The sequence below is a fragment of the Lytechinus pictus genome, chromosome 6 (genome assembly GCF_037042905.1).
Source record: "Lytechinus pictus isolate F3 Inbred chromosome 6, Lp3.0, whole genome shotgun sequence".
Taxonomy (NCBI): domain Eukaryota; kingdom Metazoa; phylum Echinodermata; class Echinoidea; order Temnopleuroida; family Toxopneustidae; genus Lytechinus; species Lytechinus pictus.
Window position 1 is genome coordinate 27,051,949 of NC_087250.1, and position 59,247 is coordinate 27,111,195.

General features: G+C 35.2%; 2 protein-coding genes across 2 annotated transcripts; both read left to right on the forward strand.

The window, feature by feature from the left end:
* Positions 1-18,630: 18,630 nt before the first annotated feature.
* LOC135154449 (uncharacterized) lies at positions 18,631-26,989 on the forward strand. The gene is made up of 2 exons (XM_064100592.1): positions 18,631-18,780; positions 23,918-26,989. The coding sequence occupies exon 2, from the start codon at positions 23,948-23,950 to the stop codon at positions 25,607-25,609; it is 1,662 nt and encodes a 553-aa protein (XP_063956662.1). The 5' UTR covers positions 18,631-18,780; positions 23,918-23,947; the 3' UTR covers positions 25,610-26,989.
* Positions 26,990-34,381: 7,392 nt separating this feature from the next.
* On the forward strand, positions 34,382-49,252 carry LOC135154450 (uncharacterized). Its single transcript, XM_064100594.1, has 2 exons — positions 34,382-34,491; positions 44,479-49,252. The coding sequence occupies exon 2, from the start codon at positions 44,509-44,511 to the stop codon at positions 46,168-46,170; it is 1,662 nt and encodes a 553-aa protein (XP_063956664.1). The 5' UTR covers positions 34,382-34,491; positions 44,479-44,508; the 3' UTR covers positions 46,171-49,252.
* The last annotated feature ends 9,995 nt before the right edge of the window (positions 49,253-59,247 follow it).

A 59,247-nucleotide genomic window follows, 5' to 3' on the forward strand; every position in this document is an offset into this window, starting at 1 on the left:
ATCAAATGTCCAAGATTTAGTGTCGATCTTTGTATGTTGGTAATTCTCTTATATTATTGATGCAAAGCCCAGTGTACTGAACCTTGGTGTTCAATTTAATTCTGAAATGTCATTGGCTTCCCATGTGAATTTGACATGTAGAAATGTGTATTTTCAAATTCATAATATTAATAGTATTAGAAAATCCATGTCCACAAATGTAACTTAATCTGTTTTACATTCATACATTATTTATGGTTTAGATTATGGCAATGCGCTGCTGTTCAATGCTAACAACGATCAGTTCCGCAAGCTTCAAAGAGTGCAAAATGCCGCTGCCCGATTTCTTAGTAAAACTTCTGAAAGAACTTCACTGGTTGCCTGTGGTGGAGAGAATGAAATTCAAGATTTTGTTGCTTACATGGGAAGATTGTTAATGGTTGTACTCCTCATTATCTTAACGATCTTATCTAGGAATATGTACCCTCTAGAAATCTAATATCTTCAGGAACCGGGTTGTTGACAACTCGTAGAATCAAATGCTCATTTGGTGAAAAAGCTTTTGCTCATTGTGCTCCAACTTTGTGGAATGCACTCTCATCAACAATATGCGATGCCAAATCTATAGAGTCATTCAAAGCCAACCTTAAAAAACATAGATCTATTCTCATCATATTTCAAATAACACCCCCTTCTGTTTAATAATTCCCTCTTCGCCTCTGAATAGGAAACTAGATAGAAGGCGCACTCTAAATGCTATTAAAATAAAAATGTTCAGCTTGCGATTTGCGCTCTTATAGAATGTGTAAATAGATAGCTATCGTCTTAAGGATTACAAAACTTAATTTCAAAATGTTTAGTCTGAAAATTAAAATTTCAAGCTTATGCTTCGCGCTTGTATTAATATTGTTTGATTAAATACATATCATGTTTATGTTTACAAAAGTGCTTTATTGCTCACATTGATTGGTACATGTATGATATGTATTCTTCTCATGTGTTACATGGAAACCTTCATTAACAGGTAGCTTTTCAGATCAATATAGTAACATTTTCAACTCCCGCTCGCAATTTCCTCTACATGTAAATGTAAAATAAATGTAGAATGGCGAGGCTATAACAATAATGTAAACTATATCTTCCTATATTCTGTCGATTGATTTTCTAAAATAAATGTAAATAACTTGTTCTGTGTAAACAAAAATTCGATAATGAGCCGCTAGTATACAATGGAAAATGTACAATCCTAGATTCCAGTATTCACAGCATTTTCTTGGTAATATTTTCTTAGATTTTTGTTTAAAGAGTCAAACTGGCTTATGGACATTTTACGTATAAGGTGTTTATTTGGCAGAAAAGGATATCAGTTTATCTGGATCAATCAATATATCATATTAAACAGCCCCAAAACATAAACCAGCATAAAAGAAAACAAATTCAACGAAAGTTATAATCAGCATGCAAACTGCGATGGATGGAGGCTAAGGAAAAAGTGCTAAATTTACTGGCCCGTATTTTGATAGCAGGTTTAACTTATACTCAGGTTTAAAGTTGTGGTTTAAGTATGGAAAGCCAAAGGTATCAAATATTTTATTAAGTTGTATGTTTCTTATGTTTACTGTGCTCTTTCCTGATTTATTGATGGTGAAGACAATCATCTATGTATACTTTCTAGACAATTATGAATAATTTGAGAGCCAAATTAGCTGAAGTATGATATCTCTACTGTTAGTGATTTTGTAACAATTGGCTTTTCATACTTAAGCCACAACTTTAAACCTGCTATCGGAATACGGGCCACTGAGTGTTGTGATTCGTTGGATTGCTGTAAAGGGATGCCAAGAAAATAGAAACTTTTCTTTTTAAAACAAAACTAACACCATCTTGCTAAGGACTTCTCTTTTCTACTATTCTGCAATTCGACAAATTCATATCAACGAACAATATTATCTTACTTTAAAAAAATTCATTTACCCACAAACTTCCAACAGGTTCTTACTTGTTTTGATTGTCTAATTTATCGTGGTAAACATTTAAGTTTATGTTATAAATGTTACGAGACCCCCCCCCCCTCGTTTGTAACAATATCTCCTCTTATAAAGATACTGAGAAAGTTATTCCAAAGAAAAATAAAGTAAAATGGCAAATCACAAATAAATTGTTTACTTCCAAAGCATGAATTTATCTACTGTAGCTTTGTGTTCATTATAATTATTTTATTTTCTTCTTTTATTGAAGCAGCTTTGCTGTAAGTTCTTTTAACTTTCGGTTTATGTTGTAGTTGTGTGTTTATGTCATATTTCCTGTAAGATTTTTTTTTTAATTATGTTTTTATTGTTTTCATCAATAATCAATTACAGAAAATCACAATATTTACATAATTAGACATGATCGTAAACAAACAAACAAAAATAAAACAACAACATTGATAAAGAAAAAAGAAAAAAAGTGACAAGTAACATAATCCAGAACAAACTAAAACAATTAGAGTTATACATATACGTACAACCATTATATCAGGTAATGAGCCGTGGCAAAATATTAACCTGTACTTGCGGGGTATAAAAAAAAAGGCAACGTGTTTTACAAGTGAACTTCTTCAAAGCTCAAATCTCCATTTTTTTTAATGTAAAGCAAGCTTGTTTCTTTTTTTGGCCATATAGTATTCAGTTTCCCTTTGAGATTTGATAAAATTCTTAAAGAATTCAACATTTGGAGTATCACCTCTAAATTTACAAATATATATGTAATATTTCACAATCAATAAAATGTAAGTTACAAACTTATCAGTTATTATACCAAACAGTTTTTCAAAATTCGTAAGATTAATAACATTGCCTTTACGTTCTAACGAATTTGTAACATATTTCCAAAGTGGAGTCACTTTTTCACATTCGCAAAATAAGTGTACAATCGTTTCTTCTTCTTTTTCACAAAATACACAGTTGGGAGATTCCTTTCTATTGATTTTGAATAAAAAATCATTCAATGCTATACTTTTATGAAATATTTTAAAATAAAAAGAGCGCAATCTAGTGTCAATAGTACAAGTGAAATTGACATTATGAACCTTCTCCCAAATGGTTTCTTCAGGAACAGTAATTTGCCTTTTCCAATAATCATACCTCTTCTCAGGGATCTGAGGTACATTCATTATCTTATAAGCATACTTCGGTACTTTTTTAATAGCAAGTAACGAGGAAACTAGGGAATCATGAAGGTTTACACTATATAAAAAAGGAACGTCTAACCAGTCCTCTGGAATGTGTTTGATCAAAAAATTATATTTTCTTCGATCTGATCTCGGAATGTCAAAGTCTAAAATCAATTCTTCAAACAATTTATGGTTTGGTAAGGGTGGGTTCAATATATCTGAAATGCTTGAGATGTTCTTGTTATCCCATGATTCATAATAAAAATACCTTTTGGATTTAGAGCGAATGAGTCTATTAAACCACAAAATCTGACAAGTACCAATTTCAGAGAATTTAGCGTGATATGATTCTAGAGTAGCATATTCACTATAGACATACCAAGTTCGCAATGAATCGGCTATTTGAGAGTTTTCCAGAGATTTTAAAATTGATTCTGGGGCAAATGCTTTCCATAAAATTTTGTTATCCTTATGAAATTTTTCCAAAGCCAGCACTTCAATGGACTTCCATGCTGAAACATATTTATCATTAAGTAAAAGTTTCACCCAAGACATTTTCTGAGCAAAAGAAAAAAACCCAAGGATCAATCATTTTTAGGCCACATTGAATATAATCACTATACATATATTTTCTTTTGACTCTATCTTTTCCACCATTCCAAATAAACTTGAAAAAAAGACTATTTAATTCATTAAAATATTTTTGGGGTGTTTTTATACTTAACACAGAGAACAGATACATTAGTTGAAGCAAGACTAAAGACTTGATCACACAAATTTTACCAATAAGAGATAGATTTCTCATCCGCCAACAATTTATGGTCTGTGTCATTTGCTTAAGTTTTTCTTTATAATTAAGATCAAATATCAAACTCAAATCCAATGAAAAATTTATCCCTAAAGACTGAAATGTAGAGTTTCTCCAAGTAATTCCTTGATTACTCATGTGGAAGTCTTGGCACCCTTTCTTTGACCCAATCCAAATTGCTTCAGTCTTAGATAAATTCAACTTGCATCCAGAATATTTCCAAAATTGGTACAAAACATCAAACAATGAATCAAATGACTTTCTGGACCCATCTATAAAACAAACAGAATCATCTGCAAACAAAGAAATTTTAACTTCATGATCTTGTATCTTCATCCCATTCAAATTATCGTTTTGTCTTATTGATAATGCCAAAATCTCCATGACAAACAAAAATAAATATGGAGAAATAGGGCTGCCTTGAAAAATACCTCGTTGCATAGAAATGCGATTAGTCAAAAAGCCATTATTTAGTACATAAGAAGTACGTTCCTTATAAAGAGTCTTTATCCAATATAAGAAGTTGTCCCCAAAGTTGAACTGTTTTAAAGTCTGAAAAAGGAAATTATGATTTACACTGTCAAAAGCCTTTTCAATATCAAGTAATAGTATAGCTCCTGGTATATTATTTGCTTCAGTGTACTCTATGATATCAAATATTAAACGTACATTATGAATATGTTTCTACCTCTTAAAAAAGCAAATTGATCAGTATGAATAAGACAATTAATAAAGCGTTTAATACGTTCTGCCAGACATTTTGCCAATATTTTATAATCAACCGTCAGAAGCGTAATAGGCCGGTAGTTTTTAATCAAAAGGTCATCCCTGTTTTTTTTCGGAAGGAGGGTTATAATACCATTTCTTTGTGATAATGACATCATCCCACTTCGTAGAGAAAAATTAAAAGAATCTAATAACATATCACATATATCCGGCCAAAACACTATGTAAAATTCAATAGGAAGACCATCAAAGCCAGGGGCTTTGTTGGTTTTTATAGATTTAATGACATCAACTATCTCTTGTTTTGAAAGTGTTTTTTCTAATAATTCTTTTTCACTATCTGTTAATTTAGGAATATTTATCTTATTAAATAGATCTTGGAAATTATCATCTGAGCTATTCTGATGTTGGGAATTACTATACAAGTTTTCATAAAAGTCATGAATTTCTTTTAATATCTTATCTGGGTCAGAAGACAACTTTCCCTCTCCATCCTTGATTGTACTGATATTTTCTTTTTCTGCCAAGATCTATTTTCTAAATTACAAAAATATTTTTAATTCTTTTCTCCTTCTTCTTACCATCTGACCCTGGATCTGATTATCAAACCTTTTGTCTCGAAATCATATAATTTATTCAATTTATCTTCCAGATCAGCTATATTTGCTAAAAGTCTATTATTCTTGGAGACATTTTCACTTAGTTGAGACTTCATTATCTCAATTTCTTTATTGAGATGATCCTTTTCTTTTTTCCTTTTTTTCTTTTTCCTGGCAAAGTATTCCATACTGCAACCAGTAATTACACATTTAAGGGCATCCCACTGAGTGTTTGGATTACATTCAGGATCCTTATGTATTTTTTTAAATTCAGAGATCTTCTCCTTAATTAAATTTATATATTCTGCATCATGATGTAAATAATAACAATTAAGCTTCCAATATCCTTTACCTCTTTTGGGACTATTATCGTTGAAATGTATAGATACTATGGAATGGTCAGATTGGATTCCCGGGGATATTTTCGACTTAACGCAGTTACCTATAAAATCACTAGAAACCAAAATGTAATCCAATCTGGAGAGAACTTGGGGTGACTTTTGATGTCGTGTATATTGTCGCTGTGTTGGGTGAAAATGTCTCCAAACATCAATTAAGTTGTATTCTTCCATGAGATCTGAAATCATATTGCTAGCCCTAACATTAGAGTGATGGTGTCTTGTACCCTGGTAATCTATATCACTAAGGGTGGCATTGAAGTCTCCGCCCAAGATTAAGGAAGAACTTTCAAACTTGTCCATTTCTGCAAATGTCTCTAGAAAAAAATTAGGGTCATCGTTGTTGGGAGCATAAATGTTAACAATAGTCAAATGTATGTCATTCAAAAAACAATTCAGAATTAAAAATCTACCTTGAGGGTCATATAAGGATGACTTCATTCTCACTGAGATAGAATTTCGTATTAGTATTGCAACACCCCGACTATTGGAAGAGAAGTTAGTAAGTTAGTTCATGTAAGATGTTTAGAAAAAAAATGCAAGCCACTGAGGCTGGATTTGACATGTTTAATTTATTTTTTTATTTTTACAATATTGTTTGCTATATGAACTTTAACAGGTTGAGAATAGTTGTTTTACAGTTAAAACAAGTTTTTAAAGTCTTGAATATCAGAGCTTGATATTTAAAATAAATCTAATATGCAATATAGGCACATTGTGGTCTAGTGGTTCTGACTCTAGGGGTCGAACCCTAGCCACGGCGTGTTTTTCTTCAACAAGAAATTTATCCAGAACTGCACTCGACCCAAGTGAGGTAAATTGGTAACCGGCAGGATTGATTCGTTAAATGCACTGAGCGCTGAAAAGAACCTCGAGCTAAAGCTGGGGTAACAATGCACCTCAAAATAGATTGTTTCTAGATAGATGGTGCTATATAATTAAATGTCTATCTTATTTTTATTATTATCATAATTATTAATTTTATTATTATCAGTATTGTTGCTAGTTTAAACATTATTGTTCAATAAATTGAACATGAATGTTTAAACTGTACTGTAAAGAAAAATAGTAAGTAGCGTTGTATAAGAACTAAACAGCGCTTTATTATGGTTATAAAATGTTTTCCTTGAATAAGAAATATTAATTAGATGTGGAATATTAATTATGATTTGATTTCGAACCAGAGTTACATATAATTATAAATCAAACAGAAATGATTACCGAAAGGGTTCATGATGCACGGTTTATACGCAAATAAATATCCTTAAAAAATATAGAAGTAAGGAGAGGAGTTGGAGGGAAAAGTTCCATCCCTAAGTTTTCTCAAATTTTGACATGCAAGAATGCTTAACTATATGTTTTGTGCGTTAAACAAAAACATCGGATTATTATTAGCGACACTTTGTAAATTATTTTCTTTAGGATTATTTGATAAATTTATTAGGAATTCAACCCGAATGAAAAATAAAATATTAACACAATTCGCCTGCATATTATGTTAATAATATTCAACTGCTTGTCAAACAACACTGTTCTATTACGTTAATAATATTATACTGCGTGTCAACAGAGACAGTACTATTAATATGTCGATAATAATGTACCGGCATCCACTGGAACGGTAACAACACAAAAACGAAACAATAATAAAAGAGGAAAAATTCGATTTGGTGGGTGTTTTATAGAGCTGTTCGTAAAGCCCCTTTCACAATTGACGTACGACCTGTTTACGACCGCCTGCAACAGTTTTTTCTTGTTGTGGCACGATCGATCTCTTGGTGTCTTGCGAGCACTAGCAGTGGTTGTAGACGAACGCACGAATTTGAGGTGGTCGGAGGTGGTCGTGACTGGTCGCATCTGAATCTGAACATGTTCAAAATCCAAACGCGATCAAATACGATTGATTTACTCGCATCAGGTCGTACCATCGGTCGGGCGATCATCGTGTGAGTGTTGTTCAACGTTGTACGACTTGGTGCGAGAGGTGACACAACTACGTATAGTCGCATTTAGTCGACTGGAGGTCGTACAACACTTGCACATGCGCTAGATACCTACAGAGACCAGTCTTGCGACTGGTTGCGATAATATAAGACTGTTGCAAGACCGATCGAAATTACGGCTTACAACATTCCTTTCACAATTGACATCCGACCAGTTTACGACCGCCTGCAACAGTTTTTTTCTGCTGTTGCACGATCGATCTCTTGGTGACTTGCGAGCACTCGCAGTCGCTGTAGACGGTCGCACGAACTCGAGGTGGTCGTGACTGGTCACATCTGAACTTTGAACATGTTCAAAATCCGAACGCGATCAAATACGACCGATTCACTCGCATCAGCTCACGAGTATCCGGGGTCGTACCATCGGTCGGGCGATCATCGTGGGAGTGTTGTTCAACGTTGCACGACTTGGTGCGAGAGGTGGCACAACTAAGTAGTCGCATTTACTCGACTGGAGGTCGTACAACACTTGCACATGTGCTAGCGACCTACATGTACAGAGACCTGTCTTGCGACTGGGTGCGATAATATGATGTGCCATAAGACTGTTGCAAGACCGATCGCAACGGCTTACAACATTGCACTACCGTTGTGTGCGACCGTTCCCCTCGCAATCCCTCGGGCAACACTCGCATGTGATCGCACGAGCACAATAGGATCATAAGCGACTTACTCGTGCAACGGGTTTTACTGGTTGTTTTTGTTGTACGACAGCTGTTGCAACTGTGAAAGCCTCTGTGCGATATTATGAGATGACTGGCGATTGATGCCTGTTGCAGCCTGTCGCAAGACCAAAAGGTCGCAAGTGGTCGTACGTCAATTGTGAAAGGGGCTTAAGGTACAAATGACTTTGCGCAAGACTGGTAAATGTTCTCAGGTGATGAAGTCAGCTACATAGGCATCCGTTAACCAAAGAAAGGTTCACCAGTCTGTGTAAAGGCATTCGTCATAACTCACGAAGAGCTTTATGAAACACACAACAGATAGATTTTTACATTGACTAATAACAAAACATGCCCAAACCTTTGACTTCCATTATTAAAAGCAACTCTATTTAAAGTTATGTACGTTTACATGTACGGTTTGAAGGTATGACGAAATGATTATTTACGCGAAAAGAAGGATATAATATTTTAACATCCGTTAATGAGAGCCGCTATAGAAAATTTTATCACGGCAATTATAGACGATTGTCGAAATAAATAATTGACACTGATTATGCACTTTGAGCACTCCACAAAGTGTATTTGGTGTTTTTTTTTACATTAATTTTATTAATATTATCATCATATATTTATGTATATGATATACGTTGAGAAAATATTAATTTTTCAAATGTTTCTTGATTGTATGATTAACGTAAAATAGAGCAGAGAGGTATTATTGATAATTTTCAAGCAAACCATTATTCTTGTATTGGTGTTATTAAAGAGATTTGAATTTTTCGCTTGCATTGTCGTAGTAATCATTTTGGAAGAAAAGGCACTTCATATTAAACAGCATTTGTATAGAAAGTGATAGGAATATAGGATTCTTGACCAAACTTGTAAAGTGTTTTAGTTACTTAAGAAAACTTTTTTTTTATTTGACAGTTTTTATTTATATTTCTTGTGTACTGTAAAAGGCAACTATAAAAAAAAAATCTAGCCGCTATGTTCTATTAGGAATCGAATCTTTGACACAATAAACACCATCATGGAGCGACTAATAAAGATTTCAACAATTTTATACTCATTACTAGGAATCAAGAACCATTACTGCACATACATTTGAAAGCGTACAGGAATTTTCTACAGCCTCTGATTTTTAGTCAGGTTCCCAATGTTTGTTACACACTCTAGTGCAGGGTTGCTCTAGTGTACCCTATAACATGTAGAATAAATACTTGATTTGATCTTAGAATGCTATGTTTAAGAACATATTTCTGATATAACCATTGGCCATATCTTATTTATTGTAAAAGTGTAACAAATAAATTCCGATTCAATTCAATACAACCTGTAGTATTTCTTCCGTTTCAGTTATTACTACACCAACCATTACTGTATGTCCTTACTATACTGTAAGCCACATTAAACTTGTAGTTGTATAAAATTGGATCGTAATGATATCTAACATTGGGTATTTTATTTGATTTGTGCACTGACCCAGGATGTGGAAAATCCCCAATATGTTTTAAACCACATTGCACGTCTACTCAGTTGCACACTTAACTCGCCTTCATTCACACAGTGTGCAGAGATTGTTTATAGCTGAAAGAGTATACTTGAACTTATCGGTGAGCATTTAGCTTTGGTAATATATTGTTTGTGAAATTAGTAAAGGACATGACTGATAACTTACATTAAATACAGTTGATCGACTTTACTATAACTTGGCTATGTTTTGGACATGACTGTGCTTAAAAACAAATGTCATACCAAGTCTTTCTGATAAAATCCCTCGTAATGACGTCATCCCTACAACACATGTAGCTCGTCTAATTTCTTATTAGCACTGACAAGGACAAAGGTTGCAAAAAAGCAAAGATCCCATGCTTGGGGGATCCTTTTTTTTTACTGATAATGAATGAAATCTCATATCACACTGTACTTTTTTTCCTTAACCCCGGGAAATTGGTGGGGCTAAGGGGGGGGGGGGGGGTCTTAGCCCCACCAATTTCCCGGAGTTAAGCTTAGCCCGCTTCGTTTTCACACTACGTTTTAGCAAAGTTGGCTGGCACGGTAAATAATACGGTACTATCTGGCCCTGCCAAAATATCAGGGTTAGCCGGTGCTAATTGCGATGCTAAGAGATGCAGTGTGAAACGAAAGTGGGCTAAGGAGGAAAAGTGGGGCTAAGCATTAACCAATCACAAAAGTCGAAATTGCACGTTAATCGCGTTCTGTATGATAAAATCATCAATATTAATGAGCTGTGTGATAGTTCGGGGTGATAACCCCGGCTAAGCAAATAGCATGGGGTTAAGAAAGACAGTGTGAATAAAAAAAAAATATTATGGGGTTAAGGATAGTACGGGGATAAAGGAAAGGGTTACACTTCCGAATTCCGAAGGTTCGTAATTCCGAAACACGTAAATTGCCTATACAGTTGTACCTCGATGTTCGTTAATCCGAAAACGTTAAAGGGTTCGTTAATCCGAACATTTGTGGCATTATTCCGAAGGTTCGTTATTCCGACGGTTCGATAATCCGAAAACGAAATAAGGTTCAATGTTCCGAAGGTTCGTTAATCCGATAACGAAACAAGGTTCGTTGTTCCGAAGGTGCGTTAATCCGAAAACGAAATAAGGTTCGTTGTTCCGAAGCTTCGTTAGTCCGACAACGAAATAAGGTTCGTTAACCATTTCATTTTCGGACTAACGAACCTTCGGAATTACGAACCTCATTTCGTTTTCGGATTAACGAACCTTCGGAATTACGAACCTCACTTCGTTTTCGGACTAACGAACCTACGGAATGACGAACCTCATTTCGTTTTCGGACTAACGAACCGTCGGAATTACGAACCTTCGGAAATACGTACCTTTGGAATAACGAACCTTCGAAATATCCGAACCTTCGGAATAACGAAGCTTCGGAATTACGAATGTATGCGAAAGGAAAGTATGGGGTTAAAGAAAATGCAGTGTGAAAAACACAATAGAAGGGTAGCAGTGTTTTTGTTCTCATAAATCAAAATAATCTAATCATTGTAAAGTGAAATATATCACAAGGCATGTCATTTATTGGAATTCATAGCAAATTGAAGAAAATATGAATTTGAACTCCGTAGATTGATCTAGTTTTGTGAAAATTAAGTAAAAGAAAACATAGCTAGGAGACTTGCCAGGAAAGATTAAGTTTAGGAGATAGAAAAATGGGGATAAAAGAGAGAGAGAATAAAGAGGAGGGAGATAGCAAGCAAGATTAGAAAGAAGCAGAAAGAGAGAGAGTGTGTGTGCAGAGGGGGGGGGGGGTAGATACACTGTAAAAAATGAAGTTCTAACTTAACACTTACAGTGCTTGTATAGTGACTGCACTAAGAGTGCTGAATTTCTAGTTAAACTTTAAGCTAGAAAATTAGCACTCGTAGTGCAGTCACTCTACAAGCACTGTAAGTGCTAAATTAGCACTTCACTTTTTATAGTGTACAGTGCGTCCCCCAAAAAACTATACACTTTTGAAATGGCTGCCAAAAAAAAAATGTAGCACTTTGGGGGAAAAGACTTACATATATGGAAAGCCAATAAAGTCAACTTTCAAATGACACCAAAAAGTTGGAAAACTATTCATACTTGAGCGAGCACTGTCCACTAAAACAAAGGGTATGAAAATTAGGGTGGGCCGGAATTAGCCTTCCAATTTCTTTCAGGATTTTTTGTTTGGTACTTGCAAAGTTGAGGGTTATTTGGTGAATTAAAGATCAGTTGTGATCAGTTTGTTGTTTGTGAAAATTAATGTGTTATTAAATTGAAATTTAATACATGAGTGATCATGATTTGCACATTTTAGTGCAGCATTGTGTCTTTATCATGTGGATCTCAACAATGTGTTCATGAGAGTCAGGAGAAGAGGGGGGGGGGGGAGGGGTGTATATGACTTAGGTAGGTGAAGTACGTTGATGGGATAAAGGTCAACAGAACATTTAGCAGCCACTCCCTCCATCTTTACCCCCTCCCCCTCTTCTCTCCTCCTGAGAGACTAAGCTTGGCTAGGCTGTGTAGGAATTAGCCTTACCAGTTTTTTTTTGAGAGGTTAGTCCTTTGGAACTTACAAAGCTAAGGGTGTTATGCTATTTATGAGTGAAATAAGTAAATGGTTTCTTAGGCAAATTTCATGGGTTACTAAATTTCAGTATAATGCATGAGTGAACAGGAATTGTAATATTAGTGTAGCATATTCATCTTGTGGATCTCAGAAGTGTGTTCGTAAGAGTCAGAGTAATGTGATGGTACATGTTACAAGCAAGAGGGCGAGATATTCTAAGACTTGGTTAAAAATGCATTCCTCTTCTTTTTGTCCTTTTACAAATTAAAAGTCATAACCCTCCCCTCTCCACCTCCATTTCCCAGCCCCCCCCCCTCACTCTCTGTCTCACTTCATGGATTGTAGCCTATTCAAAACTTAGCTGCCAAGTAACCGGTCGCTGATGGTCAGTTTTTTTTTATTGAATGATTACCAAGAAATTTAATGATTATGATGATTAATGAAGTAATTTATTGAAAAAAAAACCGAATGTTTGATGCATCACTTTGCACATTAAATGAGTTTATTAACTGATAAATTGTTCATTAAATGATTGATAGGAAAAAGTTGATGCCCCAATTCAGAATTAATCATTAAATCAACATTCTGCTATGGACTTCACGCGTTCATGACTATAGCCATCAGTCTCTCAACAGGAGGGGAGGGCGGGAAAAGGGAAGGGGGGGGGGGGGCTTAATGTTCTGTTGACCCTTATTCCATCAACCTTTTTCTCCCACATGATAAAGTTGAAATGCTGCCCCAAAAGTGTAATATATGTTCACTCATGCATTAAAGTTCAGTTTAATAATACCAAAAAAAAATTGCTTAAGCAACCAAAACTGGTCACGGTTGATCATAAATTTATCACAACGCCCTTAACTTTGCAAGTTCGAAAGGATTTGCCTCTCAAAAACTGGCATAAATTGGAAGGCTAATTCCAGCCCACCCTAATTTTCATACCCTTTGTTTCAGTGGGCAGTGCTCGCTCAAGCATGAATAGTTTTCCAACTTTTTGGTGTCATTTGAAAGTTGACTTCATTGGCTTTCTATATATGTAAAAATTTTCCCCCAAAGTGCTACATTTTTTATTTGGCAGCCATTTCAAAAGTGTATAGTTTTTTTGGGACGCACTGTAGATCTCAACGCCCCTACGCTTTGTGCATAACCAGGGAATGCCAGCACGATTACAAGCTCGTTGGACGGCATGAAATTATGTAATTTCTCTACAAAGGTCAATATTGGGGAAACCCCTTTATTAATATGCTTATCCATTCTACATTAAAAGATGGCGCTCTTCCAAACCTTGATTGAACTTTCATTAAATCACTTGATGAAGATGTGGTTCCGGACATTAAATCATTTGAAATCAGAAACAATGGGAAGTATACATTGCCTTCATTTAATAACTTCAATAAGCTAAATACAGACTCCCTTTAAACAAAACACTAGAATCACATTATATTCGGATTCAAGATTAGTATGATATTGAAATTGAGCATCCTTGCATAGAACAAACATGAATTCGGATGATTTTTTTTTTCAAAAAAAGACATATCTGCCATATACATGCTACTAACTATCACGTGCATAATGTGTCAAAACATTGTAAAAGAAGATCAAATGAAATATTTCCAAAAATAATTTCGTCTATCACTATTTTTCAATCGATCATGGCGATTGTGTCCCTGTGTAAAGCACTTCATTTCCATTATATCATTATGGAAATTGAAAAGATGGACATCATTTCTACTCTGCACTTTGAATGATGAAAGTACTCTAGTTAGCTATATACTTTTTTCATATTTCTATATAAGCAGTATTTACCCTGTATCAATCGTAGATGGTTGTTATATGTTTTTTAAAATGCGGTATATAAGTCTTGCAATGATGTGAAACCTCTTTGTAGAAAGTTTAATGCGGTATATATATTGATCGCCTGATTTGCTAGGATACCATGTATTGCTTTAGATAATCATTGATGTATGATTACTTAACAGCTCTAATGTACATTATGTTACATCTTTAATGTACATTATATTACATCTTCAATGTACATTAGGTTACATCTTTAATGTACATTATGTTACATCTTTAGTGTACATCAATTTACATTTTTAATGTACATTAATTTACATATTTAATGCACATTATGTTACATCTTTAATGTACATTATATTACATCTTTAATGTACATTATGTTACATCTTTAATGTACATTATGTTACGTCTTTAATGTACATTATGTTACATATTTAATGTACATCAATTTACATATTTAATGTACATTATGTTACATCTTTAATGTACATTATGTCACATCTTTAATGTACATTATGTTACATCTTTAATGTACATTATGTTACATATTTAATGTACATTACGTTACATTTTATGTACACAAATTTACATATTTAATGTACATTATGTTACATATTTAATGTACATCAATTTACATATTTAATGTACATTATGTTACATCTTTAATGTACATTATGTTACATCTTTATGTACATAAATTTACATATTTAATATACATTATGTTACATCTTTAATGTACATAAAGTTACATTTTTAAAGTACATTAGTTCACATATTTAATGTGCATCAATTTGCATGTTTAATGTACATCAATTTAAAGAATTAATGTACATTATTTACATCTTTAATGTACATTAATTTACATCTTTAATGTAAATCAATTAACATATTCGTGTGGAGGAGCCGTGGTGTAGTGGTTCTGACTCTCGCCTTGTAAACAGAGGGTCGTGTGTTCGAATCCCACCGCGGTCTAGCGTCCTTTGGCAAGGCGTTAATCCACACTTTGCCACTCTCGACCAAGGTGCTTAATGGGTACCCGGTAGGATGTGAAAGTCATTGTAGCTTGTCCAGTACTGTGTGCGCCTCACAGGCGACTGACTGGAATACTCCCAGGGAGTGGAGGATGTGTACACATTGTGGGAATGACTGATTGAATCCGACGACCGGGGTAATAATATATATGTGAAGCGCTTGGACACGTCGTTCCGATGGATTAAGCGCTTTATAAAAGCGGTTATTATTATTGTTATTATTATTATTATTATTATTATTATTAGTAGTAGTAGTAGTAGTATTATTATATTCAATGTATATCAATATACACTTTTAATGCACATCAGTTAAGATATTTAATGCATATCAATTTACATCTTTAATGTGCATCAATTTACATTTTTAATTTACATCAAATTACATCTTTAATGTACATCAATTTACATATTGGATGAACATTATTTTACATCTTTAATGTACATCATTTCAAACTAGATTGCCTACTTTATTCATTTCACCATCTCCTTTTATTTTCCATTAGTCATCACTAAACACCCCCAAACTAAAGTGTTTTAACCTAAATACTTCAATTTACGAGTCAATAATGAACGTCGTTCCATTGACCTTCCAAAATATGTATGTACTGGGTGAGTGTTTCTTTTCCGTCTATCTCAAGACATTCATATAATTTATCCGAACCATTTTCATTCATCTTTACTGCACAATGATAGTAAACGAACTTTATGTAAAGATCTCCAAACTCTGTCTTCTTTTTGTTGGATTAATCTGAGTAATATTTTTCTCTTTAAGGCATCCAAACTTGTCTTTAACCCCCCCCCCTTTACTCATCAATGCAAAGCAAGAACAGTCACTAACGTTCATTATAATTACCCTATTAGTAAAAGTTGTTGTTTGAGCTTCTCTTTTAAAGTACATTATCTTTCCCTTTCATTTATCACACTTTTAAGTACATTTTCTATTTCATCAGAGTTTTCTTTTTCCTATATAGATTACCTAATATTAAAAGTTTACCCGTTCTTTACTCCTTAATGTTTTATAATCTTATGCCTCTTAATTCTCGTTTAACTACTTTAATTTCTTTAGTTGTTTCAGTTGTCTTTTTGTTATTTCACTGATTTAGTTCAATATAAATACAACAAGTTCTTCTCTTTAATGTCAGCTACTAATGGTCTGAAAAATAAAGGTCTAAAATTTGAACCTCACGAATCATGATAATGTTTTGATAAATCTATAAAGAATTCACCCCTGTTGAATACAAAAATGCCATAATTCGCGTGTTATATTGAAAATATGTCATTGCGTGTCAACCCACACTGTTCTATTATGTTGATAATATGTCATTGCGTGTCAACACAGACTGTCCTATTATGTTGATAATATTTCATTGCGTGTCGACCCAAGGCTGTTCTATTATGTTGATGATAATGTACCGGCACCCACTGGAACTGTAACTAACAAGGGAAAATAAAAATAATAAAAAAGGGACAAACTTGGTATGGCAGTTTTTTCATAAAGTTGTTCCGAAGTTACGAATGGCTTTTCTCAAGACTAGAATATGTTCACAGTTGTTAAAGTCAGCTCCAAGTCATAGGGATCCGTTAACCAAATAAATGTTCACCAGTCTGTGTAAAGTTATTCGTCATAACTCACGAACAGCTTTATGATACACACAATATATATATTTTCACATTCACATTGACTGATAACAAAAGATTACCAAAACCTTTGACTTCCATTTCTGAAAGCAGCAGCTTGGTTTATAGTTCGTGTATGTACTGTTTGAAGGTATGACGGAATGATTGTTAGCATGAAAAGAGAAGATAACATTCTAACCTCCGTGGATGAGACCCGCTATAGAAAATTGAGTATCTGAATATAAAAACGGTCAAGTCCAATTGAGTTAGATATGGGAAATTGTTCCTTATACAATGACTCATCTTGTGTATAAATGATAAATCTGAAATCATCTCTGAAAAGGGGAGAAAGCTGGTTTGAATGTAATAAAAGCCAATGTCTAGGACTTAATTGTCCCTCTATTTTCTATTTCAACGGAGTTTTATTTACCCTTGATTACCTACTATTAAACTTTTACACGTTTTTTAACAAGTATATTGTTATCAGCTTCTTCATTGTTTTGTCATCTTATGCCTCTTTATTCTTGTTTAACTACTTGTAATTTATTTAGTTATTTCAGTTGTTTTTCGTTATTTCACTGATTTAGTTCAATATAAATGCAACATGTTTTTCTTTTTAATGTCAGCTACTGATGGTCTGAAATATAAAGGTCGAAAATTTGAACCTCACGAATCATGATAATGTTTCGATAAATCAATAAAGAATTCACCCCTGTTGAATAGAAAAAAATGCCATAATTCCCCTGTTATATTGAAAATATGTCATTGCGTGTCAACCCACACTGTTCTATTATGTTGATAATATTTAATTGCGTGTCAACAAAGACTGTTCTATTATGTTGATAATAATGTACCGGCACCCACTGGAACGGTAACTAATGAGAAAATAATAGTAAATAGGACAAACTTGAATTGGCAGTTTTTTCATAAAGTTAAAGTTACGAATGGCTTTATTCAAGACTGGTACATGTTCTAATCTGATAAAGTCAGCAGCATAGGGATCCGTTAACCAAATAAAGGTTCACCAGTCTGTGTAAAGTCATTCGTCATAACTCACAAACAGCTTTATGAAACACCAAACATATAGATTTTCACATTGACTGATAACAAAAGATCACTGCCAGGAAAGAAATTCAATGCAATTCTAATGTTTCAGTTGAGTTCAAACATGTGTTTAAAATATTTACTTGGTCCAGGTTATGGTAGGCCTGTAGACAATTGTATATGTACATATGTTTTGAATGTTTCAAAAGCAAGCGTTGGAAACGTTTGATACCCCCCCCCCCCGGTTAGAGTAAAAGTGTACCAGGTTTATGTCATATTTTGTAAAGGTGTTAACATATTTCTTATTAGGTGAAGCATTTTCATACAGGTATCATAAATAGCAAAAAGTGCTCTAGCAATGATGAATGTAGGTGTAGAGATGCCCATGAAGTTTTTTGTTATTAAGAATGTGTCGCTTTATGCATTCATCTGTTATTGAAATTCTTTGAATTACTTTATATAATTTTTACAGTTAGTCCTAGTAACGGTAGGGTATATTATGAGGTTAGTTTTAGTAATTCAGGGAGAACCACCTAAGCTAGAATAAACCACATATGTTCGTATAGGCAGTCTAAGTTAGAACTGAGGGACTACGTCGGTGACGAGATAACGACCCCAGCTGCCGCCGGTTCTCCACCGACATGATTGGTCAAAATTCATGTCTTCATTGGGGGCTCGATCTCGTCCACTAATTCGTTGAAGCCACATCTCTCTGATCTGGGGGTTACTCATCAAGGGGCAACACAGTCTGCGGAGGCCGAGGCCGAGTGGAAGAGACATCGCTAGCTGCGGAGGCCAGGAACTGGACCGACCACCAGGGCCGAGTGGGGCATGTCAGGCCAGATGAGATGATGGGGGCTAGTGTCAACGATTACCGTTAAGTTGTATTTTGTTATATCTATATATATTTTCATGTACAATTATTGTAAACCCAATCAAAAGGAAACCACAGAATGACAAAAGAGATTTGATTAAATCTTTTTTAATAGCTGTATTCATCAGTTTTACGTATTCTTTATTTGGTGTCAAGCAGCAGTAAGTAAATACTTTAAAAAAGTCACTTCCCACGTGACAATCACCAAACCTTTGACCTCCATTATTGAAAGCAGTTTGGTTCATAGTTCGTGTATGTACTGTTTGAAGGTATGACAGAATGATTGTTAGCATGAAAAGTGGAGATAATATTCTAACATCCATGGATGAGACCTGCTATAGAAAATTGAATATCTGAATACAAAAACGTCCAATAGAGTTAGATATGGGAAATTGTTCCTTATACAATGACTCATCTTGTGTAAAAATGATGAATCTGAAATCATCTCAGAAATGCCTTAAATTAAAGGGTGGGAAGCTGGTTTGATTGTAATAAAAGCCAATGTCTGGGACTTGGGCTTTTCTTATAAAAAAGGGTTTTTCTTACATTTATATCCAAGCGCCCTCTCTCATTACATCAATACTGTACATGCACTAACTGCATTATAAGTTGTTTTTGGTTTGACAGAGATGTTGTGCAATCGTTGTGACCAGAGGCGTCGATCATGGGGGGGGGGGGGGGGCAGGGGGGGCAACCGCCCCACCAATGAAAATATTGGGGGGGGGGGCAAACATATCGTTTTGCCCCCCCAATAATTCCGCATGTGCAAAAAATAAAATAAGATTGTAATGTAACACATAAATCAGCAAGCGAGATTGAGATACACAACTCGTTCTTCATCTAAAATCGTGCTCAAAATGTCCGGTTTTCAGATTAGAATATTAAAAATTTTCAGCTCGCGCTTTGCGCTCGCATCATTTCTGTAGCAAAAACCCATACTTTTCATGATTGAATAGGTGAATAGAATGTCCCGTTTTCAGTTCTATACCTCAAAAGAACTCCCACTTCGATTTGCAATAACCTTTTGTTGGATATATTTCTTGTTCTTTATTAAAAACGTCAATTAAACTTTTTTTTTTAAGATCAAAATATCAAAATTTTCAGCTCGCGCTTCGCGCTCTCATCTATTATTTTTTTATTTTTTTTTAAATTTAATTTGTTGGTGAGATGTGTGTGTGTGTGTGTGTGTATATGTGTGTGTATATATATATATATATATATAAATATATATATATATATATATATATATATATATATATATATAGAAATTTTCCTCACCTCTGGTCTACCAATGGTTTCGCGCCTCGATCACGGGCGGCTCATCAGGACACTGAAGCTAGTTGGATTTGGTGGGGGCCCTCGGTTGGGGCAATGGATGCATTTCACGGTCCGGCGGTTCTTTGTTCCTTCTTTTGTGATTTAATATATATATATAATCTATATATATATACATATAGGCGTATGTGTGTGTGTGTGTGTGTGTGTGTTTGAGTCTGTTTGTTTTGTGTGATCGAGCGCCTTTTGAAAGTTGATTCACGATTTTGCCCCCCCAATCTGAAAAATGGATCGACGCCCCTGGTTGTGACGGATTAAAAGTATTCATCTGAACCTTAAACCTTTTTTCAATGTTATATTATTTTTATTTTCCCCTTCTTTTGGACATGATGAGATTGATGTTTTCAATATTGATCAGATGTAAAGTGGAATCTTGATGTGTTTTGGACCAGGTGGGTGTGTATCAAAGCTATTCGTAAGATTAGAGCGACTTTAAGAACGACTAGTGATCCTTTCTTTTGGTAAATGGTATACACCATTGGCGATGGTTTAGCGCGTAAGAAAGGTTCACCAGTCGTTCTCAAAGTCGCTCTTGACTTACGAACAGCTTTATGAAACGCCCCCCCCCACTGGAATAAAATGTTTAAAAAGTAATGAGTGGAAGATCACTTGCAAATGTCCGTGCTTCTGTGTGTGTGTGTCAGAGGGTGTGTGAGGGGTGTATGGTTGGGTGTGAGTAAAAAAAATAGCTCCTCAAAAATAACAAAAATAATAATTCCTATGCTAATGTGCGTGTGAGGAAGTGGGGCATGCAAGGACAGATTAAATATTGATATTTGGACCCTGGACCCTATAGTAAGGTCCATGCTAAAACACTCTGTAGATTACGATCTTTGATATCAGTATTAATAGTATATAACTATTATTGTTAAAGTCATGGTCAGTTATTAAATGTACAACATTATTATTATTCTTATTATAGTTATGGTGATTTAGATTTTTCGTTATTATAATCAAAATTATTATCATAAATGGTGACAATTATGATAATAATAATAAAGTAGGTGGCCGTAATAGTACTATTATTATGGTAATATTCACCATCAACGTTATCTAACATACACAATAATAAAACATTTAAGTTTTATGCAGAAAAGTCTATAGAAAGTTCAAATAAAAAAAAATGAAAATGCCTTTAAAATTCAAGGCTCAACATCCTCAAAGCCAAGGCTTTACAGTCCAAGGCCTAGGCTTCGAAAAAGTTGGCCTTAAGGCGCTTAAAGACCAAGGTCGAGCATCAAGGCACTACAACACTAGTTCTTGATTACACAATTTTTTTTCTTAACTTTCCAGATTTTAGGTCAGGATATCAATTTTCAGCTTGCGTTTTGTGCTCGCTTCAATAATGTTAAGATGTCCGTTTACACATCCAAGTTTAAAAGTCGGAAATTAAAAAAAATCACAGCTCTCTCTCTCTCTTGTATCAGAAGTTTAGTAAGAAATTTATTTTGTTCACAGTTAGAAAAAAAGGGCTAAAAATGTCAAGGTTAAAACTCGGAAAATAAAAATTTTCAGCTCGCGCTTTGCGCTCCCATATTTTGTGTAGTAAGATACCTATCCTCTTAAGGATAGCAAAAAGTTAATTTCTTATTGTTTAGTCGGAAAATTTCAAGCTCATGCTTCGCGCTAGCATTAATATTGTTTGATGAAATACATATCATGTTTATGTTTGCAAAATTACTTGTTGCTCACATTGATTGGTAGGATATGTATTCTTCTCATGTGTTACATGGAAACCTTCATTAACAGGTAGCTTTTCAGATCGATATAGTAACATTTTCAACTCCCGCTCGCAATTTCCTCTACATTAGCCACTGCAAAACTGTTATTATTAGCTCCCTTTTTAGATTAGTGTATTGAAATTTTGGCTCGCGCTTCGCGCTCCCATTAATTATTTAGTTACATACGCATATTGTTCATGAAAAAAAAAAACTGCTCAGAATATCAAAGTTTATATCACTATACATGAAATATAAAAAAAATAGCTCGCGGTTTGTGCTCGCGTTATTTCTTAATGCCTTATCCTACTATCTTGTGTGGACGCACAAACCTGAGATGTAGTTAAAACTTCGGTCTTTTGAGAGGAATACCCCTAAAAATTAGCTCATGGCGGCCAATCGGAAAAAAATAATAATTTGTTTCTGCCGATCATTATTATTGTAAGATATGTGTTCTTTTCCCCGGATAACAAAAAAAGTATTAAGCTCTTGCTTTAGCTTTAGATTCCCATCATCCATTAGTGAGATAAGTATATCCTCACAACAATTTTCATGCCTCTTAAAAAGTGTTCAAAGGTTTCCAATTCTGGTCACTATAATAAGATTTTCACCTTGGGCTTTGGACTCGCATCAATCATAAAATTAAGATACACAAATTGTTCTTTATTCTAAAAACGTGCTTAAACTGTCCAATTTTCAGATGGGAATATGAAAATATCCCAGCTCGCACCCCAAGTTTGTATGGCTTAATTAATCATGCTTAAAAAATTCAATTTTCAGTATAGATAAAAAAAAAAAAAATCAGCTCGCACTTGGCACTCGCATCAATTTTTTTATTATAAAGGCATCTTATCTTGAATGATTATACGCGACCACAAAGCGTGAGCTGCATTTTTTTTTATTCTAACCTGAAAAACGAAAATGATCTTTTTCATATTATTATAGAAAATTTCAGCTCGCAATTCGCGCTCACATTTTTTTTATTTATCCCTTGTAAGATACCTTACCGTGTTTTTTAGAATAAATCTCATAATTTATTTAACTTCGGACGGTTTCTACAAAACATATCTATTTTGGTGCCCCCTACAAATGTTCAAGCAGCCCCCCAGCTGAATTAAGTCTCAGATACGCCATTGCCTTCAAGATTACATTACTACCAAGGGATGTTATCAATACTATTTCTAACCTCCCGCTTACACAATTCTAGGCCTACTCTGATTAAAAAATACATGAAATTGAAACCCCCAAATACTTGAAACACAAATTACTCGCGCTTTGCGCTCGCATTTATTATTTTTGAAGAAAAAGTGACATTACATATATTATATATATGTGGATTTATTTCCTTCATGAAAATATGATTAGAAATAGTGGTCTTCAAATGCCGTGTTTTATGTGACTAGGAAATAAAATAATTCAACACGCATTTAAAGCACTTTTCTTGCTCGGCGGGGAGGGAGGAGGCGTATTTTTTTCTCTCTAAAATGGCACCAAAATCAGGTCAGGTTTCTGCCCCTCCCTACGAAATCCCAGATCTTATTATCATTATTCTATACATGAGGAATTTCGTATATCATTTTTTACAATGAAAAGAGCCATTATACTTTTTTCTCTTCGAACATTTAAATTTCGCTGTAACTTATGCTCACTGCATATACTAAATTTGTGCCCTAAACATACTAGACATCTTTTTGACGTTGTTTGTCGTTTTCTCTACGCACTATCATAATTTATTTCCAAAATTCTTTGCAATTTGAGCACTGATCCACGTTTATCATGAGCTAAAAATAAAAACCATACCACCTAATATGTTTATACACTGCACCTCTTCGTGTATTCGTGTTTAATAATACATTATACAAGGATCTCAATTCAACTAAAGGAAAAAAAAAAGTATTACATTAAGTGTTGTTTTATCGGTTCACAAAACAACGCAAGAAAAATTAAGATTAAATCTGAGAACACTTTCACTGTAAAGGTTTCTGAGAAAGCGAGGGAATGTTTAATATACCCTCGTAATTTTTTGATCAAATGTTTCTTGAGTTCATTTTAACTTTTCTTGCGTTTTTTTTTTTTTTTTTTTTAGGTAGGCTACTGTCCCTATTTTATCTTCGTCATGGCGTCTAAGTTCCCAAAAAAGAAGGGTGGAGAGGACGAGCTTCGTACAAGGAAAGGTCATGACATGAAATGGTCATGTGACAAGCATGGTGAGCCAATCAAATTTTACTGTAAGAAACACAAAATTCCTATTTGTCATCCATGCGCTACCAAAGATCACAGTCAAAAACCATGTCAGCTAGACGACATCGAGGATGTCATCTTCGAAAGGAGGAGACAGCTTGATGAAAAACGGCCAAAAATACAGGAACTTCAGAAACAATTGGACGCCCTCAATGGGAAAATAAAGACTGTGTCAACGTCTGGAAGTACTCATCTTCGGAAAATTAACAACAACATTCAAGATTCATATCACGACAAGATCGAATCTGTTGGAGAAAAGGAGAACAGGATGATTAGGGTTATTAACGAGGAGGCAGATGAGGAAATAAGACTCGTAAATGAGAAGAGAGAAAAACGGATCAAGGATTGCAACACCGAGAGAGAAAATGAGCGACAAATCATCAAAGACAAAAAAGCAAAACTTTTATCAGATGCAAAGAAAATCAGCGAAGTTGTTTCTAAGAAGATCAAAGATCTTGCTAATAAGAATCAGCATGTAATAAACACTGTAAAGAACATTGAATCAACCATCAAACGTATAAACCAACATGATGAAACATTGGTGAATGAAGCTCCTCAAGTACTTGCATCTATTAATGAAAATTTAAGTTTGAATGTTCATCAAGATGATAGCGACTGTCTTGACCGAATACAGAGTGAAGTTGATAGAGTGAAGTTTGTAGAGGGGGAAGTAGGTGGAGAATACTATGGTAGAATTGATGGATATATTGGTAAATGGGAACTTGTCAAATCAATCCACATTCCATCGGTTGTTAATAAGCCGTGGGTGCGTGGTTTAGTCAGTGATGATGAGATATGTGTGCAAGACGTAGATAACAATGACATGTATATTACAAATATCAACACTCAACACACAGAGAAAGTCATTGATGGAGGTGTGCGTGTTACATCATGTGCGCCCATAGACAGTAACGTAATTGTATGTGGTAAGAGGAGAGAAGATTGCACGGGTGACAGGTTGGATGGATGCATCACTCTCTATGACAGACAATGGAAGGTGATTAGAGACATCAGCATACCAGGGAATGGAGACGATTATAATAGTGTGGATGTTGATGTTGACAGGGATGGGATGATCATCGCTGGTGAGTACTATCAGTCTAATATCTACGTCATCAATCCTGCTGATGATAAGATAGTAAACACTATTACGATGCAGGGTAAGGAGGTGTGGAATGAGATACAAGACTTGTCATCAGGTGATATCGTTGTGAAGACAGGTGATGATGAATTCACTGTCATCTCACGATCAGGAGAAGAGAAGACTGTCATACACTGTGATGAGTGGGACGTAACACAGTGTCGCGTTGACAAACTGACAGACACACTCTACATCGCGTACTGGGATGAAGCGCGTAATACCATCGCAGTTGATCAGGTGTCACGTGATGGTATCATCCAGACAAGGAGGATCGTGGAATACGAGCAATCAGATCGCACTAAATTCATGAGCCCTTATCTCGTTACTCCTACTGGTAACTTTATAGGGTGTGATGGAGACAAACTTCTTATCTACAAGAAGACATTCATCTTGTAAATCATCTAGACTATCAAAGGAATGATATCGGATTTGTAAGAGAAATATAGACCAGAGGTTTGCTTTTACTTTTATTTTTATTTCAATTTACATCCTTCAAGCTCTATGTACGTGACTACATTCATATACGCATGGTCACGGTGTTTAATGTTGTATCAATCCATATTAAATAAAAAGCGGTCGTTAATTTATTTATCTGTCTAGATTAGGTATGTAATGAATATCCTCAGATCCAAATAAATAGTTTACTCGTAACATGAGCAAAATAAATACAAATGTGTTAACGAATTGCCTACTTGAACCAGATAGTTACTGTAGAGTCTTTCAAATGACCGAGTTCAGTATTAAAGGGGAATGAATTCTTTGGAATAGGTAGGCTTTGGTCGAAACAGAAAAGTAAAAAAAAAACAGATCAACGAAAGTTTTAGAAAAATGGGACAAGCAATGAGAAAGTTTTGAGCATTCGAATATTGCAATCCTCCAATTGGCAATGCAACAAGGATTTGTGATGAACAAATTTCCCTTTGATGGACTATAAAATACCCCAAAATGTATCTCGTTGCTCTTTCTTATGGTGATACAAACTCTTTATCCATGATTTAAAAATCTGTATTACAAGCCCTCCTATAGAAAGAACACGTGATCTAGTGATACATGTGATAAAAGAGGTAATTTAAGTGAAATATATACTAAAGTCATGGGGAGAGTTGCTGATTACTATATAATTGTTTCCCCATATGACATTATCATCTTTCACATTGGCTACCTGACTAGATAATCTAAAGTAACAATCATATGGAAATGAAACAAAAATAGTAATGATAGTTATTTGTACTGACGTAATGTAATGATGTGTGTGCGCCCACTACGTTAAGTAATGTTCATCAACATCATGAAATTATGTCAAATTAATTTCATTATAAAGATCATATGAAAATAAAAACATCCGATAGTTGATCGTACCGCGCTGTAAATAAATAAAGCAGGAACATATATATCAGACAGAATTAGATAATTTGTCAAATATCTGCCCATAATGTAGCTTTTGTTCGTGGTTTCATGTTAATAACTCAATTCAATTCATTTGTTTATTTCGTTTCTATTTTAAATTGTGTTTAGTGTGTAAACTGGAAGTCTATTCCAGAGGCATTAGCTAAAGTGAATATTTTTTAGATGAAAATGGTTGTATTCTTCTGATCATAATTGATTCAAATTGTGTGGTTATTCGTATACATCTACCCCCCCCCCCCCCCATCTCTCTTTTAACCCCTAAATTACCCCCTTGTACTGTGTAATACGACACGGATATCCATGTTGCTGCAATAAGTTGTATATAAATCGTTATTGTCTAGGGTGTGTTGTTTTAAGGTAGGAGTATATCATTTTTCAAAAGAAAAAAAATCCAACCGAATTTATTCTTACAATAATCACCTTTGTACAGGTTAAGTTTAGCTAGGGTTTATGCTTTATTTCAACTATAAATTCAATTGCCCGTTATTGTCTATATAGTATAGGTTATTGAAAGTTTGTTCCTAAAAATGGAACGGGATATAGTGCTATATGTTTACATTTTCTTCCGGTGATATGTCAGATCTAACGATTTTTCTTGTTTTTGATTGGCTGAGAAGCGTTGTTACTATGGGTAATGTCAAATGAAACGCTTGACAATCCAAACTTTTTTTTATTTGTTGTTTGATCTTATACAGCTAATTACAATTTTCTTCATAAAACTAGGAAAACTAATGTACATAATGAACATATAAATTATGATATAACATGTATAATGTGATGATTTTAGTATCTATTATTTCAAGTGTATATTGCAAGATGAGTAGAAACTATACTTTTTGTTTTTAAAATAATATATTTTCATTATACTTTGTTGTGAATTACTAACACTATTGAATAGAAAAAAAGCAACGTTTGTTGATGTATAGACTTAAATCGAGACGAAATTATTCTTACCTACTTGAGAGCTGAAAATAGTCAAGTGAAAATAGTTCGGAAATATCTTTCTTTACTGTGAGTTAATGTATTTAGTAAATTTTGAGAAATGTTTGCCAATGCAATATACAGTGCGTCCCACAAAAAACGAATCCGAGATTTATCGATGATTTATCATAACTTAATCACAAATAAAATAGACAAATGACCTACCATTGTAAAGCTTAGAATCTCCTCTTTCATCTGCAATTACTTAAATTACATTTATTCACGCATGACTGAGTAAAAACAATTTGAAGAGGGGATACCAAAAAGTCATTTGGCGGGCTGTATCTGGATTTCAAAAAAGAAAACCGCATTTTGAAAAAGTTCAATATCTGCTCTTTAATTTGATACCTCAATTACAGAAAATGGTCAAGAGATAATAAAGTTCTGGTTATTTGAAATAAGGCTTGAATTTCAATAACTTCATAAAATGAAGAGGTTTTACAAGCTAGCGTTCAAACTCACTCGACACTCCGTTTTGTTGAAGATCAGCCATGCAATAAGTCTTTTGTTAACTGTGCGATAGCTTCTGTGGGAAACCGGTGAAAACACGTTTATTTAATGAAATTATGGAAATACAAGCATTGTATCGAGGAAACATAACTTTTTACTTCTTTACCATTTTTTTGTGATTAAGGTATCAAATAAAAGAGCAGATATTGAACTTTTTAGGCATGTGATTTTCTTTTTAAAATTCAGATACCCCCCGCCAAATGAGTTTTTGGTATCCTTTCTTCACATTGTTTTTGCTCACTCATGTGTAAATAAAAAATAATCTCAATAAAATCAGATAAAAGAAGAGATCCTAAGCTTTTCATTGATAGGTCATTTGTCTATTGTATTTATGATTAAGTTATGATAAATCATCGCTAAATGTCGGTTTCGTTTTTTGTGGGACGCACTGTATAGTGATATACAAATTACTGATCTAATTATCAACTGATCGGAAGAAATATGTAAGATTTTAAATTGATCAAAAATACATGGTGTATTTTGAAGTTATTATCATAGTTATGAAGAGGGTGTTTTTAATACACAAATAATCATGTACTATCATAATCAAGAAATTTTGTCAGCATAAATGAAAATAAATGTCAAACAAAATACCGGTTTTACATGCTCAATATATGATGTTTAATATATACAGCTGATTATAATTCGCTTCATAAAATTTGGGAGACTATTGTACATAACATGCATAATAAACATTATTATGATATAATGTATATCATGATATCTATTATTTTCAAGTGTATATTGAAGGATGAGTAGGAAGTATACGTTTGCTTTTGATATAATATATTTTCATTATACTTTGTTGTGAATTACTAACATTGTTGAATAGGAAAAAAGGCCAATGCTTGTTGTTGTTGTTGTATAGACTTAAACCAAGACGAAATTAATCTTAAATACTTGAGAGCTGAAAATAGTCATGTGAAAATAGTTAGGAAATATCTTTCTTTACAGTGGGTTAATGTATTTAGTACATTTCGAGAAAGGTTTGCCAATGCAATATATACATGATATAGTTGTATACAAATTACTGATCAAAACACCAATTATCAACCGATCTAACTATCTCTTTACTATGCATTGGTTATCTACTACATTTCGAGAAAAGCTTACCAATCCACAATGAGTTGTATGCACATTATTCATCTAAAAACCAACTATCAACCGATCTGAATAAATGCTTAATATTTTTAAACTGATCGAAATCTTTGCAGTTTTTTTTTTTGAGGTCATTATCATGGTGATGGGGAGGGTGATTTTAATGCACAAACAATCATGTAATGTTATAATCAAATAATTTTGTCAGCATAAACGAAATTAAATGTAAAAAAACCCGACTCTATATGCAGTTCATATTTGTGATTTACAAATGATTGTATTGGACATGTAGGACTTATGATAACAGACGAAGGGGGGGGGGGGGAGAATGAGAAGATAAAGGGAAAAGAGAGGGGGTGGCAAAGTGGAGGGGAGTGAAAGATTTAAAAAATGGAGAGACGAGGAAAGTAAAGATGGAAAAAAAGATAGAGAAAAAAATATATATATGAAAATAAAAGGATAAAGAGACGCGGAAAGGAAAGGGATAGAAAAGATGAGAGAGAGAGAGAGAGAGGGGGGGGGGAAGATAGAAGAAGGGGAGAGAAAAGAATGGAGAGACAGTGAGAATAAAGACTGAGAAAGAGCGAGAGAGAGAAAAGTGGAGGAGTGAGAAGGAGAAATGGAAGGACAAGGTGAATACAGATGGAATAAGAGGGGGAGAGAGAAGAAGAAGAAGAACTACCGAGAGACAAGGAATGATAGAGAGAGATGGGGGAAAGAGGACGGGGTGAATTTGAGTTTGTATTTGTATTTTCCTTTCTTAGGAAACAAATAAACATTACATTACAAAGTGAAATACATCACAAACCATGTCAATCATAAAAAATCATAACAAAATTGAAGAAAGGATGAATTTGAACTCCGTATAGATAGATCTGGCTTCGTCGAAATTAAGTAAAATGAAACATAACTGAGGGGCTTGCCAAGAACGAATGAATTTAAGAGATTAAAAAAAATCATAGAAAAGAGGGGGGGGGGGAGAACAATCCGAACGCTACTTTTTTGTATCACTGGGAAATTTTGTACGATTAAATAATATCAAATTATATCAAAGGGATGGTCCAGGCTGAAAATTTTCATAATAACTAAATAGAGTAAAATCCACAAAGCCAAATGCCGAAAATTTCATTAAAATCGGATAACAAATAAGGAAGTTATTGAATTTTAATTTGTCTAATTTTAAATATTTTGTGAAAACAGTTATTTGCATATGGTCATGATTATTCATTAGGTGGGCTGATGATGTCACATCCCCACTTTTCTTGTTCTTATGTTATTACATGAAATCATACACGTTTCATTTCTTCAGACATGTGCAAATGATGTGTCTCTATTACGATAAAATAGGTTGCAGCAATAAATAACTAATGCACTTGATCAGTTGTCATCCAATTGTTTTAGCTCTTGGTAAAAAAAGTTTAATAAATCTAATTTCATATAATACAATACAAAAGAACTGACGGGGATATGACTTCATCAGCCTACCTCATGAATATTCATAAAGACATGCCTAGAACAGTAGAACTCAGTGTTTCACCGGAATGATAATGCAAATCTTTAAAATTCAAATAACTTCGTTATTTTCTACCCGATTTTGATCAAATTTTTAGCATATTGCTTTTTGATTTTTTTTCTTTTTATTGAGATTTGAATATCTCCAGCCTGGACCATCCCTTTAAATGTGACCATTGTGCTACTTCTAAAAATTCAAAGAACTACGCCACTGTCATATTGAAATTATGTTCAACGCTTCACCAAAATAATATATCAAAATATAATAACACAACATAAGAAATACATTTAATTATAAAATTATAAAGAATAAAGAAGATTATGGCAATGGCAATTAATGAAAGTGAAATGTGAAGGAACCTGCATAAAAAGCAGAGCTTTATAATGTCTGCTGGTTCCCTAATATGGTATGGATGCTTTAATATGGTAATTGTTTAACTGGGGGCTGGGGGGGGGGGGGCTCAAGTATATCTAACACAAAATAATGTATGCACTGACATAGCAACGCACGTTGCTTATTGAATAACCCATTGAAAGTAAATTTCTTCTTCTTTAGAAGCCACCCAGTACTGGCTTCCATGAAGCATGGACCTATTACCATGATTACTAGGTCCATGCATGAAGTGACAGTGATCTGAAGTCGGGTATCATCTATCGGGAATCCACCTTCATCTCTATCCATTCTACGTCAAAAGATGGCGCTCTTTCAAGTCTACATTTGACACACATTGAATCACTTGATGAAGATGTGATTTCTGACATTAATAAAATCAGTTGAAATCAGAAGTCCTAGCAGTCTACAATGAAGATGAAATGAAACGATTGATTTCTGTAATGTCAATACGCTAAAGACGCACTCCCTCACTCCTCACTTTTTTCCTTGCACAGAGCAAATATGCAACTAAATAGCTCATGAAATAAATTCGATGAGATTGAGGAATACCCCCCCCCCCCCATTGCCCAATTGGCAAGCATACACTGTTACTTTACAAACATGCATGTCAGGTCAAAATTTTTATGCAAAAGGAAGATCAAATGAAATATTTTCAAACTGAGAATGTCGTCTTCCATTATAATCGTTGGAGGAATCATGTCGGGTTTTTTTTGGTGAGGCACCGATCCCTTAGATATGCCAAATAAGCTGGAGGTTTCGTGTTGAGATAGAAAGGCCAACGCAAAAAGCAGGGTAAAAACATGGTGTTGTGATCATGTATCAAGATGCTCAAAGCTACTCGTCACAGGCTGAAAATAATATAGAGTGATACTCACTTACCAAAATGCTGAAAATTTTCATTAAAATATGATTACAAAATACTGCTGTTAGTGTATTTTAATGGGCTGGTGATATCACGTCCAGTGCCATAGAAAGGACTTTTCAAATAGCGGGTGCTGGGGGATTCGTTAAAAAAAAATTGTTAACTAGATGATGCCCGAGGGGATTTCGGTAACTAAAAAAAAAAAAAGCAAAAAAAAAAAATAATAATAATAAATAAATAAATAAATATATAAATAAATAAATAAATTTCTGCTGCCAAATGTTCCTCTATTTCAATCATTTTTTTTTCTTGTCAACTTGATGGCAATGGAGTGCTTCCTATGTGATAGCATACGCAACACCCTCTGAAAAATCATGAGGGGTGCAGCTTCCGCATTCACCCAGTACCTCCGCTTCATATTTTATTAAGTTATTAGATTAAATCATATTCCTCTACTATCTGAAGACATGTTTGCATAAAAAATATATTACACATTTAATCATTAGTCATTTCATGTTTTCCGTTCTTGGTGGACGAAATTTGACGAAATATAATTTTCCAAAAAAAAAAAAAAAAAGAATAAGTGCGGATTAGTCTGCAGGCACAAACCCTGATTAGAACTTCGACCAACCAGTGTGCCTCCACGCAAAGACTAGCACATACAAAACTTGCTGTTCCAAGATAACCTTCAGTACACAAGGCATATAAGTAGGCTGCACATTTAGACCCTTAACTCGAGTGAAGGGTTTGCCCAGCAGACTAATTGCGGATAGACATCATCAATTTGTTCATTGTATATTCATGAAGACATGCAGAGGCCCGTCTCATCAGAACAATGAAGGTGCTTAAAATATCAAAAATCTATCATTTCTTATCCGGTTTCAATGACATTGTCAGTATTTTAATTGTCTAATTTTACTTTTTCTATTCAAATCATATTATATCCAAGCCTAGAGTACCCCCTCTAAGCTTCCTTTCTTAGGCACGTCAACCCACATGAAATAATAATATTTGTTGACAACGAAACTACATAATTTTTATCATGTCATCTCTGCCTTCCAGAAGGTGTACGTTGTTCATTGAATCACATGGATCCTTTTAATTTATACAGTCTTTTATATATCTATATAATACACTGAAATATGAAGAGTTAATGGACGAGGTGTAATGTTTAATACTTAATTCTTATATTGCCCCCTTTCCTGTCCAAACGACGGTGTAATATTCGCAACAATCACCCTCATGAACATTTGGTATTTGCATACTATACCAGCATGCTGACAATCACCATGTATAGAAACATGCTCATTATAACTGTAACGTTAAATATTTTTAAAATGATATGTTATTTTTCCTGTTTAACCATCCTTGTGATCCCATACAGAGTTTTGTGCATATGAAGAGTTTAGTTACAAAAGGGGTTAGGTCCACTATGGACCATTTCGAGAAAAAACCATGTTTTTTATTCTCACTTATGTAATGTTATGTTGGTGGAATGACACTGTATATCACTGAGATGGACACGTGACTGATTGAACTCTCAAATAACAAGTTTATTAACAACCACTTAGCAACCACGCGCATGCGTAAACATATATCATAACACGACAACTTGGTGCAATATTCTTATGAGAAACTAAATTATCATGATGTACTGCTCTATCACGTGAACATAAATTGGGTATAAAAGAAATCTACCTGCCTTCATTTTTTTTCTATATATTCTTTTAAAAATCATAATTGTGGACCTACCCTCTTTTGCAACTAAACTGAAATGAATCCAATCTATTTTGACTAAAGAAGTGATTGTTTCATTGCCACTTTTATCCACGTTTTCATGAAAATTTCAAATTTTCTTTGTTTTCATTAGAGCAACAAAAAATTTAGAGGTTTTGAGACAGAAAACAATAAAATTTATGAAAAATGGACCTAACCCCTTTTGACAAATGAGCTCTTCAGAAGAGTTTGTTTGCATAAGGGGTTAGGTCCACTCCAAAAAAAAAAAAAATCATTTTTTAAATTCTTCCATATTGCAATATTCTTATGCGAAACTAAATTTTAATGATACCCTACCATGATAACATAAAATTGGGTATAAAAGAAATCTACCTGTCTTCATCTTTTTCATGATATTCTTTTCCAAAAAAAAATCTGTATGGACCTAACCCCTTTTGAAAAAAAAGAGTAATTTTTCTTTGCCATTTTAGTTCGATTTTTAATAGGAATTTCAACTTTTCTTTGGTATCATCTTATAGAGCTACTAAATATCTACACATTGAGACATAAAAATCAAATTTGATGAAAAATGGACCTAACCCATTTTCCAATTGAGCTCTTCATATACATCGGAAGTGATCGACGGAAATATGCAAATAAATGTTCATGTTGAAAGTGAAAGTTGTTCATTCTAGGAACTGATACAGGATGTAAAACTGCATGTTCAAAACTTGTAGATTATATTCGCATTCATCCACAAAGTGAACAGAGACAGAGGGTGTGAACCTGAAATTATCGGTAAGTTTTGATAATTAGGAATACCCTAATCCGTATTTTCTTTTCATTATTCCGTATTGATAAACTGGAGAACATGTAAGCTAATAGGATGGGGGATCGGTTGTCCGGACACTTTATATTTTTGAAGCCTTCTTTTTTGTTATTGGATTACACTACAAATACGAAATCAATAGTTGTAATCATCTTCTATTTTGTGCTCTATAATATTTCCTGACATTTTGTATTAAAAATTGATGAAACTTCGCTTGTAAATTTTTCCAAATGACTTTCTAAAATTGATCGTCCGGACACACAACCTGTCCGGACACACAACAACTGGGTATACTACATACTCCTGAATCATTTCATATGAATTTATAGGCCTACTTTATTAACACTTGGGATACGAGAAATTTCCTAGTCAATAGAAAATCGAATCTAAACATAATCTTGCTGTAGCCTATAACATTGACACTATAAATGTTAGAGGTGAGAGAATTCAAAATATAAGTATGATAAGAAATGAAGAAGGACAATTTTATTAGGACTCAAACATAGAGATAATGAGGGTGACTCTTGCACGTGGTAAACGAATGCGGTGCAAGACATAATTTTCGTTCTCGCTGATGTATGACGTTATATGATAATATAGCACCCCCCCCCCGGATTAAAACCTATGGTTATGCACGTGATCAGGAAATTACAAAGAAACATGTTTGGAAGTCTCAAACTTTTCGTCGTTGTTGTTCTTCCTTGGAACCATAGTAGAATATAAAGTTCACTATCAAACCGTATTCATAAAAAAACAAGTAAAGATTGTTTTTGTCTTGTCAATCTGAGACACTACACTCAAAGCAAAATATACAAAATTAGAAGAGATGTATTGTCTATCAACCTGATAATTGTAAACTGATGTTACATACATATTTTGAACATGCAACCAGCTAACTGTGACACCTCATCCCTCTCTTTCCTCTCTCTCTCTTTCTCTTTCCTGTATCACTATAATCAATATCATGTAAAAGAGAGAGCTCTGGGGCTAGGCCCACCCCAAAAGTTCAAGCACCAAGATAAAATTGAGAAAGAGAAAGAAAGGAAAGGAATAGGTGTGAATTATATACACATAAATTTGTCTCAATCTATCACAAAATAGGATTAGAGTGTCTTCTTTTGCTCGATCTCTTTAATCATTTTTATCTTTTGGACAATGTTTGGCCCCCTCATCTTTTGTTGGTTCATCACGGCATTGACACAAGACTTTTTAAATTTGACAAAAGTTTCCGAAACTGTGATCAAATTAACAATTTTTGTTTTAATATCATTCAGACTAAAAATATTCCTTCTGGATAAAAATGAAGGGAAATTTTAAAACTAATCTGCATTTGTAATAATTCTTTTCTGTATTATCATAATAGTACAAAACAATTGAATTATATTGGATGGTTCAGAATTGAATATCAGAGTTATTTCAATAGTTTTGTATAGTAGCCTGGTATGCGGAGGATATCAGTCCTTTGTTCAATGTGCTCTCATATTGAACAGACAACTGATTCAGACAAAAATAAACATTAAAAATGCATCGCTAAAATCATGAACCCTTGTAGGGTCCATGCTAAAACACTCTGTAGATTACAATCCTTGATATCAGTATTAATAGTATAAAACCATTATTGTCAAAGTCATGGTCAGTTATTAAATGTTATTATCATGTACAACATTATTATCATTCTTATTATAGTTATGGTGATTTAGATTTTTCGTTATCATAATCAAAATTATTATCATAAATGATGACAATTATATTAATAATAATAAAGTAGGTGGCCCTAATGGTACTATTATTATGGTAATATTCACCATCAACGTTATCTAACATGCACAATAATAAAACATTTAAGTTTTATGCAGAAAAGTCTATAGAAAGTTCAAATAAAAAAAATGAAAATGCCTTGAAATTTCAAGGCTCAAAATCCTCAAGGCCAAGGCTTGACAGTCCTAGGCCAAGGCTTCGAAAAAATTGGCCTTAATGCGCTTTAATAATAATAATAATACCAACATGCTTATATAGCGCATATCACTGCCTAATGCGTCCCTATGCGCTTAATTGGATATTATTACCCTGGCTTTAGCCTCGCAGCCTTTTACAAGCGCGATGGCATTTCAAGGAGTAAATTCCTGCCAGGTACCCATTTATCTCACCTGGGTCGAGTGCAACACAATGTGGATGAATTTCTTGCCGAAGGAAATTACGCCATGGCTGGGATTCGAACCCACGACCCTCTGTTTCAAAGTCCGAAAACTAATCCACTGGGCCACAACGCTCCACATGGCAATGGTCGAATATCAAGGCACTATAACACTAGTTCTTGATTACAAAAAATGTTTCTATACTTTCCAAATTTTAGGTCAGGGTATCATTTTTTCAGCTTGCGTTTTGTGCTCGCTTCAATAAAGTTTAGATGTCCATTTACCAATCCCAGTTTAAAAGTCAGAAATTTAAAAAAAATCACAGCTTACTCTCTTCTCGCTTGTATCAGAAGTTTAGTAAAAATCTATTTTGTTCACAGTTAGAAAAAGGTGCTAAAAATGTCAAGGTTAAAACTCGGAAAATAAAAAAATTCAGCTCGCGCTTTGCGCTCACGTATTTTGTGTAGTTAGATACCTACCCTCTTAAGGGTAACAAAAGATTAATTTCCTATTGTTTAGTTGGAAAATTAAAGTTTCAAGCTTATGCTTCGCGCTTGTATTAATATTGTTTGATCAAAAACATATCATGTTTATGTTTACAAAAGTGCTTTATTGCTCACATTGATTGGTACATGTATGATATGTATTCTTCTCATGTGTTACATGGAAACCTTCATTAACAGGTAGCTTTTCAGATCAATATATTAACATTTTCAACTCCTGCTCGCAATATCCTCTTCATGAGCCACTGTTATTATTGGCTCCCTTTTTAGATTAGTGTATTGAAAGTTTGGCTCAGGCTTCGCGCTCCCATTAATTATTTAATTACATACGCATATTGTTCATGAAAAAAAAAAAAACTGCTCAGAATATCAAAGTTTATATCACTATACATGAAATATAAAAAAAAAATAGCTCGCGCTTTGTGCTCGCGTTATTTCTTAAAGCCTTATTCTACTATCTTGTGTGGACGCACAAACCTGAGATGTAGTTAAAACTTCGGTCTTTTGAGAGAAATACCCCCTAAAAATTAGCTCATGGCGGCCAATCGGAAAAAAAAAAATAGTTTGTTTCTGCCGATCATTATTATTGTAAGATATTTGTTCTTTTCCCCGGATAACAAAAAAAAGTATTAAGCTCTTGCTTTAGCTTTAGATTCCCATCATCCATTAGTGAGATAAGTATATCCTCTCAACAATTTTCATGCCTCTTAAAAAGTGTTCAAAGGTTTCCACTTGTGGTCAGTATAATAACATTTTCACCCTGGGCTTTGGACTCGCATCAATCATAAAATTAAGATACACAAATTGTTCTTTATTTTAAAAACGTGCTTAAACTGTCCAATTTTCAGATGGGAATATGAAAATATCTCGGCTCGCACCCTTAGTTTGTATGGCTTAATTAATCATGCTTAAAAAATTCAATTTTCAGTATAAATTATAAAAAAAAAAGAATCAGCTCGCGCTTGGCATTCGCATCAATTTTTTTTTTATTATAAAGGCATCTTATCCTGAATGATTTTACGCGACCGCAAAGCGTGAGCTGCATTTTTTAAAAATTCTAACCTGAAAACGAAAATGATCTTTCTCATATTATCATAGAAAATTTCAGCTCGCAATTCGCGCTCACATTTTTTGTATTTATCCCTTGTAAGATACCTTACCGTGTTTTTGAGAATAAATCTCATGATTTATTTAACTTCGGACGGTTTCTACAAAACATATATATTTTGGTGCCCCCTACAAATGTTCAAGCAGCCCCCCCCCCCTCCCCGCTGAATTAAGTCTCAGCTACGCCATTGCCTTCAAGATTACATTACTTCCCAAGGGATGTTATCAATAATATTTCTAACCTCCCGCTCACACAATTCTAGGCCTACTCTGATTAAAAAATACATGAAATTGAAACCCCCAAATACTTGAAACACAAATTACTCGCGCTTCGCGCTCGCATTTATTATTTTTGAAGAAAAAGTGATATTACATATATATATATGGATTTGGAGGGCGCAATTCATCTTCGCTGGATAAGGTCACGACCGTTCCCGGAGAGTGATTAAACCCTCTATTTCTAACGTTTTTGGATATATATTTTGAGAAAGGACTAGTGGAATCTGAGGTAAATATAGTGACATAACATATATATCTATTTGGAAACTGGATGTTGTTGCATGGTCTTGATATTTTGAGATTCCAACTTTGAGGTTAACGCCCAGGCTATTTTTGAAAGATGGCGGCCTACGCAGAAAAAGCCCGGTTTAAACCTCCAATAGACTCAACTGACATTAAACCGGTGTTTGTGAAACACAAGGACATCCCCTCTAGTAATGACAAAGATGTATCAAGTGAATAACTTTTCATGTGCATTGCTCGTACAACAAAAAGTAGCGGCATTAGAGGGATTAAAAAAATCGGAGGTTTATGGCGTTCATATCTGACGTCCCAAGACGCCCGTATAGAGCTCATCACAAAAGGCATGAATGTTAGGAATGTCAATATCGCAGTATACGATAAAAATCCATTTCTAAATGATGGAATGGATGGATGTATTCGCCTCATAATTAAGGACATACCCCTGTCAGCCCATGACTCCTTGATTTGTGACGAACTAGAGATGAGGAAATATAAAAATGTTGGGAAACCCACCTACCAACGGCTCCGTGTCGACGGGCAGTTGACATACTGTCTAACCGGAGATAGGACTGTTTACATCCAGCAACCATCCCAACCCCTCCCTCGTTTCATGACCTTCGGCCTCTTCAAAGGGAGAATCTTCCACCCAGGGCAAATCACAATCAACACAAGCAAGGTGGTAGTATGCTCCAACTGCTTGAACGAAGGGCACCATCGTTCAAGTTGCATTAACCCGGTTGTGTGCTGCATTTGTAAACAACCCGGGCACATTCAGCGTGATTGCAGCTATACGACCACGCCCACCTCGCAACAACAGGCTGATAACACCCGCACAGCAGATATCACCCCCGATGCCCAGGCGACAATTGAACAGTTCATCGCGTCCAAGCGAAATGCAGCTACACCCGTCACCGAACAGACGCATCACCCTGACGACCCCATACCTATGGAACCGAAGATTACGCGATCTAAAAGCAGCCGCCAATCGCAACAAAAGAATGCGTCGTCATCCAGGCAACCAGGCATATCTGAATACCTACGTAGCGAGAAAGCAAGTTCGCGAGAGTCGGCAGTCACAGAGGAAGAAACAAACACAGATGCAACAGCTTCAGGAGATGAAGAAGAATCCGACTCGTATCTATCTCCCGAAACACCGAGCCCTAAAAAACAAGGGGAAAACCCCGTCAAGCGTAGGAGAAAACAGAAAAAATGAAGAAAAAAAAATTGAACAGTAATTATTCTTGAAAGGTGCAGAGATGGTCCATATCTGTTCTAACTTGAAAACGCAGAATCTACACCTCATTTCTCTTAATGTCAGAGGCATTCGGAATAAAGTAAAACGAGGCGTTATATTTTCATGGTTATCTTTTCAAAAAGCGAATGTAATTTTATTACAAGAAACCTTCTTAACAACTGAACTGGAATATGCGTTTAGATCATAAAAATGTGGTGAGCTGAGCTTTTTCAACCATGGAACAAATCATTCTAAAGGCGTTGTGACTATAATAAAAAAAACAGGATAACATTGAAATACTCGAAACTTTTGTGAAATTCGACGGAAGGGCAATCGCTGTGAGATTAAGTGTTAAGAAAAAAGTATACTTTCTTCTAAATGTTTATGCCCCTACTAAAAAATCTGAAAAAGAAATATTTTTCAAGATAATGTATAACTGGATAAAAGATATAAAACAAAAGGGTGATTTACTCGTATTTGGAGGTGATTGGAACTGTGTACAAGATCCCAAGCTTGATTCCCAAGGTTGTTCACAGGCTTATAAACAAATGAAAGGGTTACAAAATATTCAGAATAAATTTAGTCTAAGTGACGTATGGCGAAAATGGTATCCACTCGGAAAACAATTTACCTGGCGTCAATTAACGTTAGTTATATCATCTCGACTTGATTACTGGTTGATTTCTTCATCATTGTATTGTAATGTCCAAAGTACTGATATCAGACATGCAATCAAGTGTGATCACTGTGCCATATCACTAAAATTAAGGATAGAAAGTGTTACGAGAGGAACGGGGACATGGAAATTTAATAATTCATTATTACATGATTCTGTCTATAAGAAACATATTAAGTATATTATAAACTCTACATCATTTCAATGCTATATGAATGCAAGAACCAAATGGGACATTATGTAAAAAATAAGGATTCGAGAGTCTACCATGAAATTCGCCAAGCAAAAGCAAATTGAAAAGATGGAATGGTATAAAAGAACGTACGAAAAGTACATGTTATTGTGCAGGAATGTTGACAGTGGTAATTACGAAAGAAACGACATAGCAAGAATGAACGATCTGAAAACAGATATTGAAAAATGGTATGCACATAGATGTAGGGGCGCATTTGTAAGATCTCGCGAACGGTGGATGGAATCTGGCGAAAGATCTAACAAGTATTTTCTCAATTTAGAAAAGAAAAATGGAAAACAAAAAGAAATTGACTGTATAAATAAAAATGGAAAAATCGTTACTGGTAATAGAAACGTTCTTAAAGAAATAACAAAATATTACAAAGACTTATACTAAAAAAAGTCTTTAAGTGTACATTCCGAAATAAAAAAAAGTACCTAAAAAATACAAATTTAACTACTCTTTCTGAGGATGATGTACTGGCTTGTGTAGGCTTAATAACAGAAAAGGAATGTTTTGAAGCGTTAAAAAATAATGAGAAATAACAAATCTCCCGGCAGTGATGGGCTAACTGCTGAATTCTATCGGTGCTTCTGGGATGATTTAAAGTATATGTTGATCGATAGTTTAAACGAAGGCTTTGAAAGTCAAGAGTTGTCTGAAAGCCAGAACAGGTTGTCATTACATTGTTGCATAAAAAAGGTGACAAGAGAGTAATAGACAACTGGAGACCAATTTCATTGTTGAACATTGACTACAAGATCCTTGCAAAAGCACTTTGTAAAATATTGTATACTGTGTTAGAAAACATAGTCTCCGCAGATCGCCAAATTCATAACAGAGGTCCATCTCTTGAAGGTGCAGGTCAGGTTCGAATGTGAGTTGAATTTGATTAAGGTCAAAGGTCAATGAACTTTCACACTACTTTGTTCCTCTAATGACATGAACTTTATAATTTTATACTTTTTAACACTAACATTTTAATTCAGAACTCAGTGCTTATATTATTAATTATAGGTTCATAGTATTAACAGCATTCTTAGTGTTATCTGATTTTCTAGGGATAAAGTAGGCCTATACCATTAATGCATATGTAAACTGTCAGAACCACAATTCACCCCCTAAACTGCTGACAGCCTCAGAAGTCATATAGCATAGTTTTGACATGCAGTCTCTTCATGACTGCAATATGCAGGCGAGACAACGCTTGGCGTTTGCCTTGTTAAACTATCAGCGTCCAAAGTGTTGCGAGTTGGGTTGAAACAATCTATAATACGCCTAAAACGGGCAAAAGTCTAATACCGCCCAAAATGTCTAAAATACGAATGGTTCCTTAGTCCTGATCCCAAACATTCAAAATCCATGTCATTTCAATCATACTCTCTAGATTTGTAGAGGAATATATTCAGAAGAAATTAAGACATTTAAACTATGGGGTCCATGTGCTCGTTTTCAAATTATCAGTGTCCAAAGTATTGCGAGATGGCTTGAAACAGCATAAAATGCACCAAAAACAAGCACAAGTCTGTAATACCGTCTAAAATGCGAATGGTTCCGTAGTCTTGGTCCCAAACATTGAAAATTCATGTCATTTTTATCATACTTTGCACATAGATACTTTAGCACCTGAATATTCCAAATATGCAAAAATTAACATGGGTTCATGTGCTTGATGTTTTGCTATAGAGCTTCAAAGTTAACCCAAAATGGATGATGTTCTTAAGAATTGCGCATCCAAAAAAATTGGCATTTTTAGACCTCACGATATCTCAACATTGAGTTTAAAGTCATATTACTTAGTGAAAATCCATGAAAACATTATCAAATTCTGCAATATGCCTGTATCCGTAAGATGGATAATCTATGTATATTGCTATCAATTGTTTGCTCCTTTAAGTCTATCAACACTCTCAGTTCTTAGAAATTGCGGGAAAGATACTCAACCTTAAAAATTTCAAATTTCAATAACAAACTTGAGAAGTAAAAGAAATGCTGCACTTTACTCAAAACCCATGTCATTTTCACCAAACTTTGCAAAGTTGTAGAGGAAGGTATACCTAAGACATGTAAGAGGTGCAAGCATTAAAAAATATGGGTTCGTGTGCTTATTTTCAAACTATCAGCACTCTTATTAGAGCAAGATAACTACAATGAGTTTAAACCTCTATTACTCAGTCAAAATACATGAAAAAGTCATCAAATTTCGCAAGAGAGGTAATTATTGTATCGTTATAATGGAGAATCTATTTGTAGTGCTATTTGTTTGCAATTGTAAGTTTAACAGCACTGTCAGTTTTTCAAAATGGCGTAAAAGATAACAAAATCCCAATCTAAAAAATGTGAAATTTCAGTAAGAAACTACAAAAGTACAATAAATGCTACACTTTATTCAAAACCCATGTCATTTTCACCAAACTTTGCAAAGTTGTAGAGGAAGGTATACCTAAGAGGTGCAAGCATTAAAAAATATGGGTTCGTGTGCTTATTTTCAAACTAGTAGCACTCTTATTAGAGCAAATTTGTTTCTTAAAACACCCGAAAACGTGCCAAAAGCAGTATCTATGTGAGGAAAAATTCCGAACCACTTTTCCATTTATTCAAACTCGAGGTCATATTCATCATACTTTGCAGCACTACAGAGAAACTATTTTGAAATTGTAGAGGAAAAAAAAATGTTCCATGGACATGATGGAATAATCCTAGTTTATTAGCTTCATAAAATAACACATCGGATCTGCAGTTAGTGCAGATAAGGAGAAAAATCAGCTCACATTTATACCTACAGCTGATTAAATCACCAGTTCATCCATTGTGACGTCAGCGCGCAGAGTGTAAAATATGCGCAGATCATGATGCGCACAAACATAACTGTGGAACGTCCTTAAAACACTTTTTTTGCTCGGCGGGGATGGACGAGGCGCATTTTTTTCTCTCTAAAAGGGCGCCAAAATCAGGTCAGGTTTTGGCCCCTCCTACGAAATCCCGGATCTTATTATCATTATTCTATACAGGAGGAATTTCGTATAACATTTTTTACAATGAAAAGAACCTTTAGACTTTTTTCTCTTCGAACATTTAAATTTCGCTGTAAAGTATGCTCACTGCGGATAAAAAATTTGGGCCCTAAACATACAAGACATCTTTTTGACGTTGTTTGTCGTTTTCTCTACGCACTATCATAATTTATTTCCAAAATTCTTTGCAATTTGAGCACTGATCCACGTTTATCATGAGCTAAAAATAAAAACCATACATCCTAATATGTTTATACACTGCACCTCTTTGTGTATCCGTGTTTAATAATACATTATACAAGGATCTCAATTCAACTAAAGAGAGAAAAAAGTATTATTACAATTAAGCGTTGTTTTATCGGTTCACAAAACAACGCAAGAAAAATTAAGATTAAATGTGAGAACACTTTCACTGTAAAGGTTTCTGAGAAAGCGAGAGAATGTTTAATATACCCTCGTAATTTTTTGTTCAAATGTTTTTTTAAATTCATTTTAACTTTTCTTGCGGTTTTTTGTTGTTTTTGTTTTAGGTAGGCTACTGTCCCTATTTTCTCTTCATCATGGCGTCTAAGTTCCCAACAAAGAAGGGTGGAGAGGTCGAGCTTCGTACAAGGAAAGGTCATGACATGACCTGGTCATGTGACAAGCATGGTGAGCCAATCAAATTTTACTGTAAGAAACACAAAATTCCTATTTGTCATCCATGCGCTACCAAAGATCACAGTCAGAAACCATGTGAGCTAGACGACATCGAGGATGTCATCTTCGAAAGGAGAAGACAGCTAGATGAAAAACGGCCAAAAGTTCAAGGACTTCACAAACAATTGGAAGCCCTCAGCACGAAAATAAAGACTGTGTCAACGTCTGGAAGTACTCATCTTCGGACAATTGACAACAACATTCAAGATTCATATCACGACAAGATCGATTCTGTTGGAGAAAAGGAGAACAGGATGATTAGGGTTATTAACGAGGAGGCAGATGAGGAAATAAGACTAGTAAATGAGAAGAGAGAAAAACGGATCAAGGATTGCAACACCGAGAGAGAAAATGAGCGACAAATCATCAAACACAAAGAAGCAAAACTTCTAGCAGATGCAAAGAAAATCAGCGAAGTTGTTGCTAAGAAGATCAAGGATCTGACTGATAAGAATCAGCATGTAATAAACACTGTAGAGAACATTGAATCAACCATCACACGTATTAACCAACATGATGAAACATTGGTGAATGAAGCTCCTCAAGTACTTGCATCTATTGATGAAAATTTAAGTTTGAATGTTCATCAAGATGTTAGCGACTGTCTTGACCGAATACAGAATGAAGTTGAGAGAATGAAGTTTGTAGAGAGGGAAGTAGGTGGAGAATACTATGGTAGAATTGGTGGGTATATCGGTAAATGGGAACTTGTCAAGTCAATTCACATTCCATCGGTTGTTAATAACCCGTGTGCGCGTGGTTTAGTCAGTGATGATGAGATATGTGTGCAAGTACGTAACAGTGACATGTATATTACAAACATCAACACTCAACACACAGAGAAAGTCATTGATGAAGGTGTGCGTGTTACATCATGTGCGCCCATAGACAGTAACGTAATAGTATGTGGTAAGGGGACAGGTGATCGCACGGGTGACAGGTTGAATGGATGCATCACTCTCTATGACAGACAATGGAAGGTGATTAGAGACATCAGCATACCAAGGAATGGATACGCCGTATATTATAGTGTGTATGTTGATGTTGACAGGGATGGGATGATCATCGCTGGTCAGTTCAATCAGTCTAATATCTACGTCATCAATCCTGCTGATGATAAGATAGTAAACACTATTACGATGCAGGGTAAGAAGGTGTGGGATGGGATACAAGCCTTGTCATCAGGTGATATCGTTGTGAAGACAGATTATAATAAATACACTGTCATCTCACGATCAGGAGAACGGAAGGCTGTCATACACTGTGATGAGTGGGTCTGGTCAGAGTGTCTCGTTGACAAACTGACAGACACACTCTACATCGCGTACTGGGATAGAGCGCGTAATACATACGCAGTTGATCAGGTGTCACGTGATGGTATCATCCAGGCAAGAAGGATCGTGGAATACGTGAAATCAGATCGCCCTCACCCCAGCAGTCATTGTCTTGTTACTCCTTCTGGTAACCTCGTAGGATGTGATGGAGACAAACTTCATCTTTACAAGAAGACTTTAATCTTGTGAATCATCCACACTATAAATAATAACTTGTGACATTTTGTAAGAAAAAAAAAATAGATCACTGATTACATTGTTTGTGCTTGATTTCATTGTGTTTCCAATCCACTCTTTGAGTTGATTTTATCTTGAGAAAAAAAGAAGAACATGTTGTAATTAAATGGAAACGAAGATTGATGGATATTACGAATGTTAAGTAACAAGAATTTAAACCTCATAAATATCGATGTTTGATATAAAATGATCCTTATTCATTCATATGATAATGGACTTGAGGAGAATAGACATAATTTAACCCCCCCCCCCCGGCCTATAAATCCTCTCGAAATCAGTTTATTACGCTTCCTAATCATTTGTACACATTATGGTCAATCCTTATATATATATTCATTCAGAACTCTTTAAATTAGGTATTCTAATAACTTGTTAAACCGTCCTTATTTTCTTTCATTTGTACATGTCATATCACACCTGATCCACTAATGTTACTTGTTGTCTATATCAGTAAATGAAGTTATCTTTATACCATCATCATACCACATTGTCTACATGATCAGGATATAAGTATCTAAAGAGTCGATTGATTTGATAACATTCGGTAGAAATGATAACAATTGGTATAAATGATAACATTCGGTGGAAATGATAACATTCGGTAGAAATGATAACAATTGGTAGAAATGATAACATTCGGTGGAAATGATAACAATTGGTAGAAATGATAACATTCGGTGGAAATGATAACAATTGGTAGAAATAACAACATTCGGTGGAAATGATAACATTCGTTAGAAATGATAACAATTGGTAGAAATGATAACAATTGGTAGAAATGATAGCATTTGGTAGAACTGACAACATTCCGTAGAAATGATTACATTCTGTAAATATGATAACATTCTGTAGAAATGATGACATTGCGTAGAAATGTTTTAACATTCAAAGAAATGGCAGCATTCAGTAGAAATGACAGCAATATTCGCTAGAAATTATAACATTCGGTAGCAAAATATGATGTTATTTTGCGCCCTCTACATTCATCATACATCACTAGTGAGGTAAATTTGATTACATCATCTTATTATTTTCCCTGTCGGCCAATGGTATAACAATTTAAGAACCTGCCTTAATGGATATTAAAATCATTAACATTCAGTAACACACACGATGTACATTGATAAGACATGTTCATATTTTCCTATTAGTCAGAATTCGACATGACGAATATTTTGCGTTTGTGATTCAATAAGCCCTGTGGCCCAATGGATAAGGCATCTGACTACGAATAAGAATGTTTTATCATAATGTGTATTGTTAGCGATAGTGATGATATTAGATAATACACTATATTTAATTGTGTACATTCTAAACTCGTGTTTAAGCGAATGACACATGTTATGCTGTTGATAGTTATATTCAATCTTTCTACAAGACTGATATCAGATAGAATTCAGTAAATTATTTGATACTTGTTTCTCTTTAATACATTCATATCCCCTTCTCATATAATAATAATAATAATATAGGGTATTTATATTGCGCACATATCCACCTTGTTAGGTGCTCAAGGCGCTCCTATAATACCCGGATAAGCTAGGCGTTTATAGCGCACACAGCTTTTGAAGGAATTATTTCCTTCTGGTACCCATTTACCTCACCTGGGTTGAGTGCAGCTCACTGTGGATCAGGTTCTTGCTGAAGGAAATTACGCCATGGCTGGGATTCGAACCCACGACCCTCTGTTTCAAAGTCCAAAGACTAATCCACTGGGTCACAACGCTCCACAACGTATATATTTATACCCAATCTCTTTTATATTCATATATCTCCTTTCTCTCTCATCAACGTATATATATATTTGCACGATCACCATTTTTTCTCTATATGATTTTTATGGTTATAAAGTTTGGGGTTATATTTATTTTTGATAGTGATAATCATGTTGTCTAGATTCTAATCAGATTTATTGTAAAAATAATCAATATCGTGTAAATATCAGCTGTATTATTAATAATTGTGCAGATTGTTCTTTCAACTATCGATCATTATGTAATGTACGAAAGAGCCTTTGCTAAAAATATAAAAAAAAGTTTGTATTATGTGTCGTAGTTCTTCAGTATTTCATGTGCAGATGATCAAAGTTTGTTTCATAAAAATGGACACTACACAAATATTAGGTGCGGTATAGCTCACAATCATTTCATAGTTCATAGAGTGATGTATGTAAGAAGCGCTTTTAGATTTTAATATGAATAGAAAAGGTATAAACTTTAATTCTAAAAATCTGTTTCGTTATCTCTTGTATAATCTCTGATTTTATATGTGGTACAAAGAATGCATTTTCTTGCTGGTAAATATACAGGTATAAAGGAAGTAGAGACCTTGTTGATCAAAAAGAAGAGAATAGTCAAAACTTTGCCATGTTCACTTTTATGAAAAAGATGCTTATTAGAATGTCACCATGTAAAGTATTTGGAACTTTAGTGGAGATTTTCATTGAAGAAAAAAAGGGACTGTTTAGGATTGGTTATACAGCTTTTGGCAGTAGCGGTGAAACCGATGATGTGATGAAGGTGGGGGTGATTTCAGTACATGTGCTTAGAACAGTGAACATGTAAATATTACTTTGATTAGAAGAATAGAAAGTATATGTCTTACTTCTAATGAAATATATTTTCATATACACTTTATGTGAATTACGAACACTTCTTGAATAGAAAAAAAAAACAATGTTTGTGGATGTATCATGGACTTTAATCTATACGACATAATTCTAACCTACTTTGGAGCAGAAAATAGTCATGTGGAAATGGAAAGGAAATATCTTTATTATGGATAATAGTATTAATAAGTACATTTCAAGAAAGGTTTGTCAATGCAATATATAGTTGTATACAGATTACTGATCCAATTATCAACCGTTCTGAATAAATATCTAAGATTTTAAATTGGTTGGAATCTTTGTAGGGTGTATTTTGAAGTCATCATCATGGTTATGAGGAGGGTGTATTTTAATGCACATATGATTATGTCATTTTGTAATCAAGTAATTTTGTCAGCATAACCGAAATTAAATGTCAAACCCCCCAAAAAATCTACATCCAGTTCATATTTCTAATTTACAAATGAGTATATCTGACATGTAGGACTGATTAAAAATAATATATAGAACGATGGTGACAGACGAAGGATAAAAGGATGAGATATATAGAAAGAGGGAGGGGTTGGCAAAGTGGTTGGGAGTGAGAGAAAAAACAATGGAGAGACGAGGAAAGTAAGAACGGAGAGAGAGAAAAAAAGATACAAATAAAAGGATAAAGAGATGGAAATGAGAGGGATGGAAAAGATGAGAGAGAGGAAGAGAGAGAGAGAGAGGGGAAGGGAAAATGGAAGAAGGGGAGAGAAAAAATGGAGAGACAGTGAAAAGAGAGACTGGGAAAGAGGGGGAGAGAGAGAATAGAAGTGGATGAGTGAGGGGGAGAAATTGAGAGACAAGGGGAAAAGGAGGAATAAGAGAGGGAGAGAGAGAGGGGGGGGGGGGCAATTTAAAGAACTACCGAGAGACAAGAAATGATAAAGAGAGATGGGGGATGGAGGTGAATTTGTAATTGAGTTTGTATTAGAATTTTCCTTTCTTATGAAACAAAGTATAAAATTACAAAGTTGGATATATCACAAACTATGTCAATCATAGTAAGTCATAACAAAATTGAAGAAAGGGTGAATTTAATCTACGTAGATAGAATTGGCTTCGTCGAAATTAAGTAAAAGGAAACAACGCAGGGGCTTGCCAAGAAAGATTGAATTTAAGAGATAGGGAAAAGAAGGAATCGCAGAGAAAAATGAGTGAGAGTGAGAGAGAGAGAGAGAAAAGAAGAGGAAGAAAACAATCCGAACGCTTCTTACTTTTTGTATAACCAGGAAATGTAGTACGATTATATAATATTGAATTATATTAAATGTGACCATTATGATACTTCAATTTTTTCAAAGAACTACACCATTGTCATATTGAATTCATGTACAATGCTTCAACAAAATAAAGCATCAAAACATGATATCACAATACAAGAAATACATTTGATTATATACATGTGGGGATGAGACATTTTCAGCTCACCTCTTGAATATTCATCAGGACATCCATAGAACTGCCTAGTAATGCAAATCTTTAAAATTCAATAACTTCGTAATTTGTTACCCGATTTTGATCAAATTTTCAAAATTTTGCTTTTTGAATTTTATTATTTTTATTGAGATATAAACATCTCCAGCCTGGACCATCCCTTTAAACATGACCATTATGTTACTTCAGTGTATGCAAAGAACTACACCACTGTCATGACTGTCATATTAAATTTATGTTCAATGCTTCACCAAAGTAATATATCAAAATATAATAACACAATAAAAGAAATACATTTAACTATAAAATTATACAGAATACAGAAGATTATGACAATGTCAATTAATGAAAGTGAAATATGTAAAATAACCTGCATAAAAAAACTGAGCTTGTTATGTCTGAAGGTTCCTAAATATAGTTGGGATGCTGTCTCTGTTTTCATGGTACTTCCTCAATGGGGAAGGGGGCTTCAAGTATATCTAACAAAATATAATATATGCATAGACAAACCTAGCAACTCACCTGGTATATTTAATCACCCAATGAAAGTGATTTTCTACTTCATTAGATATTAGAAGCCCCAGTATTTTTGGCCTCCGGAAAGTGGCAATGATCTGAAGTTGGATATCATCTATTGGGGGAAATCCCCTTCGTATGTTCTTCCATTCTATATCAAAAGATGGCGCTCTTTCAAGTCTTTATTACACTCACATTGAAGCACTTGATAAAGATGTGGTTTTGGGCATTAAATCAGTTAAAATCAGAAGCTATATGCAATCTACATTTGAATTGAAATGAAACGATTAATTTTAAAAGTAAAGACAGAGAGGGAGAGGGAGGGTGAGAGCTGGCATTTTTTTTTCTGAAAAGTTGTAAAATTATTGATCGAATAAGATATTCATTGATCATTGTAAGTGTAAATACACATGTAAAACACGCTACAATATATTTTCTATCTTTCCCAAACCATGCCAACCAGGCTTATAACAATAGTGCTGGGTATATTGTTTTCAATTTTGACAGAATGATTACCAAGATGTTTAGAGAAAAATGCAAGCCACTGAGGCTGGACTTGACTCTCTCTTTTTTTTTTACAACATTGCTTGCTATATGAACGTTGAGGTTAAGAACAGTTGTTTAAAAGTTCAAACACGTTTTTAAAGTCTTAAACAACAGAGTTCGATTTTTAAAAATAAATCTAATATGCAATATAGGCGCATTGTGGTCTAGTGGTTCTGACTCTAAGGGTTCGAACCATAGCCATTGCGTGTTTTTTTTCAGCAAGAAATGTATTCACACAGTGCCGCACTCAACCCAGGTGAGGTAAATGGGTACCCGGCAGGATTGATTCCTTAAATGCACTGAGCGCTGAAAGGCACCTTAAGCTAAAGCCGGGGTAACATCGATAGCAATGCGCCTCGAAATAAATTGTTTCTAGATAGATGGCGCTTTATGACGGACTATTTTTATTAATATTAATTTTATTATTATTATCATTATTATTATTATTATTGTTATCATTATTATTCAATAAATTAGACATGATGGTTGTTTGAACTGTACTGTATAGACAAATAGTAAATATCGTTGCATAAAAACTAAACAGCGCTTTATTATGGTTATAAAATGTTTTTCTTGAGCAAGAAATATTAATTAGATCTGGAATATTCATTATGATTTAATTCCGAACGAGAGTTACATAAATCAAACAGAAATGATTACCGAAAGAGTTCATGATGCACGGTTTATACGCAAATAAATTTTATAAGAAAATATAGAAACGAGGAGAGGGGTTGGAGGGGAAAGTTCCACCCCTCTCTTTGACAAGAATGCTTAACTGTATGTTTTGTACGCTAGACAAAACCATAAGTTTATTATTAGCGAAACTTCATAAATTGTCTTCTTTATGAATTTGCGATATATTCATTAGGAATTCACCCCGAACGAAAAATAAAATCTTAACACAATTCGCCTGTATATTATGTTTATAATATTCCATTGCGTGTCAACAAACACCGTTCTATTAAGTTGATAATATTTTTCTGCGTGTCAACAGAGACGGTATGTGTTGATAATAATGTACCGGCATCCACTGGAACGGTAACAAAAAAGCAAAACAATAATAAAAGAGGGAAAATTCGATGTGGGTGTTTTATAAAGTTGTTCATAAGGTACGAATGACTTCATACGCAAGACTGGTACATGTTCTCATGTGATAAAGTCAGCTACATATTGGCATCCGTTAACCAAAGAAAAGTTCACCAGTAGTATTACGTCATTCGTCATAACTCATGGGCAGCTTTATGAAAAACCCAGCAGAGAGATTTTCACATTGACTTCTAACAAAGCATTGCCAAAACCTGCGACTTCCATTATTTAAAGCTATTCGGTTTAAAGTATGTACGTTTACATGTACGGTTTGCGGGTGATAACATTCTAACCTCCGTTAATAGCCGCTATAGATAATTATATCACGGCAATTATAGACGATAGTAGAAATAAATAAGTGACACTGATTATGCACTTTGAACACTCCACAAGTTATTTTGTGCTTTTTTTTTAAACATTAATTTTACTAATATTATTATCATCATGTATCTATATACGCTGAGAAAATGTAAATTTTCACATGTTTCTCAAATGTATGACAGACGTGAAATAGAGCAGAGGGGATTGGATATGACAGATAATGGTATTTTATTTATTACAAAACTACACGACTAAGACCAGGCTTTCTTTAAATCTTATTTAGCCGAGTACATTAGGTATTGATCATTTTCAAGCAAACCATTACTCTTGTATTTGTGCTATTAAATGGATTTGATTTTTTACGCTTGCATATGGTCTTAGTAATCATTTTGGAAGAGAAGGCACCTGTAAAAAGTGAAAGGAACTTAATGTTGGATTCTCGACCAAACTTGTAAAGTGTTTTAGTTACTTAATGAATCTTATTTTATATGGTAGTTTTCATTCACATTTTATGTTGTACCGTAAAAGGCAACATGAAAAAGCTAGCCGCTATGTTCTATTAGGTTTCCAACCTTTGACACAATAAACACCATCATGGAGCGACTAATACAGATTTCAACATTTTTTTAATACTCATTATTAATAATCAAGAACCATTACTTTACATATATTTAGAAGCCTACAGTAATTTCTACAGCCTCTTCTATTACATGTAAGTCAGGTTCCCAACGTTTGTTACACACTCTAGTGTACCCTATAACATGTAGAATAAATACTTAATTTGATCTTAGAATGCTATGTTTAAGAACATATTTCTGATATACCCATTGGCCATATCTTATTTATTGTAAAAGTGTAACAAATAAATTCTGATTTAATTCAATACAACCTGTAGTATTTCTTCCGTTCAGTTATTACTAAACCAACCATTACTGTATGTCATTACTATACTGTAAGCCACATTAAACTTGTAGTTGTATAAAATTGGATCGTAATGATATCTAACATTGGGTATTTTATTTGATTTGTGCACTGACTAAGGATGTGGAAAATCCCCAATATGTTTTAATACACATTGCAGGTCTACTCAGTTGTATATTGTATTCGCACAGTGTGAAGAGATTGTTAGCTGAAAGAGCGTGTATATATACTTGATATCGGTGAGTATGTAGCTTAATATTTTACTTGTGAGGATAAGAAAGAAAAATATAAGAAAAAATATGATATTTATGTAACAGGTCAGAAAATATATGTACAAAAGAGAGAGAGATATTTTCTATGTGTATGTAAAACTGATCTGTTGAGAAGGTCCCTGAATGCATTGAAGCATATGTATTGTCACTGAGAGCATTGTATGGAAGTGATCCCTTTCAATCAGAAATACTTCTGAGGAGATCCCTTCAGGGAAGTTCTCCTTGACCTTGGGTCAGTGAGGGTGATCTTGGGACAGCTTTCTTGATAGCTTGCTTGACACATGACCAAATGAGAGGGAAAGAGACTGACCACCCTCTTGCTTTGGGGAGGTCAAGATTTGAGTTACATGTACATTCTTTGATGATCTATTTGAAGGTGGTTTGATTGATATATATATTTTTTTGTATTGTTGGACAATGCCCTAAGTATGTTGAATGATTATTATTATTTTGTGAACATGTTAAAACTAGGTGAGGTTTGAATTCTTTTAAGAGTACAATGGTTCATTATTGTTTGTGCTGATGATGTAAAAAAATTATTTAAAAAATGATATACATGTACTCATCATTTTTTTTCTTTTTTTCTTTCAAGGGTTGATCTACCCTCAAAATAAATACCACATAAACTTTTAAATGACTGTGTCATGTGTCATTCATACCTGCCGTAACAAAATGGCGTTGCGAGTAGGATTGTGGTTTTGAGAGTAGATGACCCGTTTTTGCATTAGGAACCCCCTCTTGAGGACGTAACTGCTATCTGATGGAACTTGGTTGATGCAGGACGTCATACTGGATGTAGAGTGGAAGGTTAGACTTACACACCCGCTGGATTTCAGATGCGCAAACTGGATTGATGCACATCTTCCTAGGAGTGATACAGTTATTGAGATATGAACTTTAAAGCATTTTTACAGATCCAAGCTTCCAAAGAACTTTAAATGAACTTTAATTTTTTTGGTAGTATTTTGAAGTATATTGTGATCTATTTTTACATGTATGTTTATATACACAGTTTGTATTAGTACATTTATATTGTTTCACAGTTTGCATTAGTGCATTTGTATCGTCTCATTTGTATCCTTGCAGCCAATTGCAAAATCATGGCAGAGAAGAAAAGAAGTCCAAGTCCTGGTAGGGAATTGGTGGAGGAGGAACTTCGAAAACTTCAGGGAGAACTGCATCAGTTGAAATTACAGGGAGCAAGTCAAGCAAGTCATAATGAAAAAGTACCACCCGTTGTGTATGTATCTGCAGAGCGTCAGATAAGGAAATTTGGAGGTGACGAGGGGATTGATGAATGGATTTCAGATATTCAGAGTTTATTGGCAGACAAGGTCGCCTACCAAACCCCCAAGGAAAGGTTGCAGACTGTGATCAGACATACCCATGGTGCAGCTCGCATGGAACTTGTCAGTCGGGAAGATATCGGTAGCGCAGAGGATGCATTCCAAGTTCTGAGGTCAGTTTTTGGAGAAGTAGGAAGTCAAGCGTCCCAGAAGCGAAAGTTTTTCAGTCGCCTGCAGAAGAGAGGAGAAACATTAATAGAATATTCCCATGAACTGATCCGATTGTTGCAGACTTGGAGAGGAGTGGGAAAGCAGGATCGAGAAGAGACCCTCATCTCACAATTCATTGAGGGAGTTTCTGATGCTGATCTTCGTCGGGAACTTCTTCGTCGATCTCAAGAAAACCCAGCACCCTTTGTGGCCCTCCGAGACTGGGCTGTACAGTGGGAACGGCAAGGCTCCAACAGCAGAAGGTCAGATAGAGGTCAACAATGGTTAGAGTCTCAAGAGCAGGGAGTCAGCTCGACTGATAACCAGAGCATCTCTCTCGTATTAGAAGCCCTTCAACAACAAAATAAACTGGTATCTGCCCTCCTTACCCAGCAGGAAGAGCAAAGCAGAGTACTGAATAGCCTTTTAGCTCAGAGTCGTCCACGTTGGCCTCAGGGTTGTTTCCAGTGCGGAGCCAAGGACCACATCAGACGTAATTGCCCTCGCACACGCAATTTAAACGAATAAAGCCCGCTGCAGGACAGGAAGTAGCGGGCGTGATACCATCGTTCAGCCCCGAACGAATCCTGAAGAAGGCCATTGGAAAGTGTCCTTATAGTGAGGTTCAAGTGCAGGGGGTTGCAGTTTCCTGTCTAATGGATTCAGGTTCACAAGTTTCAACCATTACAGAGACATTCTTTCGAAAGAACTATGGTACTCTCAAGTGGCAAAATATTCATTTCCTGAAATTGACAGCAGCTAATGGACTCTCCATTCCATACTGTGGGTATGTTGAGTTGGATGTTGTTATAGGAGAACACTACTTACCAGAGATGGGCTGGCTTGTGGTGAAGGAGTCAGGTGATGAAGATACCCGTAGTAGGAAAGAGAAACATCCTGGAGTTATCGGAAGTAATATTATTGAGGTGCTGCGAGAGGCTGTCCAGTCAAGTGCAGTAGAGTCAGGACAGGTGGGACAGAATCCTTTATCGAGCCTGTCATTCTACACGGAGGCAAATATGTCAGATATCACAATGACTACATCCACTGTAACAGCAGAGAGCAATTTTCAAGGATGTACTAGGGTAATGGGGAAGCAGCCCAGTCTCATTCCTGCAGAGAGCACAAGGACTGTTACTTCTTCCGCTCGTGGGCATGATGAAGTCATGTTAATTGAAGAACTTGAAGGGAGTTCCCTTCCTCATGGGCTATCGGTGCTGCCTTCATTAGTCTGTTCCAGGCATGGACAGATCCCAGTCACAGTTAGCAATTTCTCCCGAGAGGATCAGTACCTGTATCCACACACCCCGATAGCAAAGATTGACTTGCCTCAAGAGATTCAGAATTTTCCAAGGAATTCTGTAGAAACAATTTCAGTCGAAGAAGTGATGGTGCTCCAAGGCCATACCCCAGATATTGTCAAGTCCGAGGAGTCTGAAATCAAAGATGTATTTTCCAAACTTGACATTGGTGACATAAGTGTAGAGGAGAGAAGTATAGGCTACAATCACTTATCACACAGCATGATGAAGTGTTCAGCAGGGGAGATCATGACATGGGGTACTGTGATAAGATCAGACATTCAATAAAGACAGTGGATGATACTCCAATCAAGTTGCCTTACAGACGGGTTCCACCAAGCCAGTGGGAGGCAGTTAGAGATTTCTTGGAAACGCAGTGTTCCATTGGTGTCATCCGTCCAAGTACTTCACCGTACGCTGCTGCCATGGTTTTGGTAAAGAAGCCTAATGCAAAGATCAGAGTTTGTGGTGATTTCCGACTGTTGAATGCAAAGACTATCAAAGACGCACACCCACTCCCACGAGTTGATGAGTCATTAGAGGCATTGAAAGGAGCCAAGTACTTTGCATCCTTAGATCTGGCGCATGGCTTTTGGCAGTGTGCTATTGAGGAGACTGATGTACCCAAAACTGCATTTCGAGCTGGTCCTTGGGGTCTCTTTGAATACACTCGAATGCCCATGGGTTTGTGCAATGCCCCTGCCACATTTTCCAGGTTAATGCAAGCTTGTCTGGGAGATGTCAATCTACAGAGTGTAATAGTCTACCTGGATGACATTCTGGTCTTCGGCAGCACTTTTGAAGAAATCTTGGATAGACTAGATATGGTCTTGCATCGCCTTCATGCATTCGGACTCAAGATCAAGCCAGAAAAATGCCACTTAATGAAGAAGGAGGTTAAGTACCTGGGCCATGTTGTGTCTGAAGCAGGAATTAGTACTGATCCAGAGAAGGTATCTGCTGTCAAGTCGTGGAAGATTCCTATGACGGAAAGTGAGCTGAGGTCATTTCTTGGGCTAGCCAGTTATTATCGCCGTTTCATACAGGGCTTTGCCTCGATAGCGAGACCTCTTCATGCTCTCCTGGGACCCACCAACAGGCGATTGGCTAAGAAGAAAAAGAACAGACCTAGCAGTCATGACAGTCGGCCATTTCAAGACAAGTGGACGGATGAGTGCCCCCAAGCCTTTGAGGAAATGAAAAGATGCCTTACATCTAGTCCGCTGTTGGGATATCCGGACTTCAAATCTCCGTTCATTGTTGAAACGGATGCCAGTTTTAGTGGACTAGGTGCTGTTCTGTCACAGAAACAGAACAGCAGGACGGTAGTCATAGCCTATGCCAGCCGCTCCCTACGTCCAGCAGAACGCAATGATGCCAATTACAGTGCTATGAAGTTAGAACTGTTGGGACTGAAATGGGCGGTTACAGAGAAATTTCGGGATTATCTACTTGGAAACACTTTCACAGTACTTACCGACAATAATCCTCTTGCCTACTTAGACACCGCCAAATTAGGAGCCACGGAAATGCGATGGGTTGCGCAGCTTGCTCAGTTCAACTTCAAGGTGCAATACCGTTCTGGACGAACCAATCGTCATGCCGATGCCCTGAGTCGCAACCCTTCCCCATCTATTGGCAATACCCTGGAACACGATGAGACAGATGTCTTGTCTCACTTGGTGACAAGCAGCGAACTACCTCAAGAGTTGAAGGTTAGGGTGGAGGAATTGATGATGGAAGCTACATCCACACAGATTCACTCAACTGTCACGATTGACGAAGTGAGAACCCGATCGAGCAATATCAATCCGGTTGGATGCCAATCCACTCTTCCAGGTTTCACTCATACATATATCTGTCGGCTCCAGGAAACGGACCCAGACATTGGTCACCTTCTTCGACTAAAGAAGTCACTGCAGAAACCTAGTGGAAACATTCTTCACTCACTGCCAAAGAATGTAAGACTCTATGTTCGAGAGTGGGACCGAATTGTCTGCATTGGCAAAGTGTGGGTCCGGGAAGTCCAGTTCCGAGATCAATTTGTTCAGCAACTTCTGCTCCCTACGTCTTTGAAAGGAAGAATCCTAGAAGAGTTGCATGACAATCTTGGCCATCAGGGAGTAGACCGTACGTTGTCTCTATGCAGGAGCCGCTTCTTCTGGCCAGGCATGTCAACAGATGTAGAGAGATATTGCCAAAACTGCCATCGCTGCCTGTTCGCCAAGGCCAAGCCGAAAGTCCGCCCAGCTATGGGTAGTATCATTGCCCAGAAGCCGCAAGAAGTAGTAGCAATTGACTTTACTGTATTGGAGCGCTCAGCAAATGGCTTTGAGAATGTTCTAGTGATTACAGATGTCTTCACTAAGTTTACCCAAGCCATACCCACCAGAGATCAGAAGGCTAGGACAGTGGCTGAAGTCTTAGTAAAAGAATGGTTTGTGCGTTATGGTGTACCAAGAAGGCTCCATAGTGATCAAGGACTGGACGTTGTTTTG

Coding starts and splice junctions, on each gene's coding strand:
- LOC135154449 (XM_064100592.1), top strand. CDS start 23,948: ATGGCGTCTAAGTTCCCAAAAAAGAAGGGTGGAGAGGACGAGCTTCGT.
- LOC135154450 (XM_064100594.1), top strand. CDS start 44,509: ATGGCGTCTAAGTTCCCAACAAAGAAGGGTGGAGAGGTCGAGCTTCGT.